Source organism: Leptosomus discolor, chromosome 20, assembly GCF_034619465.1.
Source record: "Leptosomus discolor isolate bLepDis1 chromosome 20, bLepDis1.hap2, whole genome shotgun sequence".
NCBI classification, from domain to species: Eukaryota; Metazoa; Chordata; class Aves; order Leptosomiformes; family Leptosomidae; genus Leptosomus; species Leptosomus discolor.
The window spans coordinates 4583938-4645965 of record NC_141410.1 but is presented as its reverse complement, the minus strand read 5'-3'; the positions used below and the strand labels follow the sequence as shown (position 1 = coordinate 4645965).

General features: G+C 55.4%; 3 protein-coding genes across 3 annotated transcripts; 2 read left to right on the top strand and 1 right to left on the bottom strand.

Annotated features, from left to right (window-relative positions):
* Positions 1–1316: 1316 nt before the first annotated feature.
* Positions 1317–10105, top strand: LOC147414066 (coiled-coil domain-containing protein 30-like). The gene is made up of 11 exons (XM_086476340.1): positions 1317–1566; positions 2007–2095; positions 2327–2797; positions 3437–3600; positions 4132–4276; positions 7034–7155; positions 7652–7793; positions 8340–8479; positions 8780–8915; positions 9132–9199; positions 9892–10105. Exons 1-11 carry the CDS (start codon positions 1317–1319, stop codon positions 10103–10105), a joined length of 1941 nt encoding a protein of 646 aa, XP_086332466.1.
* Positions 10106–13342: 3237 nt separating this feature from the next.
* On the top strand, positions 13343–22171 carry LOC147414065 (coiled-coil domain-containing protein 30-like). The gene is made up of 11 exons (XM_086476339.1): positions 13343–13592; positions 14033–14121; positions 14353–14823; positions 15463–15626; positions 16158–16302; positions 19072–19193; positions 19689–19830; positions 20406–20545; positions 20846–20981; positions 21198–21265; positions 21958–22171. Exons 1-11 carry the CDS (start codon positions 13343–13345, stop codon positions 22169–22171), a joined length of 1941 nt encoding a protein of 646 aa, XP_086332465.1.
* A 4406-nt stretch (positions 22172–26577) lies between these two features.
* Positions 26578–39266, bottom strand: LOC147414064 (H(+)/Cl(-) exchange transporter 6-like). Its single transcript, XM_086476338.1, is given in 17 exon segments — positions 26578–26658; positions 28010–28135; positions 28791–28898; positions 29631–29787; positions 30622–30656; positions 30658–30780; positions 31415–31601; positions 32209–32315; positions 32461–32620; positions 32721–32874; positions 33218–33344; positions 33704–33830; positions 34773–34939; positions 35201–35269; positions 35271–35315; positions 36897–36924; positions 39178–39266. Coding segments are annotated over 17 exon segments (1890 nt in total).
* Between the last annotated feature and the right edge of the window lie 22762 nt (positions 39267–62028).

Below are 62028 nucleotides of genomic sequence, written 5' to 3'. Positions count from 1 at the left end.
ATGCCTTGGGGTGCACAGCCAGACACATCCAGGGGGTTGTGGCTGCACCAGAAGGAACCCCGAGCGGTCCGGGCTGTCCCAAACGGCACGTCCTGGTGACCAGGACACCCCTAAAGGTACATGGAGTTGTCCAGGGCATGCTGAAAGCCACACGGGGAGGGTTCTGTGAAGCCCCAAGAAGCAACCAAAGGGGTTCAGGATGCCCCCAAAAGGAAGACAGATGGTTTCAACAAGGACACAGCAAAAGGTTCACCCGGCGTCCACCCCAAAATGGCAAAAGGCCAAGGCGCGCAGGGATGTCGCCTAAAGGGATGCCGAGGAGGAAGGCACGCACTGAGAGGCACCCCCAGGGGTCCAGGGGCGCCCCAAAAGGCACAGCGATTGCCCTGGGCTGCCGTGAAAGGCACAGCAAGGGAGACGGGCTGCAGGAGAAAGCACACCGCGGGGCCTGGAGATGCAGCCAAGGGCACACCAAGGAGTTGGGGGAGCCCGAAATGCACACCGCGGGGCCTTGGGCTGCTCAGAAAGGCATCCTTAGGGGCTTTATTGTTCCGAATGGCAGAGCAATTGCCATGGAGATCGTGACATTCACACCTAGGGGGCTGGGGCACCACGAAGGGCACAGCCGCGGGTGGCAGGAGCATCAAAACACAGGCTGACACGTGCAGGGAAAGCCCAAAAGGCCGAGCAAGGGTCTCCGAGCAGCCCAAAACGTACGCAGGCTGGCCTGGGGCAGCCCTCTGGCAAAGATAGCAAAGGCTCCAGGGTGCACCAAAGGGCACACCCAGGGGTTTTGGGTGCACTGAAAGGCACGTTGAGGGGCGTGGGGAGACCCAGCATCACACCCAGGGGTGCGGCGTGCGCCCAAATCCGTGCGCAGGGGGGCTGGGCACACCAGGCTGTTCCCCTTGGCCCCGTGGGCTGTGTGTGTGCAGAGAGGCTCTGGGCGTGCGGGCCCCTCTGCCCCGCCCAGCCCCCAGAGCCTTATGATGTCACTCAGCCGTTTATGACGTCAGCGCACAGGTCCACTAGACCTGGGGTGCTGGCACAGTCCCTGCACACACCGTACCTGCTGGTGCTGCTGGTTCCGTGCCAGTGGTGCTGGTGGTGCTGGTGGAAGTGGTGCTCCCGGTGCCAGTGGTGCTGGTTTCGCTGGTGGAGCTCAGCCCGTAGGCAGCTGCCCGTGCCCTGCCGATCCTCGGGGCTCGGCTAAGCCCCTCGCAGCCAGCCCCCGGCAGCGCCCGCCGAGTCCTGCCAGCCCCTGCTGCCCGGGGAGAGGGGAGGCGAGGCCGTGCAGTGCCCGTTCCCACCCGGCCATGAAGAGGATCTGGCGGTTCCTGCGGCGCAGGACAGCGCGGGAGGGGCCCGAGCCCTCCGGGAGCCGTGGTGTCAATGAGCTCCGGCCGCGCGGCCAGGACCAGCTGCACCCTGCGGCCGCCACCATCGACTGCGCCCTGTTGCCGCTGGTGCAGGAGCGCGACACCGGCTGCTGGGGCAAGGACGACGCTGGCCATCGGGCAGGAGATGCTGGAGTTACGCAGCCTGCACCCGCTCTGGGGAGAGCAGGTAGGACTCTCGGGGTGAGGGCGGTGATGGGGAAAGGGGCTGTCGCCCGCCCTTCTGCTGGGCTGCCATCGAGAGAGGGCACTTGGAAAAGGGCGGCGTGGTCTTGCGTATGAGCCAGGAGAAAAGGCGCTGCCGGGCATTGTCCCTGGCGAGCAGAAGTCTCGAGGCGCTGGTCCCTTGCGGGCTCCTTTCTGACCATTGGAGCCATCTCCCTGGCACACGGGACAGGCGTGTGCGCTGGAGGAAACCCATTCCCAAGCAGGACAAGAGATGCGTCTTGACCCTGCGTTTTGGTAGGGCGCTCGCCAGGCTCTCAGGGGCTTGGGGCGTGTGCTTGTGCTCCGGTTGTCTCTGGAAGCACGAGGGTGTGGAAAGCACCCTGGGCATCAGGGAGTTGTAGGAGCTCACTCTGCTTCCCAAACCATGTGCTTTTAACGTAGGTGAGCCTGCTGTACGCTCGGAGTCTGCCCTCCGTAAGGCGCCACGAGACCAAGAAGCCGTCGAGGAGAGCAAAAGCTCTGGAGGGGCGGTACGTAAACCCAAACATTTTAAATTGCCGTCCTCCTCGTAGGATGGCACTACACGCCAGCGCGAAATCAGACCCTTCCTCGAGTCATATCTGATGCAGAGTTATTGAAAACACTTTTCTAGTCTGACGTCAAGCTGGTGAGAGTCCTGGTTCTCGCAAATGCTGCCCCTATCCCCTCTTCTGAGCTGGTTTCCTAAGTTCTGCCAATCTGTGCTCTTTCTCTCTGAACAGACAGGGTCCGATTCATCCCCTTCCCACCTGAGCCCTGGAAGTCATCAGCCATCAGATATCGTTGATGCAGAAGTGTTTCAGAGAATAACTGTCCAATTGCTCAGTGTGCGTGAGGACATGTCTCGGGTGCAAGAAACGAACAAGAGCTTGTGTCGGCAGCTGAGCAGAGCCAAAAGAGAAGCGGAGGAACTGAGAAAAGGCTTCTCAGAAAAGACATCAGCTTTAAACGTAACACAAAGAAAATTACATCAGGTCCGGAGGCAAGCAAAGGAGCAGCATGCTGTACTCCTTGAGACAGACCAGGAGAGGAAAGATGCCATCGAGAAGGCAGAAGAGCTGCAGGAGGAACTGGACGAGCTGAGAACTGAAAACCTTTTCCTCCGTCAGCATCTGGGAGAGGTGCAGGAGACCGCCCAAGCACAAACGGTGAGTGATGCCTTAGGAAGCGAGGCCGTCAGAGTAGAAGAAGGGGTGAGGTGAGCACTGACCCGTTGTGTTGGACTTGCAAAGTTTTTGGCAAGCCTTGAGATGCGCTATCATGTCTATATGTACGTGTATGCACTGACTGGCTTTACCCAGCTTCCTACTTAAATGCCCTTAATATTCCTAAAACATTTTAGGAAAAAGGTCTGTTATTTGTGGGAGCATAACCAAGACAACAGAAGCCAAATCTGATGGCTCCGCTCCTGTCTCTAAACCTCGGTGTCTCTGAAAATACTGGTAGTAGGGCTGGCGGGCGCAGGAAGCCCAGACCACGTTCTTGACGAGGAGATGTGCTGCAGTTTGCTATCTGGTAAATTGCAAAAGCTTGTGTTTTCCGTGGCATCACTTCTGCCGTGTTCTTGCACTAATCATTGGGTTGGGTTCTGAAGTGTGCAGGATCAAATGAGGTGCAGAAAAGGATTATTATTGCTAATTCCCAATAAAGTGTCTGGTAGCCATTGGAGAGGTTGTGCTTCTCGTGGGCTTTGACACAAAGACGTGCAGAAGTGCTTTGAGTAGAAGCACGGAAACCTTTCGTTCCTGGGACTCAGATAGTGAGGGATCAAAGGGATCTGAATCAGATCCTGGCCTATACATTCAGAAGGCTTAATCCGTGTCCAATTTTAGTCCAAGATTTCAAAGCTCCAGCAAAAGCTAAAGGATTCCCAACACCAGCTCCTGGTGGCAGAGGCCCGTGTTTCAGACAAGAAACTCCTGGAGAGGGAACTGAAGCGGACCCGAGCAAATGAAGCTTGTGCGCAGCAAGAACTTCACGAGGAGCGGCTGAACAGGTACCCAGAGCTGGGGAAGGGCTGTACTGGGTGCGGAGGGGAGGCGTGTGCCAGCAAATGCTGCTGGGCCAGCCTGCAGCTCCCTGCTGCAGCTCCACGGCTGGCCCTAGGCGGGCTCAAGGAGTCAGGGCAGCACGGGTTTTACCTCCTTTGTGTCCTTTGGGCCTGCCAGTGTCCCTGGCAGAGCTCCCCACGTCCCCACTGTGTCAGATTTAAAAGGTCTTTGGAGGCTTCAGCTGCCTCAGAAGGTGCGTGGCCCCTCCTGCCAGCCCAGTGATTTGGTTTACCCTCCAGATGCCGGCAGGGCCCTTTCTTGTGCCGCTGGCATTGCTGATCCCAGACACAGCACGCACCTTTCACGTGCCGCTGGCACGTGGGGACAGCCAGGACGTCCTGATTTCTTTCTGCCCTCACTGTTGCCCAGGGCAGGTGCAGAGCAGCGTGGTGTTGGGTTTAGATCCCAGCCAGCCTTAGATTCATGGAGGCAGGCCTCCACGTCAGTGTCTCACTGTCACCCCAACGTGCTTTTAGGAAGCTCCTGGAGCAGCAGGTGGAGGAGCTGCAGCAGCAGCTCCAGCATTTGCAGGACAAGGAGGCGTCACTGACCAAGATGCAGACGGAGCTGCAAGCGAAGACTCTACAGATCGTACAAGAGTCCATAACTGACTGGAGCGAGGTGAGCTGCCGCACAGACGGGTCCTCCTCACCCGGGGTGATGCTGTGCTAGGACCAGAATACCAAGCAAGATCACGGCCTTGGACTTCAGCAGGGCCAGCTTTGGCCTTTTCAAGCAATTGCTCGGGGAAATCCCATGGGACAGGGTACGAAAAGGCAAAGGGGCCCAAGAGGGTTGGTTTATAGTCAAGGAGCACTGTTTCCAAGCTCAAGATTGGAGCATCCCAGTGGGTAGGAAATCAAGAAAGGGAGCCAGGAGAGACCCGCATGCTTAAACAGAGAAGTAATGGGCAAACTCAAGTGGCAGAGGAGAGTCTATAGGACTTGGAAGGAGGGGATGACCACGTGGGAGGTTGTCAGAGGATGTAGGGAGGCAACTAGGAAAGCAAAGGCCTCCTTGGTGTTCAGCCTTGCGAGGGAGGTCAAGGACAACAGAAAGGACTTCTTCAAATATGCTGCAGACAAAACCAACACCAGAGGCAATGCAGGCCCACTGTTGAATGAGGCGGGTGACAGAGGCTACAAAGAAGGCGGAGCTACTGAATGCCTTCTTTGCCTCTGTCTGTACTGCTGGGGACTGTCCTCAGGAGTCCCAGAGCCCTGAGGCCCCAGAGGAAGTCAGGATAAAGGAGGAGTTTGCCTTGGTTGATGCGGACTGGCTTAGGGATCAGCTCAGCAAGCTGGACATATGTAAATCCACGGGCCCTGATGGGGTGCCCCCGCGGGTGCTGAGGGAGCTGGCGGAAGTCATTGCTAGACCACTCTCTTTGGTAAGTCGTGGGGAACAGGAGAGGTGCCTGAGGACTGGAGGAAAGCAAATGTCACTCTGGTCTTCAAAAAGGGCAAGAAGGAGGACCCGGGTAAGTACAGACCCGTCAGCCTCCCCTCCATCCCTGGAAAAGTGATGGAGTAACTTATCCTCGCGCTGCCTCTAGGCCTGTCAAGGGTAAGAAGGTCATTAGGAGCAGTCAGCGTGGCTTCACCCAGCGGAAGTCATGTTTGACCAACCTTGACAGCCTTTTATGAAGGCATAACCAGGTGGATAGAGGATGGTAGTACAGTGGATGTGGTTTGTCTTGATTTCAGTAAAGCGTTGGACACCGTCTGCCGCAGCATCCTGGCAGCTAAACTGAGGAAGTGTGGTCTGGACGATCGGGTAGTGAGGTGGATCGTGAACTGGTTGAAGAAGTCAGAGAGTTGTGGTCAGTGGGACAGAGTCTAGTTGGAGGCCTGTATCTAGTGGAGTCCCTCAGGGGTCGGTACTGGCACCAGCACTATTCAATATATTCATCAATGACCTGGATGAGGGAACAGAGTGAACTGTCAGCAAGTTTGCTGCTGACACAACACTGGGAGGGGTGGCTGACACCCCAGCGGGCTGTGCTGCCATTCAGCGAGACCTGGACGGGCTGGAGAGCTGGGCGGGGAGAAATGTGATGAAGTACAACAAGGGCAAGCGTCGCGTCTTGCATCTGGGAAAGAACGACCCCGCGTCCCAGTACGGGTTGGGGACTGAGCTGTCGGAGAGTAGCGTAGGGGAAAGGGACCTGGGGGTCCTGGTGGGCAGCAGGATGAGCACGAGCCAGCAACGTGCCCTGGTGGCCAAGAAGGCCAATGGCATCCTGGGGTGGATTAGAAGGGCTGTGGTCAGTAGGTCGAGAGAGGTTCTCCTCCCCCTCTCCTCTGCCCTGGTGAGACCCCATCTGGAATAGTGTGCCCAGTTCTGGGCCCCTCAGTTCAAGCAGGACGGGGAACTGCTGGGAAGAGCCCAGCGCAGAGCCACAAAGGTGATGAAGGGGGTGGAACATCTGCCTTAGGAGGAAAGGCTGAGGGAGCTGGGTCTCCTTGGCTTGGAGAAGAGGAGACTGAGGGGTGACCTCATCGATGGTTATCAATACGTAAAGGGCGAGTGTCAGGAGGATGGAGCCGGGCTCTTGTCGGTGCTGGCCAATGACAGGACAAGGGGCAACGGGTGCGAGCTGGAGCACAGGAGGTTCCACGTGAACATAAGGAAAAACTTGTTCACCGTGAGGGTGACAGAGCCCTGGAACAGGCTGCCCAGAGAGGTGGTGGAGTCTGCTTCCCTGGAGACATTCGAAACCCGCCTGGAAGTGTTCCTGTGTGACCTGCTCTGGGTGGTCCTGCTCTGGCAGGGGGGTTGGACTGGATGATCTTTCGAGGTCCCTTCCCACCCCTGAAGTTCCGTGATTCCGTGGTAGCTGACTCCAGAGCAGACCACTGAGCTCTAGAGGGAAATGGGACCATCCCGGTGTGAAATCTGTACCCAGGAACTGCTGAAATGGGGTCAAATGCAGTCAGGTGCTGAGCCCTTGCAGATCCCTGTGATTTCAAGAGGAGCTGGAGGAAAAGCACCACCTCATCTCGCCTGGGTTTCCTGGGGACGCAGCTCTGAGGGCGCGGAAGGAGGACTTGACGGCTTCTTCCCCTCTCCCTTCCCCTTTTCTTGCAGAGCTTGGAGCTTTTTGCAGGAAAATTCTGGCAGAGCGCGCTGCCCGGCAGGATGCATTAGCTGCCTGCGCCCTCTTGAAGCCTTCAGCCTCCCCCAGCAGCACAGAAATCCACGCTCCCCCTTCTTTAAGGGCAGGAGGCGGTGGCCTTGGGGGGCAGAAGGGGTGCATACTGTCTGTAGCGGGAACCACCGGCGTTGATGACAGAGCAGCTTTGGAGACCAGACCTAAGTGAGGCAGAGGGGCCCCTACAGCTGAGGACAGACAAATAACCAGTCGATGTTTTCCAGCACCTCCAGTGTCAGCAGGAGAACCAGAAGCTTTCAGAGCAGCTTTCACTGCTGAAGGAGGAAAACAAAGCCCTCTACGAGGAAGGAGTCCGTCTGCTGAACCAGAAGGATCTGTGTGTCAGGTAAGGACCGCAGCAGCAGGGGACGTGTAGGCACAAAAATCCCCCCCCCGGAATTGCCCTCGATGTGCCTGGCAGTGACAGTGGACGTGACTGTTCTGTAGCTGCCAGTGCTGCAGCTCTAAGAAGCGCCCGCTGAAGGAGCTCTTTCTGCAGCCTCTTTGCCTGACCCTTGCTGTTTAGGATTCCTCTTTTTTGGCCTTCCTCCCCCATACCCAAGCACGCCCCCTTAACCACCCACAGCCCCACCCAAACAAACAACCTGCCCTTTCCCTGTGGCTTCCAAAGTTGGTGCCTTGATAACCCTGTTTGGTGTAAAGAGCTGAGCGGGGCGAGCACAAGGGTTTGTAAAGCTGGGAGTCAGCAGCGGGGTAGATGGCTGAGGCTCCCAGGCCGGGCTGTGAAGAGCCCGAATAAATGCAGGACACCTCCTGCCTCGCTCTTGGCCCAGAACACCAAAGCATTTCACAGACTGATGCTTGTCTCTCTGCCTCCTCAGGAAATATATCGAAATGCAGCTCTGCCACGAAGATGAGTTCTGCAGAGCCAAGGAGACCTTTATCCATGAGGGGAAACAAAGGGAGAGCAGAATTAAGCAGCTGGAAAATGAGCTCAGCGAGACAAAGCTCCAAGTGGAAAAGGTGAGAGAACACACGAAGGGCTTCTCCCGCGGGGGAAGGCGGGGGAGCAGGCTAGAGCGTGGCTGCGGGAGCGCCCCTTCTTCCAAACAGCATGCTGTTTAGGAGAAAAGGAAACGAGGTTTGGGCAGAGCTGGTTTGCAGGCAACGGGCCGGTCCCGTTAAACGACCAGACGGAGGGAGCAGGGGGGGCTCTGCCGGACATGCTGCCCTGGGAAACGGCTGCAGTGCCAGGGGCTCCAGCCCGTCCTTGTAGGAACAAAAGGCCACAAGGGAATTGCTGGCTCAGGGGTGCCCTCGGGGAACCCCTGTCCCCAAATCCCATTCAGAACCTGCCTAAGCTCCGTCTGCTTTGGCCTCAGAGCTATTGCTGCTGGCAAGGGACTCGAAAGCCTCTTTTTGGGGTGTGTTACATCAGAGAGCGTATCACTTCTAGGAGTGAACGTGCTTGGCGGTGACCCCTTTGGTAAAGCGCTCTCAGACGCACAGAGGGCAGGGGAGAGCGAAGCGTAACTGCTGGTGGTGATTTCCTTCTGCAACACTGCTCAGGGGAAGGCGCTGGTTGCAGAGATGGCTGCTGAGAATGAGAAACTACTCCAGGAAAGAAGACGGCTCCTCCAGGAGATGACTGACCAAGAGGAGCCCCCTTGGAGCAACCCGTCTACGAGTGCCGCCACCCTGCAGAGCAGGTAGGTGCTTAACGATGTCCACACCTCTGGGAGCCTGCCTCTTCCCAGCGCTTCTCTGGTCTTATGCCCATTCCTCTTAAGAAATGGGCACAGGGAAGCCTGAACCGCGCCCCAGTCACTAGTGCTGAGGCTTTTCATTGCTGTGGGATGCAATTAGCCCCTTTCCCCATCAAAGGTCTCGGCATAGAGCCGAAGCTGCGCAGGCCAAAGGGTCTGAGGTCGCAAGAGAAAATGCCCCTTTGAAAACGCAGCGTGGCTGGAAGGAAAGTAACTTATGCCTTGTGTGTGTGACGTGCTTAGAGCGAAGATCCCGGATGAGGAGAACGTGCGGCTGGATGAGGAGAACGTGCGGCTGCACGAGAGCGAACGCCAGCTCTCCGGCCACGTGCCCACCTCGCAGCCTGTGCCAAGGAGAATCCACGCTCCCAACACGGAGGTGAGACTCTGAGAGGGCTTGGTCTCAGCAGACAGGTTACAGGAGCCAAGGTCGTTGGCCCAAAGGACAAGTCTAGGATTAGTACATCTGTGGGGCTGGAGTTCATGGGGAGAAGTCTCAGTGGAGCCGGGGGCACTTTGAAGACCAAGAGCATATGTTGGAATTCGGGGTGTGGCATGGACCTCCTCCTTTGAAAGTCTCTGTTCCTCCTTCCAGGACTCGAAGAGGGTTAACTTCTCTGAATGCCAGCTGCAGAGTAAGGGGTTGCCATCTCCCCGTACCAGGTACCGTGGGGCAGGGGATGCCTCTCTGCGTGTGGTGAGGGAGAAGTGGAGTGTTTTGGCTGCTCCGCCCTGTGCACCCTGTGCTTCACCTCCAAGGGACCTTTTATTTTTCAGTCAAATTATAGGGACCTTTTAAAGACTGAAACTAATGGGACGGAGGAGTGACATTTTCAAACTCTGTCGGGGCCCACGGTGGGATTTAGAGATCAGCTTGGTGCCCAGGGTTTTTGGAAGCGTGTCTTCACACAAGAGGTGATGAGACGTAGAGGACCACTGCTGCCCAGGACTGCGTGACTCACGTCCCAGGCTATGGGGCAGGAGAGAGCTCGAGCTGTTTCTCTGCTGGTGTAGCCGGGATCCCCACGATCCTTGCCAGATCGGCAAGGGGAAGGCAGAGGGGCTCTGCAGCTCCGCTCCCTGCCTGCTGGAGACCCAGCCCAGTGGACTCGGTGACGGCCTGCGGGTGCCATTGAGGGTGACGGACAGTCTGAGGAGGCTCTGGGGTAGATGAGGGCCGCCAGCTCCTTGGCTGGAGGAGGAGTATCCCAGACTTGGTCCAAGCGAAAGGCACCGACTGTCGCCCTGCGCTGCCTCGCAGGGAGGCTGGGAGGAGCGTTGGGGCCGTGCGGGTGGCGGAGGCTCAGATGGAGTTTGCAGAATGACTCAGGAGAGGAAATTTGTTTTGTTTTCAGCTCCCCATCACAAGAACCACCAGGCTCTCTCAGCACCCTGCAGGCCACGCAAGACACAAAGCCTGAAGGAGAAGCCGCAAGCCAAGACTCATCCTTGAGCTTATCCCCCTCGCAAGCTTCTGAGATTGGGTACTTGAACGTAGCTTCACCCGGAGAGACCACAGCCTCCCAGCTGCAGAAGGAAAGACAGAGCATCAGCTCCGAGGACTTCTAAATGGGGAAAGATGTTTGTGAAATATTGGCTTTTGGGCTCTCGTGGCAATTGCCAGATTGGCTGACCTGGTGATTTCTGTCATATAGTTCAACTCCAGGATTCAACAGCTTTTTTTCAACTTGCCCAAGTGTCAGTGTGTGCGTGTGTCACCCCAGATCCACCTGGAGGCTGGAATTCATAGAGAAACTCAGGAAAATGGAAGAGGGGGCGGGGGTGAAGCCACCCGATCTCCCCCTGAACCCCAGTTCCTTGCCCAGTCCCAAACTACAAGCCTTGGAAATGAAACTCGGAGAAGTTGCCTTCCACCACGTGCCCACTTTTCTCCGCTCCCCTCGATCTCTACTCAGACCCGGTCGTTCCCCTTTGCTCCTGCTCTTACCCCTTCCACTTTGCTTTGTGCAAGCCTGCGGAGGGGAGCGAGAGGTGCCCGAGCACTGAGGGAGGGGATGAGAACGTGTGGAGAAGGAAGATGGGGGGCAAAAGGAGGGGCTCCGAGGGCAAGGATGACGGGTCCAGGGGCCAGAAGGGAGATGGAGGGGACGAGGGATATGGAATAGGTGCAGCAGCAAGGAGGGGACCTGGACATCCAGAGGAGGAAAGAGGGGAGATCCTGAATGCTCGCTAAGAGTGACGGAGGGTCTCTGGGGCTGCTTGGGTGGGAGCGGAAGGGATCAGGTCCTGCAGAGCAGGGCTGTAGAGGGGATCCGTGCATGCAGAGAGGGAAGCCGAAAGGATCAGAGTGTGAGCTGTGGGGGAAGAGAAGGGATCTGACCGCAGGCGAGCGTCAATGGCAGAGATCTGTGCCTACTCAGAAGGACACGGGATGGGAGGAGTCACAGTTTGCGTGAGGGGGAACCAAGGAAACCCGAGTGCTCGGAGGAGGAAAGGGAGAGGTCCTCAAAAATAGGGAATCAGCCTGGAGGGCACCTGAGCGTGCCCGGAGGGGATCTGAAGTGGCCCAGAGGGCCACAGTGGGGGTAAGAGCAGTCCCCAGTGGGAAGAGAGCAGTTCTCCCAAGGGAAGGGACAGAGGATCTTGGAGGAGCCCAAAGAGGATCTGAGCACAGGTCCGCTGAGGTTTAGTCAAAACCTACCTGGCTCCAGCCACATTTCAAAACCCCCTATTTTTCCCACATCTGCCCCGCTCTTTTGCATCTGTGCTGAAATCCAGCGTTAAAGGCACTTGCTTGGCATTTGTCATCTTGCTCTCCACTCGGGCTACTCTCTACACCCATCGCAAAACAGTTTCAAAGAACCTTCTCCCAAGGCACGTGGTCCCCTGCATCTAGAGCTTCTCTGCTTGTGCAACGACTCCTGAAACTTAAATTATGTTGGAGTCCTTTTGATTTCCACCTGAACTTCCTTCACCCCGCGAGCCTCCGAATCTTGGTGTTCTGGCAGGAGGCGCACCATGTTTGTGCCTGCTCAGGTGAGGTTCACGTTGGTTGTCTGCAACTCTTTAGGTCTCCCTATGGGGAAGGCAGTGAGTGGATGGGGATAGCTCGCCAAAATGCCCTCTGTGCCACGGGCTGTGGCCAGCTGGAGGAGAGAAAGCACCAGGGAGACCTTGGAGCGGCCTTTCAGTAATGAAAGGGGGGCTACAAGAAAGATGGGGACAGACTTTTTGTCAGGGCCTGTTGCCATAGGACAAGGGGTAACGGTTTTCAACTCAAACCGGGCAGCCTCAGACTAGATAGAAGGCAGACAGATTTTACAATGAAGGTGGTGAAACAGTGGCACAGGCTGCCCAGAGAGGCTGTGGATGCCCCATCCCTGGGACCATTCAAGGTCTGGTTGGACGGAGCTCTGAGCAACCCGACGTAGCTGAAGATGTCCCTGCTCACTGCAGGGGGTCGGACCTTTAAAGGTCCCATCCAACCCAAACAATCCTCTGATTCTCACGTGCCCCAAGAGCCCCCAGCATGCCTTGGGGTGCACAGCCAGACACATCCAGGGGGTTGTGGCTGCACCAGAAGGAACCCCGAGCGGTCCGGGCTGTCCCAAACGGCACGTCCTGGTGACCAGGACACCCCTAAAGGTACATGGAGTTGTCCAGGGCATGCTGAAAGCCACACGGGGAGGGTTCTGTGAAGCCCCAAGAAGCAACCAAAGGGGTTCAGGACGCCCCCAAAAGGAAGACAGATGGTTTCAACAAGGACACAGCAAAAGGTTCACCCGGCGTCCACCCCAAAATGGCAAAAGGCCAAGGCGCGCAGGGATGTCGCCTAAAGGGATGCCGAGGAGGAAGGCACGCACTGAGAGGCACCCCCAGGGGTCCAGGGGCGCCCCAAAAGGCACAGCGATTGCCCTGGGCTGCCGTGAAAGGCACAGCAAGGGAGACGGGCTGCAGGAGAAAGCACACCGCGGGGCCTGGAGATGCAGCCAAGGGCACACCAAGGAGTTGGGGGAGCCCGAAATGCACACCGCGGGGCCTTGGGCTGCTCAGAAAGGCATCCTTAGGGGCTTTATTGTTCCGAATGGCAGAGCAATTGCCATGGAGATCGTGACATTCACACCTAGGGGGCTGGGGCACCACGAAGGGCACAGCCGCGGGTGGCAGGAGCATCAAAACACAGGCTGACACGTGCAGGGAAAGCCCAAAAGGCCGAGCAAGGGTCTCCGAGCAGCCCAAAACGTACGCAGGCTGGCCTGGGGCAGCCCTCTGGCAAAGATAGCAAAGGCTCCAGGGTGCACCAAAGGGCACACCCAGGGGTTTTGGGTGCACTGAAAGGCACGTTGAGGGGCGTGGGGAGACCCAGCATCACACCCAGGGGTGCGGCGTGCGCCCAAATCCATGCGCAGGGGGGCTGGGCACACCAGGCTGTTCCCCTTGGCCCCGTGGGCTGTGTGTGTGCAGAGAGGCTCTGGGCGTGCGGGCCCCTCTGCCCCGCCCAGCCCCCAGAGCCTTATGATGTCACTCAGCCGTTTATGACGTCAGCGCACAGGTCCACTAGACCCGGGGTGCTGGCACAGTCCCTGCACACACCGTACCTGCTGGTGCTGCTGGTTCCGTGCCAGTGGTGCTGGTGGTGCTGGTGGAAGTGGTGCTGCCGGTGCCAGTGGTGCTGGTTTCGCTGGTGGAGCTCAGCCCGTAGGCAGCTGCCCGTGCCCTGCCGATCCTCGGGGCTCGGCTCCACCGCTCGCAGCCAGCCCCCGGCAGCGCCCGCCGAGTCCTGCCAGCCCCTGCTGCCCGGGGAGAGGGGAGGCGAGGCCGTGCAGTGCCCGTTCCCACCCGGCCATGAAGAGGATCTGGCGGTTCCTGCGGCGCAGGACAGCGCGGGAGGGGCCCGAGCCCTCCGGGAGCCGTGGTGTCGATGAGCTCCGGCCGCACGGCCAGGACCAGCTGCACCCTGCGGCCGCCACCATCGACTGCGCCCCGTTGCCGCTGGTGCAGGAGCGCGACACCGGCTGCTGGGGCAAGGACGACGCTGGCCATCGGGCAGGAGATGCTGGAGTTACGCAGCCTGCACCCGCTCTGGGGAGAGCAGGTAGGACTCTCGGGGTGAGGGCGGTGATGGGGAAAGGGGCTATCGCCCGCCCTTCTGCTGGGCTGCCATCGAGAGAGGGCACTTGGAAAAGGGCGGCGTGGTCTTGCGTATGAGCCAGGAGAAAAGGCGCTGCCAGGCATTGTCCCTGGCGAGCAGAAGTCTCGAGGCGCTGGTCCCTTGCGGGCTCCTTTCTGACCATTGGAGCCATCTCCCTGGCACACGGGACAGGCGTGTGAGCTGGAGGAAACCCATTCCCAAGCAGGACAAGAGATGCGTCTTGATCCTGCGTTTTGGTAGGGCGCTCGCCAGGCTCTCAGGGGCTTGGGGCGTGTGCTTGTGCTCCGGTTGTCTCTGGAAGCACGAGGGTGTGGAAAGCACCCTGGGCATCAGGGAGTTGTAGGAGCTCACTCTGCTTCCCAAACCATGTGCTTTTAACGTAGGTGAGCCTGCCGTACATTCGGAGTCTGCCCTCCGTAAGGCGCCACGAGACCAAGAAGCCGTCGAGGAGAGCAAAAGCTCTGGAGGGGCGGTACGTAAACCCAAACATTTTAAATTGCTGTCCTCCTCGTAGGATGGCACTACACGCCAGCGCGAAATCAGACCCTTCCTCGAGTCATGTCTGATGCAGAGTTATTGAAAACGCTTTTCTAGTCTGACGTCAAGCTGGTGAGAGTCCTGGTTCTCGCAAATGCTGCCCCTATCCCCTCTTCTGAGCTGGTTTCCTAAGTTCTGCCAATCTGTGCTCTTTCTCTCTGAACAGACAGGGTCCGATTCATCCCCTTCCCACCTGAGCCCTGGATGCCATCAGCCATCAGATATCGTTGATGCAGAAGTGTTTCAGAGAATAACTGTCCAATTGCTCAGTGTGCGTGAGGACATGTCTCGGGTGCAAGAAACGAACAAGAGCTTGTGTCGGCAGCTGAGCAGAGCCAAAAGAGAAGCGGAGGAACTGAGAAAAGGCTTCTCAGAAAAGACATCAGCTTTAAACGTAACACAAAGAAAATTACATCAGGTCTGGAGGCAAGCAAAGGAGCAGCATGCTGTACTCCTTGAGACAGACCAGGAGAGGAAAGATGCCATCGAGAAGGCAGAAGAGCTGCAGGAGGAACTGGACGAGCTGAGAACTGAAAACCTTTTCCTCCGTCAGCATCTGGGAGAGGTGCAGGAGACCGCCCAAGCACAAACGGTGAGTGATGCCTTAGGAAGCGAGGCCGTCAGAGTAGAAGAAGGGGTGAGGTGAGCACTGACCCGTTGTGTTGGACTTGCAAAGTTTTTGGCAAGCCTTGAGACGCGCTTAGACGTCTGTATGTACGTGTATGCACTGACTGGCTTTACCCAGCTTCCTACTTAAATGCCCTTAATATTCCTAAAACATTTTAGGAAAAAGATCTGTTATTTGTGGGAGCATAACCAAGACAACAGAAGCCAAATCTGATGGCTCCGCTCCTGTCTCTAAAACTTGGTGTCTCTGAAAATACTGGTAGTAGGGCTGGCGGGCGCAGGAAGCCCAGACCACCTTCTTGCCGAGGAGACGTGCTGCAGTTTGCTGCCTGGTAAATGGCAAAAGCTTGTGTTTTCCGTGGCATCACTTCTGCCGTGTTCTTGCACTAATCATTGGGTTGGGTTCTGAAGTGTGCAGGATCAAATGAGGTGCAGAAAAGGATTATTATTGCTAATTCCCAATAAAGTGTCTGGTAGCCATTGGAGAGGTTGTGCTTCTCGTGGGCTTTGACACAAAGACGTGCAGAAGTGCTTTGAGTAGAAGCACGGAAACCTTTCGTTCCTGGGACTCAGATAGTGAGGGATCAAAGGGATCTGAATCAGATCCTGGCCTATACATTCAGAAGGCTTAATCCGTGTCCAATTTTAGTCCAAGATTTCAAAGCTCCAGCAAAAGCTAAAGGATTCACAACACCAGCTCCTGGTGGCAGAGGCCCGTGTTTCAGACAAGAAACTCCTGGAGAGGGAACTGAAGCGGACCCGAGCAAAGGAAGCTTGTGCGCAGCAAGAACTTCACGAGGAGCGGCTGAACAGGTACCCAGAGCTGGGGAAGGGCTGTGCTGGGTGCGGAGGGGAGGCGTGTGCCAGCAAATGCTGCTGGGCCAGCCTGCAGCTCCCTGCTGCAGCTCCACGGCTGGCCCTAGGCGGGCTCAAGGAGTCAGGGCAGCACGGGTTTTACCTCCTTTGTGTCCTTTGGGCCTGCCAGTGTCCCTGGCAGAGCTCCCCACGTCCCCACTGTGTCAGATTTAAAAGGTCTTTGGAGGCTTCAGCTGCCTCAGAAGGTGCGTGGCCCCTCCTGCCAACCCAGTGATTTGGTTTACCCTCCAGATGCCGGCAGGGCCCTTTCTTGTGCCGCTGGCATTGCTGATCCCAGACACAGCACGCACCTTTCACGTGCCGCTGGCACGTGGGGACAGCCAGGACGTCCTGATTTCTTTCTGCCCTCACTGTTGCCCAGGGCAGGTGCAGAGCAGCGTGGTGTTGGGTTTAGATCCCAGCCAGCGTTAAATTCATGGAGGCAGGCCTCCACGTCAGTGTCTCACTGTCACCCCAACGTGCTTTTAGGAAGCTCCTGGAGCAGCAGGTGGAGGAGCTGCAGCAGCAGCTCCAGCATTTGCAGGACAAGGAGGCGTCACTGACCAAGATGCAGACGGAGCTGCAAGCGAAGACTCTACAGATCGTACAAGAGTCCATAACTGACTGGAGCGAGGTGAGCTGCCGCACAGACGGGTCCTCCTCACCCGGGGTGATGCTGTGCTAGGACCAGAATACCAAGCAAGATCACGGCCTTGGACTTCAGCAGGGCCAGCTTTGGCCTTTTCAAGCAATTGCTCAGGGAAATCCCATGGGACAGGGTACGAAAAGGCAAAGGGGCCCAAGAGGGTTGGTTTATAGTCAAGGAGCACTGTTTCCAAGCTCAAGATTGGAGCATCCCAGTGGGTAGGAAATCAAGAAAGGGAGCCAGGAGAGACCCGCATGCTTAAACAGAGAAGTAATGGGCAAACTCAAGTGGCAGAGGAGAGTCTATAGGACTTGGAAGGAGGGGATGACCACGTGGGAGGACTCTAAGACTGTTGTCAGAGGATGTAGGGAGGCAACTAGGAAAGCAAAGGCCTCCTTGGCGTTCAGCCTTGCAAGGGAGGTCAAGGACAACAGAAAGGACTTCTTCAAATACGCTGCAGACAAAACCAACACCAGAGGCAATGCAGGCCCACTGTTGAATGAGGCGGGTGACAGAGGCTACAAAGAAGGCGGAGCTACTGAATGCCTTCTTTGCCTCTGTCTGTACTGCTGGGGACTGTCCTCAGGAGTCCCAGAGCCCTGAGGCCCCAGAGGAAGTCAGGATAAAGGAGGAGTTTGCCTTGGTTGATGCGGACTGGCTTAGGGATCAGCTCAGCAAGCTGGACATATGTAAATCCACGGGCCCTGATGGGGTGCCCCCGCGGGTGCTGAGGGAGCTGGCGGAAGTCATTGCTAGACCACTCTCTTTGGTAAGTCGTGGGGAACAGGAGAGGTGCCTGAGGACTGGAGGAAAGCAAATGTCACTCTGGTCTTCAAAAAGGGCAAGAAGGAGGACCCGGGTAAGTACAGACCCGTCAGCCTCCCCTCCATCCCTGGAAAAGTGATGGAGTAACTTATCCTCGCGCTGCCTCTAGGCCTGTCAAGGGTAAGAAGGTCATTAGGAGCAGTCAGCGTGGCTTCACCCAGCGGAAGTCATGTTTGACCAACCTTGACAGCCTTTTATGAAGGCATAACCAGGTGGATAGAGGATGGTAGTACAGTGGATGTGGTTTGTCTTGATTTCAGCAAAGCGTTGGACACCGTCTGCCGCAGCATCCTGGCAGCTAAACTGAGGAAGTGTGGTCTGGACGATCGGGTAGTGAGGTGGATCGTGAACTGGTTGAAGAAGTCAGAGAGTTGTGGTCAGTGGGACAGAGTCTAGTTGGAGGCCTGTATCTAGTGGAGTCCCTCAGGGGTCGGTACTGGGACCAGCACTATTCAATATATTCATCAATGACCTGGATGAGGGAACAGAGTGAACTGTCAGCAAGTTTGCGGCTGACACAACACTGGGAGGGGTGGCTGACACCCCAGCGGGCTGTGCTGCCATTCAGCGAGACCTGGACGGGCTGGAGAGCTGGGCGGGGAGAAATGTGATGAATTACAACAAGGGCAAGCGTCGCGTCTTGCATCTGGGAAAGAACGACCCCGCGTCCCAGTACGGGTTGGGGACTGAGCTGTCGGAGAGTAGCGTAGGGGAAAGGGACCTGGGGGTCCTGGTGGGCAGCAGGATGAGCACGAGCCAGCAACGTGCCCTGGTGGCCAAGAAGGCCAATGGCATCCTGGGGTGGATTAGAAGGGCTGTGGTCAGTAGGTCGAGAGAGGTTCTCCTCCCCCTCTCCTCTGCCCTGGTGAGACCCCATCTGGAATAGTGTGCCCAGTTCTGGGCCCCTCAGTTCAAGCAGGACGGGGAACTGCTGGGAAGAGCCCAGCGCAGAGCTACAAAGGTGATGAAGGGGGTGGAACATCTGCCTTAGGAGGAAAGGCTGAGGGAGCTGGGTCTCCTTGGCTTGGAGAAGAGGAGACTGAGGGGTGACCTCATCGATGGTTATCAATACGTAAAGGGCGAGTGTCAGGAGGATGGAGCCGGGCTCTTGTCGGTGCTGGCCAATGACAGGACAAGGGGCAACGGGTGCGAGCTGGAGCACAGGAGGTTCCACGTGAACATAAGGAAAAACTTGTTCACCGTGAGGGTGACAGAGCCCTGGAACAGGCTGCCCAGAGAGGTGGTGGAGTCTGCTTCCCTGGAGACATTCGAAACCCGCCTGGAAGTGTTCCTGTGTGACCTGCTCTGGGTGGTCCTGCTCTGGCAGGCGGGTTGGACTGGATGATCTTTCGAGGTCCCTTCCCACCCCTGAAGTTCCGTGATTCCGTGGTAGCTGACTCCAGAGCAGACCACTGAGCTCTAGAGGGAAATGGGACCATCCCGGTGTGAAATCTGTACCCAGGAACTGCTGAAATGGGGTCAAATGCAGTCAGGTGCTGAGCCCTTGCAGATCCCCGTGATTTCAAGAGGAGCTGGAGGAAAAGCACCACCTCATCTCGCCTGGGTTTCCTGGGGACGCAGCTCTGAGGGCGCGGAAGGAGGACTTGACGGCTTCTTCCCCTCTCCCTTCCCCTTTTCTTGCAGAGCTTGGAGCTTTTTGCAGGAAAATTCTGGCAGAGCGCGCTGCCCGGCAGGATGCATTAGCTGCCTGCGCCCTCTTGAAGCCTTCAGCCTCCCCCAGCAGCACAGAAATCCACGCTCCCCCTTCTTTAAGGGCGGGAGGCGGTGGCCTTGGGGGGCAGAAGGGGTGCATACTGTCTGTAGCGGGAACCACCGGCGTTGATGACAGAGCAGCTTTGGAGACCAGACCTAAGTGAGGCAGAGGGGCCCCTACAGCTGAGGACAGACAAATAACCAGTCGATGTTTTCCAGCACCTCCAGTGTCAGCAGGAGAACCAGAAGCTTTCAGAGCAGCTTTCACTGCTGAAGGAGGAAAACAAAGCCCTCTACGAGGAAGGAGTCCGTCTGCTGAACCAGAAGGATCTGTGTGTCAGGTAAGGACTGCAGCAGCAGGGGACGTGTAGGCACAAAAATCCCCCCCCGGAATTGCCCTCGATGTGCCTGGCAGTGACAGTGGACGTGACTGTTCTGTAGCTGCCAGTGCTGCAGCTCTAAGAAGCGCCCGCTGAAGGAGCTCTTTCTGCAGCCTCTTTGCCTGACCCTTGCTGTTTAGGATTCTTCTTTTTTGGCCTTCTTCCCCCATACCCAAGCACGCCCCCTTAACCACCCACAGCCCCACCCAAACAAACAACCTGCCCTTTCCCTGTGGCTTCCAAAGTTGGTGCCTTGATAACCCTGTTTGGTGTAAAGAGCTGAGCGGGGCGAGCACAAGGGTTTGTAAAGCTGGGAGTCAGCAGCGGGGTAGATGGCTGAGGCTCCCAGGCCGGGCTGTGAAGAGCCCGAATAAATGCAGGACACCTCCTGCCTCGCTCTTGGCCCAGAACACCAAAGCATTTCACAGACTGACGCTTGTCTCTCTGCCTCCTCAGGAAATATATCGAAATGCAGCTCTGCCACGAAGATGAGTTCTGCAGAGCCAAGGAGACCCTTATCCACGAGGGGAAACAAAGGGAGAGCAGAATTAAGCAGCTGGAAAATGAGCTCAGCGAGACAAAGCTCCAAGTGGAAAAGGTGAGAGAACACACAAAGGGCTTCTCCCGCGGGGGAAGGCGGGGGAGCAGGCTAGAGCGTGGCTGCGGGAGCACCCCTTCTTCCAAACAGCATGCTGTTTAGGAGAAAAGGAAACGAGGTTTGGGCAGAGCTGGTTTGCAGGCAACGGGCTGGCCCCGTTAAACGACCAGACGGAGGGAGCAGGGGGGGCTCTGCCGGACGTGCTGCTCCTGCGCTGTGCGCAGGACTGACGCTGCCCTGGGAAACGGCTGCAGTGCCAGGGGCTCCAGCCCGTCCGTGTAGGAACAAAAGGCCACAAGGGAATTGCTGGCTCAGGGGTGCCCTCGGGGAACCTCTGTCCTCAAATCCCATTCAGAACCTGCCTAAGCTCCGTCTGCTTTGGCCTCAGAGCTATTGCTGCTGGCAAGGGACTCGAAAGCCTCTTTTTGGGGTGTGTTACATCAGAGAGCGTATCACTTCTAGGAGTGAACGTGCTTGGCGGTGACCCCTTTGGTAAAGCGCTCTCAGACGCACAGAGGGCAGGGGAGAGCGAAGCGTAACTGCTGGTGGTGATTTCCTTCTGCAACACTGCTCAGGGGAAGGCGCTGGTTGCAGAGATCACTGCTGAGAATGAGAAACTACTCCAGGAAAGAAGACGGCTCCTCCAGGAGATGACTGATCAAGAGGAGCCCCCTTGGAGCAACCCGTCTACGAGTGCCGCCACCCTGCAGAGCAGGTAGGTGCTTAACGATGTCCACACCTCTGGGAGCCTGCCTCTTCCCAGCGCTTCTCTGGTCTTATGCCCATTCCTCTTAAGAAATGGGCACAGGGAAGCCTGAACCGCGCCCCAGTCACTAGTGCTGAGGCTTTTCATTGCTGTGGGATGCAATTAGCCCCTTTCCCCATCAAAGGCCTCGGCATAGAGTCGATGCTGCGCAGGCCAAAGGGTCTGAGGTCGCAAGAGAAAATGCCCCTTTGAAAACGCAGCGTGGCTGGAAGGAAAGTAACTTATGCCTTGTGTGTGTGACGTGTTCAGAGCGAAGATCCCGGATGAGGAGAACGTGCGGCTGGATGAGGAGAACGTGCGGCTGCACGAGAGCGAACGCCAGCTCTCCGGCCACGTGCCCACCTCGCAGCCTGTGCCAAGGAGAATCCACGCTCCCAACACGGAGGTGAGACTCTGAGAGGGCTTGGTCTCAGCAGACAGGTTACAGGAGCCAATGTCGTTGGCCCAAAGGACAAGTCTAGGATTAGTACATCTGTGGGGCTGGAGTTCATGGGGAGAAGTCTCAGTGGAGCCGGGGGCACTTTGAAGACCAAGAGCATATGTTGGAATTCGGGGTCTGGCATGGACCTCCTCCTTTGAAAGTCTCTGTTCCTCCTTCCAGGACTCGAAGAGGGTTAACTTCTCTGAATGCCAGCTGCAGAGTAAGGGGTTGCCATCTCCCCGTACCAGGTACCGTGGGGCAGGGGATGCCTCTCTGCGTGTGGTGAGGGAGAAGTGGAGTGTTTTGGCTGCTCCGCCCTGTGCACCCTGTGCTTCACCTCCAAGGGACCTTTTATTTTTCAGTCAAATTATAGGGACCTTTTAAAGACTGAAACTAATGGGACGGAGGAGTGACATTTTCAAACTCTGTCGGGACACACGATGGGATTTAGAGATCAGCTTGGTGCCCAGGGGTTTTGGAAGCGTGTCTTCACACAAGAGGTGATGAGACGTAGAGGACCGCTGCTGCCCAGGACTGCGTGACTCACGTCCCAGGCTATGGGGCAGGAGGGAGCTCGAGCTGTTTCTCTGCTGGTGTAGCCGGGATCCCCACGATCCTTGCCAGATCGGCAAGGGGAAGGCAGAGGGGCTCTGCAGCTCCGCTCCCTGCCTGCTGGAGACCCAGCCCAGTGGACTCGGTGACGGCCTGCGGGTGCCATTGAGGGTGACGGACAGTCTGAGGAGGCTCGGGGGTAGATGAGGGCCGCCAGCTCCTTGGCTGGAGGAGGAGTATCCCAGACTTGGTCCAAGCGAAAGGCACCGACTGTCGCCCTGCGCTGCCTTGCAGGGAGGCTGGGAGGAGCGTTGGGGCCGTGCGGGTGGCGGAGGCTCAGATGGAGTTTGCAGAATGACTCAGGAGAGGAAATTTGTTTTGTTTTCAGCTCCCCATCACAAGAACCACCAGGCTCTCTCAGCACTCTGCAGGCCACGCAAGAGACAAAGCCTGAAGGAGAAGCCGCAAGCCAAGACTCATCCTTGAGCTTATCCCCCTCGCAAGCTTCTGAGATTGGGTACTTGAACGTAGCTTCACCCGGAGAGACCACAGCCTCCCAGCTGCAGAAGGAAAGACAGAGCATCAGCTCCGAGGACTTCTAAATGGGGAAAGATCTTTGTGAAATATTGGCTTTTGAGCTCTCGTGGCAATTGCCAGATTGGCTGACCTGGTGATTTCTGTCATATAGTTCAACTACAGGATTCAACAGCTTTTTTTCAACTTGCCCAAGTGTCAGTGTGTGCATGTGTCACCCCAGATCCACCTGGAGGCTGGAATTCGTAGAGAAACTCAGGAAAATGGAAGAGGGGGCGGGGGTGAAGCCACCCGATCTCCCCCTGAACCCCAGTTCCTTGCCCAGTCCCAAACTACAAGCCTTGGAAATGAAACTCGGAGAAGTTGCCTTCCACCACGTGCCCACTTTTCTCCGCTCCCCTCGATCTCTACTCAGACCCGGTCGTTCCCCTTTGCTCCTGCTCTTACCCCTTCCACTTTGCTTTGTGCAAGCCTGCGGAGGGGAGCGAGAGGTGCCCGAGCACTGAGGGAGGGGATGAGAACGTGTGGAGAAGGAAGATGGGGGGCAAAAGGAGGGGCTCCGAGGGCAAGGATGACGGGTCCAGGGGCCAGAAGGGAGATGGAGGGGACGAGGGATATGGAATAGGTGCAGCAGCAAGGAGGGGACCTGGACATCCAGAGGAGGAAAGAGGGGAGATCCTGAATGCTCGCTAAGAGTGACGGAGGGTCTCTGGGGCTGCTTGGGTGGGAGCGGAAGGGATCAGGTCCTGCAGAGCAGGGCTGTAGAGGGGATCCGTGCATGCAGAGAGGGAAGCCGAAAGGATCAGAGTGTGAGCTGTGGGGGAAGAGAAGGGATCTGACCGCAGGCGAGCGTCAATGGCAGAGATCTGTGCCTACTCAGAAGGACACGGGATGGGAGGAGTCACAGTTTGCGTGAGGGGGAACCAAGGAAACCCGAGTGCTCGGAGGAGGAAGGGGAGAGGTCCTCAAAAATAGGGAATCAGCCTGGAGGGCACCTGAGCGTGCCCGGAGGGGATCTGAAGTGGCCCAGAGGGCCACAGTGGGGGTAAGAGCAGTCCCCAGTGGGAAGAGAGCAGTTCTCCCAAGGGAAGGGACAGAGGATCTTGGAGGAGCCCAAAGAGGATCTGAGCACAGGTCCGCTGAGGTTTAGTCAAAACCTACCTGGCTCCAGTCACATTTCAGAAACCCCTTTTTTTCCCACATCTGCCCCGCTCTTTTGCATCTGTGCTGAAATCCAGCGTTAAAGGCACTTGCTTGGCATTTGTCATCTTGCTCTCCACTCGGGCTACTCTCTACACCCATCGCAAAACAGTTTCAGAGAACCTTCTCCCAAGGCACGTGGTCCCCTGCATCTAGAGCTTCTCTGCTTGTGCAACGACTCCTGAAACTTAAATTATGTTGGAGTCCTTTTGATTTTCACCTGAACTTCCTTCACCCCGCGAGCCTCCGAATCTTGGTGTTCTGGCAGGAGGCGCACCATGTTTGTGCCTGCTCAGGTGAGGTTCACGTTGGTTGTCTGCAACTCTTTAGGTCTCCCTATGGGGAAGGCAGTGGGTGGATGGGGATAGCTCGCCAAAATGCCCTCTGTGCCACGGGCTGTGGCCAGCTGGAGGAGAGAAAGCACCAGGGAGACCTTGGAGCGGCCTTTCAGTAATGAAAGGGGGGGCTACAAGAAAGATGGGGACAGACTTTTTGTCAGGGCCTGTTGCCATAGGACAAGGGGTAACGGTTTTCAACTCAAACCGGGCAGCCTCAGACTAGATAGAAGGCAGAAAGTTTTTACGATGAAGGTGGTGAAACAGTGGCACAGGCTGCCCAGAGAGGCTGTGGATGCCCCATCCCTGGAACCATCCAAGGTCGGGTTGGACGGGGTTTTGAGCAACCAACCTTTGCCTGGCGCCTATTGGCCGCGGCACCCGCCCTTCTTCTCAGCGCGCACCCATTGGCTGCCCCGGCCGCACCGGCTAGCCTCCCTTTTCTTCGTGGCCTGCCCGGAGTCCCCCCCTCCTCGCCCTGATTGGTCGCCGCGCCCGCCTCAGCGGGCCCGCCCGCGGAAGCCCGGGGCCTCCCGTCCGTTCTTACCGGAACTCGGCCCAACGGACGCGCTCCCGGCGTTCGAGCTCTCTCTGGAGCCGCGGCGCAGAGCGGCCGCGCGGGCGGCCCCCGCCTGCGGCCCCGCTCCCAGGGCTGGGTGCTGCCCCGGCGCTCCCGGCTGTCGGGAGAGAAGCGGGAGTCAGCAGGCGGGAGCCCGGCAGCGTTAATCCCCGCGGCGGGGCGGGGCGGGGCGGTAGGACGCGGGGGGGGACGTGCCGGAGCTGCCTCAGACACGTCATGAGTGCAGTTAAAGCATCGCCATCAGCCCCCTCAGAACGGCGGTTGGGGGGGGGCGCTGCGCTGGCGGGGAACGGATGGCGCTTCGCGCTTGAAGCCAGGTGCAGGACTGCCCCGCGCCAGGGGAGGTTTTACAAACGCTTGTTCACAACACGACTCGCCCCAGAGCCCAGCAAACTCACGGGGATGGAGCCTGGGCCGCGCCAGTTTCTTGTGCTTCAGCAAGGCTGCGTGTAGAAAGGCTCTGGCTGTTCCCAAGATGCCAAGAACCTCTCTGCCAGGCAGCCCGACTTACCTGCTGAGTATGGCACTGCCGTGCTCTGCCATGCTCCCTTCACCCCTTCTTGCCCATTTCGCAATCGCCCAGCAGCAGGGCCCCGCACCACCACGCGCAGTAGAAGCGCCCTGCTGAACCAGCTAGGGACAACACACGTTGCTGAAGACTCTGCAGTCCTCCTCACCTGAAGAAGAATCTGTTCCCGAGCATGTGAACTGATGTGCTCTGCACGCATATTTAACAAAATTCTTTATTTACATTTTGATAAGTGGGGGAAAAAAAAAAAAAAAAAAGATGCCAAATATGAAGTAATTTCAGGAGAATGTCAAGAGCGCGGATCTGGCCTGCAGAGAGGACTGGGGCAGTGGGAGAACCGGCTGGAGATGGAACTGCGTGGAGCCAGCACATGCCTAACCACCGGCGAAGGAGCACTGAAATTCAGAAGAAACAGGTCCGAAACACTGGACGGCCATTCCCAACTCATCCTACAACAGCAAGACCGTGCAGTGATACTGGGTGCCGCCTCAGCGGTTTTCACAGGCGCGCTACTTGCTGCGCGCATCAGCTCACCCTGAGCCAGAGAACGCAGAAGTCCTTCTGGGTATCTAGGCCAGGCCTCTGCGCCCACCTCTGAACCCAAACCCACCAGCGCCTGATTCTCCTGGCTGATTTTAAAGGGTCTTGACAAGTAACTGACTCAGCCGTCTGAAGCTGGGCAAGACAGATGCCCTTCTTGTCTCCAGGCAGCTGAGAGGCAGTTCCTAAAACCTGGCTGGGAAGTCAGCGAGGTGGCACCAGCCTCATACCTAGAAAGGAAAAGCGTCCAGTCTCAAGCTGGATGTTGGCCAGAGATCATGTGCTCCAAACAGAAATGATGAACAAGCCTGGGCCTGAGGACAGCCCTAAAGGGGACCCCACCCATCAGCACGGGTCTGCCCATCTGCAAGAAAGCCTGTTAACAAGGTTGTCCCTCTCTTCAAAAGCCTATCAACCCACCAGAAGTACCAGGGAAATGAAAGAACGTTTACATTCCCTGTTGTCACTTCATCAAGTAGGAGGAGCTCCAGAGAGTCTGGAGTGCCACAGATCTGAAAGACTCTGTTATGGAAGTGGGGACAAAGTGGCTTTGTGGGCACTTCCAGACATCTCTGGAAATCATTGAATGGAAGGCCAAAAACGGTGGGGATTTGATTTTGTCAGTGCCTGTCTGTCTGCTGAAATCTGAAAAATCAGCAACCAGAAGGCTAATACAGCAGATTTTTGACAAGCTGCAGTCTGACACATTGAAATCTAGACAGATTTGTTTAAATGCTTGTGTTTTCTATGGTAAAGTGGGGGAACAAACGGAAGCAGAATAGTGTACGTTAGCCTGAGCTCTGTCTTGAGCCTATGGGTTTAACCAAAATGAAGCTTGAAGAGCTATAAATGCTGGAAACATTACCCTTCAGACTAGGACATACAGAAGGATAGGGAAAAGATGCTGCAGTTCTCTGCACAGGACACAGTGGAGCTAGATGGCTCTTTTTTCTAACCCTTAAAAAAACCCAAACCAAAACAAAGTAGCAGAAAAGTCAGTGTCAGGACAACATCTGATGAAAGGAGACAACTGGGGCACAGGAAAAGAAAAAACCTGGCTCAAGAGTGGTCAAACCAAGTGCCTGAGCCCAATCAACAGCTCTGGGCTCAGGCAGCTCCTCTAATTCTCTGGCTAGCAAGATGTTTTCCAGCTCCCCAGGCTTGATATGCACGTGAGAAGCCAAACAGCAAGTCTTGGGCTTTGTGGGGTCCAAGCAGAATGCGAGCGCGTGTGCAGGCTTGGAAGAGGGAGGTAGCCACACCGACAGTGGGGCAGGGTGGGCAGGGGCATCAAATGGTCTGATAGTGTTGTCTCAGTCTTGCCTGCAGAAATTCGTGGGTCAGGTTGTGCCGAGTGATTATCCCAACAATCTAAAAGAGGAAAAAAGATACAAGTCAGTATCACAGATGTGCCACTACGAGACGTGCATGGTAGAGATGTTGATCTTTCCAACCCCCAAGAGGAGGGAACCTGCAAGCAGTTCTTGACCCATGCTGAGTTAGAGTGGGTTCGAGTTCAAATCTCTCCAAAACAAAGCCCCTCCCTCTCCCAGCACTTATCTACAGGCAAGACACTGCTTTAGCTACACCCAAACAGACAGCCTAACTGCTGCTATCATGTCTGGAGACAGCAGTCGTTACCCCTGACTAGGCAGGGAAATCCTGTCCATGTTAGGCAGCATACAGATGTAACTAAATCCTTTGGAAAGGGAAAACTGTAATTGGAAATAACAAAGCTGTCTCTTAGGGCTTATTTAAAGCCATTTCTGGTATCCCACATGACACAACTGCAGTTTGCTGTATCAGGTATGTTCTAGGAAGCTCTAAAGACCGAAACAGAGAAATGGTAAAGAGTAGCTCGGTGGTGGCTGCACACCGGCCATCACTAGCTGGCAGGTCACAAAAGGGAACCTCTCCCAGCCTGCTGAGGGAACAAACCACATGTTTCAGCTGATGAAACACCTCAGTGATTCTAAACATTGAAAGAGTTTAGAACTACACTGATCTCTAGTACTGCAAGAGCATCTTCTGTTAAACATGGAACGAATCAACATGTCTTGCTTTCAACCAGCAGTCTCTGCAGAGTAGCTATTGGGAACCCCAAGAGGCAGAAAAAGCACTGCTGTCTCATAGGGACAGACCAATTCAGGCTTAAGGGAAATAGTTTCTCGTTACGTTTATAGGAAGTTACTGACACCTACTGACTATTCCTGATCATTGTAGATGGCAAAGAGACAAGTACAGTGAATCAAGCACAAATCATTCAAAGACTCCTTTATTTTGCTGCTCTTATGAGTATGAACAGAATGCAAGTTCCTTTCCAGCAGAAAAACCTCCTGCCCCAACACACAGGAAATTCTGCTCTTGGCCTTGAATAAAGCTGTCAACGTGGAAGCCAAATTAGTGGCCCCTGATGAGCTCAAGGCCTCTCAACAGGTACAAGACGGTAAGAGCTTCCACATGCTGCCAACCCGAGACAGGAGAGAGGCTGCATGTCCTGCCCTTTGCAGGGAAAGCAGGAAGCAGGCCTGGGCACAGCAGATAGTAACAAAGTCCCAGTAATCAACAATGCTTCAGGGCCTTAAGAAGATCCCATTCTGACCTCTTTAAAGCATTTTTGTTTGATGTTAAGAGATTTTAATTCTCCCAAAAGTGGACAGCATTGCAAAAAACCACAGTGGCTTCCTTGCTCAGCCAAGACACAGTGGAGATAAGGACTCACCTCTCCAACTGCGTTCACAACTGGTAAATGTCTGAGTCCCATTGTCCTGAACAGGTTGGAGACTTGTGACACATGCATATTTGGAGAGACAGCAAAGGGTGACGGGTTCATGTATGGGGTGACATCCTAAGAAAGAAAAACTGTATTATTTACAAGAGGCATTTTCACTGTCTCTGGGAATCACTAACAAGTAATTCCTACAAGTCCTCCAATGCACTGATCTCTGGACAGGGTATTGGACTGTGGGCATCTTTATTTCTCCATAAATACGAAATTGTTTCAGGAACCTGAATTTGTCACAGTTTGAACACTGCAACCCACGATCTTAAGAGCCCAACGCTGCAGAAGGCCTCTGAGCCAGGTAAATGCAGGCCCATGAAAATAAGAATGGCTTTTAAAAAAGCACTTTGGCCTCCACAGCAATGTTCCTGTCACAAAGACAATGACGGGCCTGCCACTGACTGAGCTGCCAGCACACAGAGTTCCAAACAGATCTAAGCAGTTTGCCTGTCCAATCTCACTCAGGCAGGAGTCTAATCTAAAGGAAGTTAAACTAGACAGGCAGCGTCTTATTCTGAAAGCAAAGCACATGCGTGACGTTCCCTCACAGCAGGTATGAGGATTGATTTCCACGTGCAGGCAAGGCTGACCTAAACGCATGAGAAGTACAGGATGTTGGTCACTGCCCCCAAGGGTGCACTTAAACATGCTCTCAGCTTTTTTTAAAGGACAGTCCTAAACATATATCGAAAACACTGCCACGCTGCAGTGCATCTCTTACCACTATCATGTGAGGGTTCAGCAACGTGAGGTCCAGGTCATGGATATCTGGGTAGCGGGGGTAATCCTCTGACATCTCTGCATGGGACAGACGAGGCTGACTTGCACTCTACAATTAAAACAAATCCCACTGAACCGATGTGTCACCATCCCAGGCAGTACATGGGCCGCAAGCAGCGCAGCAAATATGCCTCCCAACCGCCGACCCAGATCTCCTCCTCCTCTCACGCCCATACACAGAACTTCTGCAGAGGCACTCCGAGCAGCTCCTCTCAGAATGCAGCAGTGCAAGCCCAAACCTACACAGGCACTTAGCTGAGAGCGCACCAGATCTGCTCTCCAACCTCGGACAGAGTGTAGACTCAACACTGGAGGGCAGCAACAAATCGGCCTCGTGGAAGACGGGCCTCAAACACAAGTGCTCCCACTGATCTCAGTGATACAGCTGACACTCCTCTGCTAAGACCTTGGCACGCAGCAGTAAAAACACACGTATACACTGCTGGTTGCTCTATCTCTGCGTAATGTCTGCCCTCCATTCGCCCTTTCTGACAGGACTGCACCTTTATACAAACGGGTCTGTTGGTTTATTTTTTTAAATAGCTGCTGTCCTCTTTTCCTGGGGATACTTACAAAAGATAAACAGAAATTCAATTCTCTTTATTCTAGAGCTGCAAGGGAGAATCCACATTACCCCTCTGCAGCTTTTAAAACTCGGATGCATTCCTTAAAGTGTAAAAAAAGGTAAATTCTTTTTGGCGGCCCATAAATACTGTTCCCAGCCTTCTCAGCTGAGAGGGTAGGGATGTCTCTGCTACAATCCCTCATTAGGAAGACTCACCGACTGGGTCTCAGAGTAACAAACACCCCTGACAAGCAGGGTGACCAGCTGTGAGCGCAAGATCAAGCCATAGAAGGTCAAAGGTCTGAAACGCTCCTCCATGGTCCACTCTTCACTGGGAGACTGGTCAGGGTACAGGTTGGGGTAGGGAGTGTATCTGTGAAAGATTTAACATGACATGTTATGAGCTGCCTGAACTTAAGGAAAGACACATACCCTCGTCCCCAAAACAAAACCAGCTATTTCAGTTCTTTGCAACCTTCTGAACATTTCAGGGTCTCTTGCTAGAGATAAGCAAGTGTTTTCTCCACCAAACGAAATAACAAAGAGAGGTCAAGAACTATTACCACTGGCAGAGTATGACAACAGCAGCAGAATGGAGACAGTCTCCTAACTCTCAATTTTAAATCACTTGCTACTAAAGCAATTGTTAGTGCTAAATTATTCAGATTGTAATAAAATCTGAAGCATCTGGCAAAACATCAGGCTCAGGACTCCACTCACAAAGTCACAATCACTAGGTTGGAAACGGATTCACTAGACTGAGCTTCTGCTTGGAAGCAACTGCAATACGAGCCTAGTCATTCAGCCCAGTTACCAGAAAGGTGGTATCAGTATTATGGCACCGGGTCACTAGCTTCTCTCTTGGGAGAAGTGAGTTTTGCCGAGTTTTTGCGGACAAGAGGGCACTGATTTCTACAGACAAGACATTTCCCCAGGTGTTCCATCCTCTCCAGGAAGTATTTCTGGATAGGTGTTTGAAGGAAAGTTCACAGGTTGGACACCATCAAGCCATTAGCCTAGGACCTGGTCACAGGTGTGAGCCCCAGCACTGGCTGATGAGACCTGACAAGTCACCTCCCCTAAAACACGGACACTAGCACTGTTTCCTCTGACATGTGGAATGACGGGGCCTGTATGAAGCACCACAACACATCTCAACATATGGAAACACCCTGTTTCCAGATGTCTGTGCCTACCCGGATCTCACCTTCTCTCTAGCATCTGTTGCAGCAGATCCTCCTTTTTCTGGTGGCTCCTCCGTTGCTATGTGCTCATCACACATGTTACGCAGTTCACTTGAAGGGTAGGATTTCATAGACTGACTACGCCTGCGCTGCTCTCCAGCTCGGGTGAGGATGCTGGATTTCTGGATAGAGAAAACAATTTTCAGATATTCACTAAGCAGGTCAACAGTTATCTAAGAGCGACTATGAACTATTTGATCGTAGCTTCATGTCACCAGATAAGGTGTTCCTTAGTCAGGGCTGCTGCAGTACCTGTAAGAATAGCCAATAGGACCGTACCCTCTTTGGACAGAGAACCTGGAGTTTAGGAACTTGGGCACCTTTTTTTGCTAGAGCACAAGTATGCCACAAGCACGTTCATTATTCATTCTGACCTTAAATTTTAATTTTCCCAAGGGACTAAAGCATCTACTCCACTCCCCTCCTACAAACGAGAGAAGCATTTAGGCATCTACTGCTGATCTCAATGGTGGGTTCAGTACTTCAGTGCCAAATGCAAACTTTTCCCATGTCTATTCTAAACAGGTTACCTAGTCCTCTTAACTTTTACATCTAGAAACGCAGCCCACTCTTCTGCCCTTACCATGGCCCGGAGAATGGAATGAAATTGAGTCTTTGAAAATTCTGTATTGCAGTAGGTGTTTATCTCTGACCTGAATTCTACACAGACAAAAGCCTAGATAACAAAAGAAAGGGCCTTCCACCTGCAAAACAAAGCTCTTTACCCTTCAACTTACCAAACAAGCAACTTTTTACCTTGAATTTGATGTTGTTACTTATCAGCTGATTTCCCTTCATGAACTCCCTCTCATTGCCCCGGTTCTCAGTCACTACAGGGAAGGTGTGATGGACAGTTGTGCGCAGGATGCTAACAAGGGACTGGATCCTGGTGTGTGGGTAGACGTATGTCAAGTTGGGTTCCATGATGTCGCTGGCTCGTAGTCTGAGGAAACAGAAATCCAAGATTCCTGCGTGCATCACGTCAGCGACAGAAGGCTGGTGATGGACAAACAAGGAAACAAGCCAGCCCCAGAACGAGATCCTGAAGGAGCCTGCTGCAGTTTAGCTCTGCCAGCTCCCTGTACCTGCGTGCTCATCTTCCCGGTGCTATTAGCAGTGCCAGCACAATTGATTTTTGTTGTTGTTTTCAACATAACATTGCATCAATGATGCACTATAGGCAAGGAAAAAGGTTGCAACTTATAACATAGAAAGTGTTTAAACACTACTGGGAAAAGACGACAGGTGGGAAGAAGATGAAATTCTGCAAGAAGCGAAATCCAATGGAACATTTCCACGGAGTTCTTGCTGAACCTCACAAATCTGCTCCTCAGATCTCTACCTGGCCAGCCCTCCTCAGAAAGGGCTCCAGCACCTCTCTCCTGCCACAGGCCTAGTGCATGACTCAATTCCTCTCACAGCTGCTCGTCTCAGAGCAGCCAGGTTTGTTGGAGATGAAACATCATCCCCCTGCATTACAGCATTCCTTTCTGAGCAAGAACCCTACCACAGGCTCTAACCCACAGCCTTGCCAAGAGGAGCAGCCTTACTTATCCATTTCCACCTCTGTTTCCCACTCCAGAAGAGGCACTCCTCGTAAGTTCACATGGATGTCGTAGATGCCTTTGTTGAAAAAGTCTCCTGTCCATTTGGCTACCTGCAGAGCAAACGGAAGGTCTACTGAGTTGTTGTTCCAAGTACGAGACTCCTTGGCTTATCACAGCCCTGGAAGGAACAGAGAGTTGGGGCTGGCAGATGTTCAAGCAGCGTGCAAGAAGCCAGAGCGAGGACCCTGCACTCACCATGAGGGTGATCATTATTGGGAGCCCATAGGTGATCTCGTTGGTGGATTCAATTAGGATGACAGTCAGGCTAATTGTCATGCGGACCACTCCTCCCAGGAATGCCGCTACCCCAATCAGTGCAAAGGTTCCCGAGTAGATGTGATCCAGGCCAATGTAGCTAGGGCGAAACACAGAGCCCCCAGGTCAGAAGAACGAGACTGAGAGCTCAGCGTGCGTCTGCAGCACCTCTCTCGCACACGTACGCACACTCAATGCACCTTTTGAGGAGGTTGGCGACCAGGCGTCCGAAGGCAGCCCCACAAAGCAGTGATGGCACAAAAAGACCACTGGGCACAGAGATCCCGTATGTCCAGCAGGAGAGTAAGAAATAGAGAAGGAAGAACAAGGACAGTGTGACTGGGCTGAAAGTACCTGCAACACAAGAAGAATCATGACTAAAGGGGCACAGGTCTGTCGGACCAAGACAGTAGTGTTGCACCATCCACCCCTCAGCTCACAGCAGGCTCATTTCACATCAGCTACTTAGTCTCCCAGTCCACACACAAATGAAAACAATGAATAAATGAAAAAGAGAGGAAAAGCAGGCCTTTCTTCCCATGGAGGAGGCTTCCACCTGTTGTACTAGCAGGACCCCAGAGCTATGAATGCCCTGAGGATGCTTTCAGCCTTGTGGTTCTTATGACAAGTCTGTTTCAAGCAAGATGAAGCTCTGAAGCCTAAGCACAGGATGGGGCACTGTCTCCTAGGTACTCACTGTCCTGGTGGAAGAGCTGCAAGATAGCTGACTCCTGAGGGTTGAAAAAGAGTGTGGCCATGTCATTGTAGGTTTCATTTGGGCAGAAAAAAGTTTTGATGCTTGAATTCACATCCTCTGACATACCCTAATGCAGGACACAAAAGACACTAACAGTTAAAATCCACTCTCTCCTACATTAGCCTTTGGGCAGAATGGGAACCCTCCTGTATAGGGCTGACAGCTCACACTTTGGGAAGTTCAGAGCAAACATCAGCAGCAGAGACGGGGCCTGCAGCATCAATTCACAGCCAGAGCTGCTTTGCCAAAGTACGAAAGCACAAAGGGTAGCTTTCATTACGACCCTAACCTCCTGCAACTGTCCATAGGCTTTCACTGAAGTTCTGTTATGTACTGCATGCTGTCAAAACCTCATTATGTGCCTGTGCTTCTCTGGAGGGTGAACAATATGATCAGGACATATGATCTCCACACAAGATGCCTCACCTGCAGGCTCAGAGTATCATTGCCACTATGACTGGTGGAAGACTTCTGCCGGCATTCCCCCAGAACCATGGAGGCTACAAAGACCACGACTGTGGTAGTCAACGACACCAGCAGGCTGTCCAAGACTCTGCAAGTACACAATAGAAACCATGCACCGAAGCTGCGCTGAGCCCTGTAACCCAGTCCCAGCTCTGCACACAACTTTGATAAGGCTGCAAGAAGCAGTGGTCACCACAGCTTAAGATCAGAAGCAGGGGGCTCTGCAAGTCAAGCTGAATTATGACTTAGTTGCCAGGGACTGAGTTAGCTCCCGTTTTTAATCGCCCACCCAAAAAGGAGCTATTTCTGCCCAGAGAACACACAGCAGTCACTTATAGAAAGCCACAGGGAAGGGTTCAGTGAGGAGGCTGTTCACACGGAAATGATGTTCTGTAGGTCCTTACACGGTAAAAGGCGAGACAGGACTAGACAGGTTGATGCATAGTCTCTCAATCTCTCTTTTAACTGCTGAAATATCCTTCTTTTTTTAAAACCTGGGCTTCTTAGGTAGGAAGTGTCTAGAGCAAACAAATGGCTATTTCCAGAATTACATGGCAGTTCCCTCTCTGAATATCACAGATATTAGCTTGGTTGTGAATTTAATTAACCAAGTAGTTTAATTTTAAAAAAAAAAAAAAAAAAAAAAAAAAAAAAAAAAAAAAAGTGGGATCAGCTATTCCTTCCACATTTGTTTGGACAAGACAAAAAAAAACCCTACAGCATGAAGACAAAGCTCCTGTTTGTTCAGCTGTAGCCTTTATTATAAAGAGCTCCCTTCACGGCCCTCGTAACGGGGGTTGCAGCTCTCTCTGTACCACCAGAGTAATTACAAAAATGCACAGGGACTGTAACATCAGGTTTCTGGTGATGACTTTTAAGTCCTACGGAGGCTTTGTTTTGCGATTTCAAAAAGAATAGGTCTGGGATTTACTCCAGTCCCACTCACTGGGTCTTCTAGATTGATGCTTTTGTTTTGAGACACTGAACACAGATCAGAGATCCTGCACAAACTCAAAGAGAGCACGAATACCTGACCAGCTTTGGCTTGGGATGCACATTCCACATGCGGTACTTCGCAAGTCTCTTGTTCAGGCAGTTGAAGGTGGCTCCGAGAAGGCCTCCTACAATCCCCATCAGAATGAAGAAGCCCAAGTCCACAGCCGTCCAGAGGTGGCATTTCTTATCAGACTCAGAGCACTACATGCAGAAAAGGATTTAAAAAAGCACATTACAGTAGTTGCTGCAATTTCCTGCCAATGCTTCTGTCTCCACAGCAGGAGACTTTCAGCAGCTATAACCAAAGGGGAACAATTCTGTCTTAGGCTGCCAATGTGTTGCAGCTAAATAGCAACTGTCTTTCACTGAAATACAAGCACGTGTCAAAAAAACCACAGAAAAATACCCACTGAACTGACAAGAGACTAGCATGGGATGAGAAATAACAGCACTAAATCTTACCTTAAACTCCCTGAAGTTCAGCAGCCCAGGATGCTGGAAAGATCCCCAACTTCCAAACTGAATCCCAGAGCAGAAAAAAATTCAGAGTAAAGGTGGTAGCAATGAAACAGAGCAGCTGAGGAAGTACAAAAAAAAATAAAAAAGGAAGTAAAGATTCCCAAAATTAGAGTTGGAGCTGCGCTTTTGGGGCACCCTGCACCCCTGGGTGTGCCCCCTCTGCATCTCTGGAGCCCTGGCTGTCGCTTTGAGGGCACCCCAAGACCCCAGGGTCCATTTTGGGGTAACCCTATGCCTCGCTTTACTTTCTGTTGTGCCCAGTCCCCGTGAGTGTGCCTTTCAGTGCACCCTGCACCCCTGGGTGTGATGCTGGGTCTCACCACGCCCCTCAACGTGCCTTTCAGTGCACCCTAAACCCCTGGGTGTGCCCTTTGGTGCACCCTGGAGCCTTTGCTTTCTTTGCCAGAGGGCTGCCCCAGGCCAGCCCGCGTACGTTTTGGGCTGCTCTGAGACCCTTGCTCGGCCTTTTGAGCTTTACCTGCATGTGTCAGCCTGTGTTTTGATGCTCCTGCCACCCGTGGCTGTGCCTTTCCTAGTGCCCCAGCCCCCTAGCTGTGAATGTCACGATCTCCATGGCAATTGCTCTGCCATTCGGAACAATAAAGCCCCTAAGGATGCCTTTCTGAGCAGCCCAAGGCCCCGCGGTGTGCATTTCGGGCTCCCCCAACTCCTTGGTGTGCCCTTGGCTGCATCTCCAGGCCCCGCGGTGGGCTTTCTCCTGCAGCCCATCTCCTTTACTGTGCCTTTCACGACAGCCCAGGGCAATCGCTGTGCCTTTTGGGGCGCCCCTGGACCCCTGGGGGTGCCTCTCAGTGCGTGCCTTCCTCCTCGGCATCCCTTTAGGCGACATCCCTGCGCGCCTTGGCCTTTTGCCGTTTTGGGGTGGACGCCGGGTGAACCTTTTGCTGTCTCCTTGCTGAAACCATCTGTCTTCCTTTTGGGGGCATCCTGAACCCCTTTGGTTGCTTCTTGGGGCTTCACAGAACCCTCCCCGTGTGGCTTTCAGCGTGCCCTGGGCAACTCCGTGTACCTTTAGGGGCGTCCCGGTCACCAGGACGTGCCGTTTGGGACAGCGCGGACCGCTCGGGGTTCCTTCTGGTGCAGCCACAACCCCCTGGATGTGTCTGGCTGTGCACCCCAAGGCATGCTGGGGGCTCTGGGGGCACGTGAGAATCAGAGGATTGTTTAAAGGTCCAACCCCCTTTAAAGGTCCAACCCCCTGCAGTGAGCAGGGACATCTTCAGCTACGTCAGGTTGCTCAGAGCTCTGTCCAACCCGACCTTGAATGGTTCCAGGGATGGGGCATCCACAGCCTCTCTGGGCAGCCTGTGCCACTCTTTCACCACCTTCATCGTAAAATCTGTCTGCCTTCTATCTAGTCTGAGGCTGCCCGGTTTGAGTTGAAAACCGTTACCCCTTGTCCTATGGCAACAGGCCCTGACAAAAAGTCTGTCCCCATCTTTCTTGTAGCCCCCCTTTCATTACTGAAAGGCCGCTCCAAGGTCTCCCTGGTGCTTTCTCTCCTCCAGCTGGCCACAGCCCATGGCACAGAGGGCATTTTGGCAAGCTATCCCCATCCACCCACTGCCTTCCCCATAGGGAGACCTAAAGAGTTGCAGACAACCAACGTGAACCTCACCTGAGCAGGCACAAACATGGTGCGCCTCCTGCCAGAACACCAAGATTCGGAGGCTCGCGGGGTGAAAGAAGTTCAGGTGAAAATCAAAAGGACTCCAACATAATTTAAGTTTCAGGAGTTGTTGCACAAGCAGAGAAGCTCTAGATGCAGGGGACCACGTGCCTTGGGAGAAGGTTCCTTGAAACTGTTTTGCGATGGGTGTAGAGAGTAGCCCGAGTGGAGAGCAAGATGACAAATGCCAAGCAAGTGCCTTTAACGCTGGATTTCAGCACAGATGCAAAAGAGCGGGGCAGATGTGGGAAAAATAGGGGGTTTTGAAATGTGGCTGGAGCCAGGTAGGTTTTGACTAAACCTCAGCGGACCTGTGCTCAGATCCTCTTTGGGCTCCTCCAAGATCCTCTGTCCCTTCCCTTGGGAGAACTGCTCTCTTCCCACTGGGGACTGCTCTTACCCCCACTGTGGCCCTCTGGGCCACTTCAGATCCCCTCCGGGCACGCTCAGGTGCCCTCCAGGCTGATTCCCTATTTTTGAGGACCTCTCCCTTTCCTCCTCCGAGCACTCGGGTTTCCTTGGTTCCCCCTCACGCAAACTGTGACTCCTCCCATACCGTGTCCTCCTGAGTAGGCACAGATCTCTGCCATTGACGCTCGCCTGCGGTCAGATCCCTTCTCTTCCCCCACAGCTCACACTCTGATCCTTTCGGCTTCCCTCTCTGCATGCACGGATCCCCTCTACAGCCCTGCTCTGCAGGACCTGATCCCTTCCGCTCCCACCCAAGCAGCCCCAGAGACCCTCCATCACTCTTCACGAACATTCAGGATCTCCCCTCTTTCCTCCTCTGGATGTCCAGGTCCCCTCCTTGCTGCTGCGCCTATTCCATATCCCTCGTCCCCTCCATCTCCCTTCTGGCCCCTGGACCTGTCATCCTTGCCCTCGGAGCCCCTCCTTTTGCCACCCAACTTCCTTCTCTACACGTTCTCATCCCCTCCCTCAGTGCTCGGGTACCTCCCGCTCCCCTCCACAGGCTTGCATGAAGCAAAGTGGAAGGGGTAAGAGCAGGAGCAAAGGGGAACGACTGGGTCTGAGTGGAGATCAAGGGGAGCGGAGAAAAGTGGGCACGTGGTGGAAGGCAACTTCTCCGAGTTTCATTTCCAAAGCTTGTAGTTTGGGACTGGGCAAGGAACTGGGGTTCAGGGGGAGATCGGGTGGCTTCACCCCCACCCCCTCTTCCATTTTCCTGAGTTTCTCTACGAATTCCAGCCTCCAGGTGGATCTGGGGTGACACACACACACACTGACACTTGGGCAAGTTGAAAAAAAGCTGTTGAATCCTGTAGTTGAACTATATGACAGAAATCACCAGGTCAGCCAATCTGGCAATTGCCACAAGAGCCCAAAAGCCAATATTTCACAAACATCTTTCCCCATTTAGGAGTCCTCGGAGCTGATGCTCTGTCTTTCCTTCTGCAGCTGGGAGGCTGTGATCTCTCCAGGCGAAGCTACGTTCAAGAACCCAATCTCAGAAGCTTGCGAGCGGGATAAGCTCAAGGAAGAGTCTTGGCTTTTGGCTTCTCCTTCAGGCTTTGTGTCTTGCGTGGCCTGCAGGGTGCTGAGAGAGCCTGGTGGTTCTTGTGATGGGGAGCTGAAAACAAAACAAATTTCCTCTCCTGATTCATTCTGCAAACTCCATCTGACCCTCCGCCACCCGCAAGGCCCCAACGCTTCTCCCAGCCTCTCTGTGAGGCAGCGCAGGGCAACAGTCGGTGCCTTTCGCTTGGACCAAGTCTGGGATACTCCTCCTCCAGCCAAGGAGCTGGCGGCCCTCATCTACCCCCGAGCCTCCTCAGACTGTCCGTCACCCTCAATGGCACCCGCAGGCCGTCACCGAGTCCACTGGGCTGGGTCTCCAGCAGGCAGGGAGCGGAGCTGCAGAGCCCCTCTGCCTTCCCCTTGCCGATCTGGCAAGGATCGTGGGGATCCCGGCTACACCAGCAGAGAAACAGCTCGAGCTCCCTCCTGCCCCATAGCCTGGGACGTGAGTCACGCAGTCCTGGGCAGCAGCGGTCCTCTACCTCTCATCACCTCTTGTGTGAAGACACGCTTCCAAAACCCCTGGGCACCAAGCTGATCTCTAAATCCCATCGTGTGCCCCAACAGAGTTTGAAAATTTCACTCCTCCGCCCCATTAGTTTCAGTCTTTAAACACAGTCTTTAGAAACGGAGTCAGCCGCCAGCATAGCATCTCCCCAAGTGAGGAGGACCCGTCTGTGTGGCAGCTTACCTCGCTCTGTCAGTTTTCTTCCCGTCTTCTAGGACGTGCAGACTCCCGGCTGGCAGCTCCACGTGCGTCTTGGCCAGTGACGTCTCCATCTTCCGCGAATGCCGGACCTGCTGCTGCAGCTCCTCCACCTGCTGCTGCAGCTCCTCCACCTGCTGCTCCAGGAACTTCCTAAAAGCACGTTGGGGTGACAGTGAGACGCTGACGTGGAGGCCTGCCTCCATGAATTTAACGCTGGCTGGGATCTAAACCCAACACCACGCTGCTCTGCACCTGCCCTGGGCAACACTGAGGGCAGAAAGAAATCAGGACGTCCTGGCTGTCCCCACGTGCCAGCGGCACGTGAAAGGTGCGTGCTGTGTCTGGGATCAGCAATGCCAGCGGCACAAGAAAGGGCCCTGCTGGCATCTGGAGGGTAAACCAAATCACTGGGCTGGCAGGAGGGGCCACGCACCTTCTGAGGCAGCTGAAGCCTCCAAAGACCTTTTAAATCTGACACAGAGGGGACGTGGGGAGCTCTGCCAGGGACACTGGCAGGCCCAAAGGACACAAAGGAGGTAAAACCCGTGCTGCCCTGACTCCTTGAGCCCGCCTAGGGCCAGCCGTGGAGCTGCAGCAGGGAGCTGCAGGCTGGCCCAGCAGCATTTGCTGGCACACGCCTCCCCTCCGCACCCAGCACAGCCCTTCCCCAGCTCTGGGTACCTGTTCAGCCGCTCCTTGTGAAGTTCTTGCTGCGCACAAGCTTCATTTTCTTGGGCCCACTTCAATTCCTCCTCCAGGAGTTTCTTGTCTGAAACACGGGCCTCTGCCAGCAGGAGCTGGTGTTGGGAATCCTTTAGCTTTTGCTGCAGCTTTAAAATCTCGGACTAAAATTGGACACGGATTAAGCCTTCTGAATGTATAGGCCAGGATCTGATTCAGATCCCTTTGATCCCTCACTATCTGAGTCCTGGGAACGAAAGGTTTCCGTGCTTCTACTCAAAGCACTTCTGCACATCTTTGTGTCAAAGCCCACGAGAAGCACAACCTCTCCAATGGCTACCAGACACTTTATCGGGAATTAGCAATAATAATCCTTTTCTGCACCTCATTTGATCCTGCACACTTCAGAACCCAACCCAATGATTAGTGCAAGAACACGGCAGAAGTGATGCCATGGAAAACACAAACTTTTGCCATTTACCAGGTAGCAAACTGCAGCACGTCTCCTTGGCAAGAACGTGGTCTGGGCTTCCTGCGCCCGCCAGCCCTACTGCCAGTATTTTCAGAGACACCGGGTTTTACAGACAGGAGCGGAGCCATCAGATTTGGCTTCTATTGTCTTGGTTATGCTCCCTCAAATAACAGACCTTTTTCTTAAAATATTTAGCCCATGGATCTCAAAGTGGAGTGCCAAAATGAGCGTCAGGGAGCTGCTGCGTGAGCTGCCCGCGCTTCTGCTTTCTGAACTGCGCTTGCACAAAGCTGCTAAAAACGTCCCGCCTGTGAACTTGGCTCGGGCTGACAAGTTACCTTTCTTTGTGCCTTGGATACTTTGGCTTTCCCCTGCGTAAGCCTCTCCTGCAGCCTGCTCTGCGGTTTATCAGCCTGGGAGCACTGCAAGAGCTCTTGTTCAAGTTCTCTGACCTCCTGCTGCCTTCTTTCCAACTGTACTGACAGAGAGGAGCACATTTCGGTGGCGTCCGAGAGTTGTGCCAGGGTTTGCGTCAGCTCAGCTTTGACCTGAGTTTCAAAAGAAGAAGAAATCAAGTTTGCACTTCAACCTAGATCACCTGACATGTCTTGATTAGGAAAGGGGCAAGACGATCACCCAGGAGCGGCAAGAATGAAAGAGAGATAGAGGGAGCAAGTACAGCACACCCAGAGTTTCATGTGGAGGCAGCGCAACTTGCCTGAAGCTGCGACCGAGCGCGCTTGAGAGCCCCAGGGACTCTACAGCCAAACGTAAACGAGGTCCAGTCTGTTGAACTCAGCACCTCAGACCTCCTATAGCTTGTGAAATGATGTGATGCCCTCTCCAAAGAGTTCTCCCTGCTCTTGTTCCTACCTTGGTGCATTCCCGGTCGAGCAAGAGGTTTTGCTTTTGTAAATCAATGTTCTTCCGCCTTTTGTATCTCAGCTCCTTCTCGGCTGAGCTCCACGAGTTCTGAACACAACGCAGCTCCTGCCGCAGTCGCTCCATTTTTTCCTCCTGCTGCTGGAATCTCTCGTCAGACAGATGCTGCAGGAGCAGCAACACAACAAAGGTTACATGGAAGTTAACTTCAAGGAAAGATAAAGACTGGTAATGAAGAAAGGTAGAGGTGTGCCGTAGGATTTAAGGGCATTTAAGTAGGAAGCTGGGTAAAGCCAGTCAGTGCATACACGTACATGCAGACGTCTAAGCGCGTCTCAAGGCTTGCCAAAACCTTTGCAATTCCAACACAACGGGTCAGTGCTCACCTCACCTCTTCTTCTACTCTGATGGCCTCGCTTCCTAAGGCATCACTCACCATTTGTCCTTCGGCGGTCTCCTGCACCTCTCCCAGCTGCCGACGGAGGAAAAGGTTTTCAGTTCTCAGCTCGGCCAGTTCCTCCTGCAGCTCTTCGGTCTTCTCGATGGCGTCTTTCCTCCCCTGGTCTGTCTCAAGGAGTACAGCATGCTGCTCCTTTGCTTGCCTCCGGACCTGATGTAATTCTCTTTGTGTTACGTCTAAAGCCGATGTCTTTTCTGAGAGGGCTTTTCTCAGTTCCTCCACTTCCTTTTGCAGCCTAATACCTTCTTTTTCAGCTCTGCTCAGCTGCCGACACAAGCTCTGGTTGGTTTCTTGCAACCGAGACGTGTGCTCACGCACACTGAGCAATTGGACAGTTATTCTCTGAAACACTTCTGCAATAACGATATCTGATGGCTGATGGCATCCAGGGCTCAGGTGGGAAGGGGATGAATCTGACCCTGTCTGTTCAGAGAGAAAGAGCACACATTGGCAGAACTTAGGAAACCAGCTCAGAAGAGGGGATAGGGGCAGCATTTGCGAGAACCAGGACTCTCACCAGCTTGACGTCAGACTAGAAAAGCGTTTTCAATAACTCTGCATCAGACATGACTCGAGGAAAGGTCTGATTTCACACTGGCGTGTAGTGCCATCCTACGAGGAGGACGGCAATTTAAAATGTTTGGGTTTACGTACCTCCCCCCCAGAGCTTTTGCTCTCCTCGACGGCTTCTTGGTCTCGTCGTGCCTTACGGAGGGCAGACTTCGAGCGTACGGCAGGCTCACCTACGTTAAAAGCACATGGTTTGGGAAGCAGAGTGAGCTCCTACAACTCCCTGATGCCCACGGTGCTTTCCGCACCCTCGTGCTTCCAGAGACAACCGGAGCACAAGCACACGCCCCAAGCCCCTGAGAGCCTGGCGAGCGCCCTACCAAAACGCAGGGTCAAGACGCATCTCTTATCCTGCTTGGGAATGGGTTTCCTCCAGCTCACACGCCTGTCCCGTGTGCCAGGGAGATGGCTCCAATGGTCAGAAAGGAGCCCGCAAGGGACCAGCGCCTCAAGACTTCTGCTCGCCAGGGACAATGCCCGGCAGCGCCTTTTCTCCTGGCTCATACGCAAGACCACACCGCCCTTTTCCAAGTGCCCTCTCTCGATGGCAGCCCAGCAGAAGGGCGGGCGACAGCCCCTTTCCCCATCACCGCCCTCACCCCGAGAGTCCTACCTGCTCTCCCCAGAGCGGGTGCAGGCTGCGTAACTCCAGCAGCTCCTGCCCGATGGCCAGCGTCATCCTTACCCCAGCGGCCGGTGTCGCGCTCCTGCACCAGCGGCAACGGGGCGTAGTCGATGGTGGCGGCCGCAGGGTGCAGCTGGTCCCGGCCGTGCGGCCGGAGCTCATCGACACCACAGCTCCCAAAGGGCTCGGGCGCCACCCGCACCGTCCTGCACCGCAGGAACCGCCAGATGCTCTTCATGACCCGGTGGGAACGGGCACTGCACGGCCTCGCCTCCCCTCTCCCCGGGCAGCAGGGGCCGGCAGGACTCGGCGGGCGATGCCGGCGGCTGGCTGCGAGCGGCGGAGGCGAGCCCCGAGGATCGGCAGGGCACGGGCAGCTGCCTACGGGCTGAGCTCCACCACCAGCACCAGTTCCAGCAGCGACACCAGCACCAGCACCACCAGCACCAGCACAATGGCGCCGGCAGCACCACTTCCACCAGCTCCGCCAGCAGCAACAGCTCCGGCTGCACTGGCAGCACCAGCGCCACCAGAGCCACTGGCACAGAACCAGCAGCACCAGCAGGTACGGTGTGTGCAGGGACTGTGCCAGCACCCCAGGTCTAGTGGACCTGTGCGCTGACGTCATAAACGGCTGAGTGACATCATAAGGCTCTGGGGGCTGGGCGGGGCAGAGGGGCCCGCACGCCCAGAGCCTCTCTGCACACACACAGCCCACGGGGCCAAGGGGAACAGCCTGGTGTGCCCAGCCCCCCTGCGCATGGATTTGGGTGCACGCCGCACCCCTGGGTGTGATGCTGGGTCTCGCCACGCCCCTCAACGTGCCTTTCAGTGCACCCTAAACCCCTGGGTGTGCCCTTTGGTGCACCCTGGAGCCTTTGCTATCTTTGCCAGAGGGCTGCCCCAGGCCAGCCCGCGTACGTTTTGGGCTGCTCTGAGACCCTTGCTCGGCCTTTTGGGCTTTCCCTGCACGTGTCAGCCTGTGTTTTGATGCTCCTGCCACCCGTGGCTGTGCCCTTCGTGGTGCCCCAGCCCCCTAGGTGTGAATGTCACGATCTCCATGGCAATTGCCCTGCCATTCGGAACAATAAAGCCCCTAAGGATGCCTTTCTGAGCAGCCCAAGGCCCCGCGGTGTGCATTTCGGGCTCCCCCAACTCCTTGCTGTGCCCTTGGCTGCATCTCCAGGCCCCGCGGTGGGCTTTCTCCTGCAGCCCATCTCCCTTGCTGTGCCTTTCACGACAGCCCAGGGCAATCGCTGTGCCTTTTGGGGCGCCCCTGGACCCCTGGGGGTGCCTCTCAGTGCGTGCCTTCCTCCTCGGCATCCCTTTAGGCGACATCCCTGCGTGCCTTGGCCTTTTGCCATTTTGGGGTGGACGCCGGGTGAACCTTTTGCTGTCTCCTTGCTGAAACCATCTGTCTTCCTTTTGGGGGCATCCTGAACCCCTTTGGTTGCTTCTTGGGGCTTCACAGAACCCTCCCCGTATGGCTTTCAGCATGCCCTGAACAACTCCGTGTACCTTTAGGGGCGTCCCGGTCACCAGGACGTGCCGTTTGGGACAGCCCAGACCGCTCGGGGTTCCTTCTGGTGCAGCCACAACCCCCTGGATGTGTCTGGCTGTGCACCCCAAGGCATGCTGGGGGCTCTTGGGGCACGTGAGAATCAGAGAATTGTTTGGGTTGGATGGGACCTTTAAAAGTCCAACCCCCTGCAGTGAGCAGGGACATCTGCAGCTACGTCAGGTTGCTCAGAGCTCCGTCCAACCCGACCTTGAATGGTTCCAGGGATGGGGCATCCACAGCCTCTCTGGGCAGCCTGTGCCACTCTTTCACCACCTTCATCGTAGAAACTTTCTGCCTTCTATCTAGTCTGAAACTGCCCGGTTTGAGTTGAAAACCGTTACCCCTTGTCCTATGGCAACAGGCCCTGACAAAAGGTCTGTCCCCATCTTTCTTGTAGCCCCCCCTTTCATTACTGACAGGCTGCTCCAAGGTCTCCCTGGTGCTTTCTCTCCTCCAGCTGGCCACAGCCCATGGCACAGAGGGCTTTTTGGCGAGCTATCCCCATACACCCACTGCCTTCCCCATAGGGAGACCTAAAGAGTTGCAGACAACCATCGTGAACCTCACCTGAGCAGGCACAAACATGGTGCGCCTCCTGCCAGAACACCAAGATTCGGAGGCTCGCAGGGTGAAAGAAGGTCAGGTGAAAATCAAAAGGACTCCAACATAATTTAAGTTTCAGGAGTCGTTGCATAAGCAGAGAAGCTCTAGATGCAGGGGACCACGTGCCTTGGGAGAAGGTTCTTTGAAACTGTTTTGCGATGGGTGTAGAGAGTAGCCCGAGTGGAGAGCAAGATGACAAATGCCAAGCAAGTGCCTTTAACGCTGGATTTCAGCACAGATGCAAAAGAGCGGGGCAGATGTGGGAAAAATAGGGGTTTTTGAAATGTGGCTGGAGCCAGGTAGGTTTTGACTAAACCTCAGCGGACCTGTGCTCAGATCCTCTTTGGGCTCCTCCAAGATCCTCTGTCCCTTCCCTTGGGAGAACTGCTCTCTTCCCACTGGGGACTGCTCTTACCCCCACTGTGGCCCTCTGGGCCACTTCAGATCCCCTCTGGGCACGCTCAGGTGCCCTCCAGGCTGATTCCCTATTTTTGAGGACCTCTCCCCTTCCTCTTCTGAGCACTCGGGTTTCCTTGGTTCCCCCTCACGCAAACTGTGACTCCTCCCATACCATGTCCTCCTGAGTAGGCACAGATCTCTGCCATTGACGCTCGCCTGCGGTCAGATCCCTTCTCTTCCCCCACAGCTCACACTCTGATCCTTTCGGCTTCCCTCTCTGCATGCACGGATCCCCTCTACAGCCCTGCTCTGCAGGACCTGATCCCTTCCGCTCCCACCCAAGCAGCCCCAGAGACCCTCCGTCACTCTTAGCGAGCATTCAGGATCTCCCCTCTTTCCTCCTCTGGATGTCCAGGTCCCCTCCTTGCTGCTGCACCTATTCCATATCCCTCGTCCCCTCCATCTCCCTTCTGGCCCCTGGACCAGTCATCCTTGCCCTCGGAGCCCCTCCTTTTGCCCCCCATCTTCCTTCTCCACACGTTCTAGTCCCCTCCCTCAGTGCTCGGGTACCTCCTGTTCCGCTCTGCAGGCTTGCACAAAGCAAAGTGGAAGGGGTAAGAGCAGGAGCAAAGGGGAACGACGGGGTCTGAGTAGAGATCGAGGGGAGCAGAGAAAAGTGGACACGTGGTGGAAGGCAACTTCTCCGAGTTTCATTTCCAAAGCTTGTAGTTTGGGACTGGGCAAGGAACTGGGGTTCAGGGGGAGATCGGGTGGCTTCACCCCCGCCCCCTCTTCCATTTTCCTGAGTTTCTCTACGAATTCCAGCCTCCAGGTGGATCTGGGGTGACACACACACACACTGACACTTGGGCAAGTTGAAAAAAAGCTGTTGAATCCTGGAGTTGAACTATATGACAGAAATCACCAGGTCAGCCAATCTGGCAATTGCCACAAGAGCCCAAAAGCCAATATTTCACAAACATCTTTCCCCATTTAGAAGTCCTCGGAGCTGATGCTCTGTCTTTCCTTCTGCAGCTGGGAGGCTGTGGTCTCTCCGGGTGAAGCTACGTTCAAGTACCCAATCTCAGAAGCTTGCGAGGGGGACAAGCCTGAGGATGAGTCTTGGCTTTTGGCTTCTCCTTCAGGCTTTGTGTCTTGCGTGGCCTGCAGAGTGCTGAGTGATCCTGGTGGTTCTCGTGATGGGGAGCTGAAAACAAAACAAATTTCCTCTCCTGAGTCATTCTGCAAACTCCATCTGACCCTCCGCCACCCGCACGGCCCCAACGCTCCTCCCAGCCTCTCTGTGAGGCAGCGCAGGGCGACAGTCGGTGCCTTTCACTTGGACCAAGTCTGGGATACTCCTCCTCCAGCCAAGGAGCTGGCGGCCCTCATCTACCCCCGAGCCTCCTCAGACTGTCCGTCACCCTCAATGGCACCCGCAGGCCGTCACCGAGTCCACTGGGCTGGGTCTCCAGCAGGCAGGGAGCGGAGCTGCAGAGCCCCTCTGCCTTCCCCTTGCCGATCTGGCAAGGATCGTGGGGATCCCGGCTACACCAGCAGAGAAACAGCTCGAGCTCCCTCCTGCCCCATAGCCTGGGACGTGAGTCACGCAGTCCTGGGCAGCAGCGGTCCTCTACCTCTCATCACCTCTTGTGTGAAGACACGCTTCCAAAACCCCTGGGCACCAAGCTGATCTCTAAATCCCATCGTGTGCCCCAACAGAGTTTGAAAATTTCACTCCTCCGCCCCATTAGTTTCAGTCTTTAAACACAGTCTTTAGAAACGGAGTCAGCCGCCAGCACAGCATCTCCCCAAGTGAGGAGGACCCGTCTGTGTGGCAGCTTACCTCGCTCTGTCAGTTTTCCTCCCGTCTTCTAGGACGTGCAGACTCCTGGCTGGCAGCTCCACGTGCGTCTTGGCCAGTGACGTCTCCATCTTCCGCGAATGCCGGACCTGCTGCTGCAGCTCCTCCACCTGCTGCTCCAGGGGCTTCCTAAAAGCACTTTGGGGTGACAGTGAGACGCTGACGTGGAGGCCTGCCTCCATGAATCTATGGCTGGCTGGGATCTAAACCCAACACCACGCTGCTCTGCACCTGCCCTGGGCAACAGTGAGGGCAGAAAGAAATCAGGACGTCCTGGCTGTCCCCACGTGCCAGCGGCACGTGAAAGGTGCGTGCTGTGTCTGGGATCAGCAATGCCAGCGGCACAAGAAAGGGCCCTGCCGGCATCTGGAGGGTAAACCAAATCACTGGGCTGGCAGGAGGGGCCACGCACCTTCTGAGGCAGCTGAAGCCTCCAAAGACCTTTTAAATCTGACACAGAGGGGACGTGGGGAGCTCTGCCAGGGACACTGGCAGGTCCAAAGGACACAAAGGAGGTAAAACCCGTGCTGCCCTGACTCCTTGAGCCCGCCTAGGGCCAGCCGTGGAGCTGCAGCAGGGAGCTGCAGGCTGGCCCAGCAGCATTTGCTGGCACACGCCTCCCCTCCGCACCCAGCACAGCCCTTCCCCAGCTCTGGGTACCTGTTCAGCCGCTCCTTGTGAAGTTCTTGCTGCGCACAAGCTTCATTTTCTTGGGCCCACTTCAGTTCCTCCTCTAGGAGTTTCTTGTCTGAAACACGGGCCTCTGCCAGCAGGAGTTGGTGTTGTGAATCCTTTAGCTTTTGCTGCAGCTTTAAAATCTCGGACTAAAATTGGACACGGATTAAGCCTTCTGAATGTATAGGCCAGGATCTGATTCAGATCCCTTTGATCCCTCACTATCTGAGTCCCGGGAACGAAAGGTTTCCGTGCTTCTACTCAAGGCACTTCTGCACGTCTTTGTGTCAAAGCCCACGAGAAGCACAACCTCTCCAATGGCTACCAGACACTTTATCGGGAATTAGCAATAATAATCCTTTTCTGCACCTCATTTGATCCTGCACACTTCAGAACCCAACCCAATGGTTAGTGCAAGAACACGGCAGAAGTGATGCCACGGAAAACACAAACTTTTGCCATTTACCAGGTAGCAAACTGCAGCACGTCTCCTCGGCAAGAAGGTGGTCTGGGCTTCCTGCGCCCGCCAGCCCTACTACCAGTATTTTCAGAGACACCGGGTTTTACAGACAGGAGCGGAGCCATCAGATTTGGCTTCTATTTTCTTGGGTATGCTCCCTCAAATAACAGACCTTTTTCTTAAAATGTTTAGCCCATGGATCTCAAAGTGGAGTGCCAAAATGAGCGTCAGGGAGCTGCTGCGTGAGCTGCCCGCGCTTCTGGTTTCTGAACTGCCCTTGCACAAAGCTGCTAAAAACGTCCCACCTGTGAACTTGGCTCGGGCTGACGAGTTACCTTTCTTTGTGCCTTGGATACTTTGGCTTTCCCCTGCGTAAGCCTCTCCTGCAGCCTGCTCTGCGGTTTATCAGCCTGGGAGCACTGCAAGAGCTCTTGTTCAAGTTCTCTGCCCTCCTGCTGCCTTCTTTCCAACTGTACTGACAGAGAGGAGCACGTTTCGGTGGCGTCCGAGAGTTCTGCCAGGGTTTGCGTCAGCTCAGCTTTGACCTGAGTTTCAAAAGAAGAAGAAATCAAGTTTGCACTTCAACCTAGATCACCTGACATGTCTTGATTAGGAAAGGGGCAAGACGATCACCCAGGAGCGGCAAGAATGAAAGAGAAATAGAGGGAGCAAGTACAGCACACCCAGAGTTTCATGTGGAGGCAGCGCAACTTGCCTGAAGCTGCGACCGAGCGCGCTTGAGAGCCCCAGGGACTCTACAGCCAAACGTAAACGAGGTCCAGTCTGTTGAACTCAGCACCTCAGACCTCCTATAGCTTGTGAAATGATGTGATGCCCTCTCCAAAGAGTCCTCCCTGCTCTTGTTCCTACCTTGGTGCATTCCTCTTGGAGCAAGAGGTTTTGCTTTTGTAAATCAATGTTCTTCCGCCTTTTGTATCTCAGCTCCTTCTCGGCTGAGCTCCACGAGTTCTGAACACAACGCAGCTCCTGCCGCAGTCGCTCCATTTTTTCCTCCTGCTGCTGGAATCTCTCGTCAGACAGATGCTGCAGGAGCAGCAACACAACAAAGGTTACATGGAAGTTAACTTCAAGGAAAGATAAAGACTGGTAATGAAGAAAGGTAGAGGTGTGCCGTAGGATTTAAGGGCATTTAAGTAGGAAGCTGGGTAAAGCCAGTCAGTGCATACACGTACATGCAGACGTCTAAGCGCATCTCAAGGCTTGCCAAAACCTTTGCAATTCCAACACAACGGGTCAGTGCTCACCTCACCCCTTCTTCTACTCTGACGGCCTCGCTTCCTAAGGCATCACTCACCGTTCGTCCTTCGGCGGTCTCCTGCACCTCTCCCAGCTGCCGACGGAGGAAAAGGTTTTCAGTTCTCAGCTCGGCCAGTTCCTCCTGCAGCTCTTCGGTCATCTCGATGGCGTCTTTCCTCTCCTGGTCTGTCTCAAGGAGTACAGCATGCTGCTCCTTTGCTTGCCTCCGGACCTGACGTAATTCTCTTTGTGTTACGTCTAAAGCCAATGTCTTTTCTGAGAGGGCTTTTCTCAGTTCCTCCACTTCCTTTTGCAGCCTAATACCTTCTTTTTCAGCTCTGCTCAGCTGCCGACACAAGCTCTGGTTGGTTTCTTGCAACCGAGACGTGTGCTCACGCACACTGAGCAGTTGGACAGTTATTCTCTGAAACACTTCTGCAATAACGATATCTGATGGCTGATGGCATCCAGGGCTCAGGTGGGAAGGGGATGAATCTGACCCTGTCTGTTCAGAGAGAAAGAGCACACATTGGCAGAACTTAGGAAACCAGCTCAGAAGAGGGGATAGGGGCAGCATTTGCGAGAACCAGGACTCTCACCAGCTTGACGTCAGACTAGAAAAGTGTTTTCAATAACTCTGCATCAGACATGACTCGAGGAAAGGTCTGATTTCACGCTGGCGTGTAGTGCCATCCTACGAGGAGGACGGCAATTTAAAATGTTTGGGTTTACGTACCTCCCCCCCAGAGCTTTTGCTCTCCTCGACGGCTTCTTGGTCTCGTCGTGCCTTACGGAGGGCAGACTTCGAGCGTACGGCAGGCTCACCTACGTTAAAAGCACATGGTTTGGGAAGCAGAGTGAGCTCCTACAACTCCCTGATGCCCACGGTGCTTTCCGCACCCTCGTGCTTCCAGAGACAACCGGAGCACAAGCACACGCCCCAAGCCCCTGAGAGCCTGGCGAGCGCCCTACCAAAACGCAGGGTCAAGACGCATCTCTTGTCCTGCTTGGGAATGGGTTTCCTCCAGCTCACACGCCTGTCCCGTGTGCCAGGGAGATGGCTCCAATGGTCAGAAAGGAGCCCGCAAGGGACCAGCGCCTCGAGACTTCTGCTCGCCAGGGACAATGCCTGGCAGCGCCTTTTCTCCTGGCTCATACGCAAGACCACGTCGCCCTTTTCCAAGTGCCCTCTCTCGATGGCAGCCCAGCAGAAGGGCGGGCGACAGCCCCTTTCCCCATCACCGCCCTCACCCCGAGAGTCCTACCTGCTCTCCCCAGAGCGGGTGCAGGCTGCGTAACTCCAGCAGCTCCTGCCCGATGGCCAGCGTCATCCTTACCCCAGCGGCCGGTGTCGCGCTCCTGCACCAGCCGCAATGGGGCGCAGTCGATGGTGGCGGCCGCAGGGTGCAGCTGGTCCTGGCCGTGCGGCCGGAGCTCATCGGCACCACGGCTCCCGGAGGGCTCGGGCGCCACCCGCACTGTCCTGCGCCGCAGGAACCGCCAGATGCTCTTCATGGCCGGGTGGGAACAGGCACTGCACGGCCTCGCCTCCCCTCTCCCCGGGCAGCAGGGGCCGGCAGGACTCGGCGGGCGATGCCGTGGGCTGGCTGCGAGCGGTGGAGCCGAGCCCCGAGGATCGGCAGGGCACGGGTAGCTGCCTACAGGCTGAGCTCCACCACCAGCACCAGTTCCACCAGCGACACCAGCACCAGCACCACCAGCACCAGCACAATGGCACCGGCAGCACCACTTCCACCAGCTCTGCCAGCAGCAACAGCACCGGCTGCACTGGCAGCACCAGCACCACCAGAGCCACTGGCGCAGCACCAGCAGCACCAGCAGGTACGGTGTGTGCAGGGACTGTGCCAGCACCCCGGGTCTAGTGGACCTGTGCGCTGACGTCATAAACGGCTGAGTGACATCATAAGGCTCTGGGGGCTGGGCGGGGCAGAGGGGCCCGCACGCTCAGAGCCTCTCTGCACACACACAGCCCACGGGGCCAAGGGGAACAGCCTGGTGTGCCCAGCCCCCCTGCGCATGGATTTGGGCGCACGCCGCACCCCTGGGTGTGATGCTGAGTCTCCCCACGCCCCTCAACGTGCCTTTCAGTGCACCCTAAACCCCTGGGTGTGCCCTTTGGTGCACCCTGGAGCCTTTGCTATCTTTGCCAGAGGGCTGCCCCAGGCCAGCCCGCGTACGTTTTGGGCTGCTCTGAGACCCTTGCTCGGCCTTTTGGGCTTTCCCTGCACGTGTCAGCCTGTGTTTTGATGCTCCTGCCACCCGTGGCTGTGCCCTTCGTGGTGCCCCAGCCCCCTAGGTGTGAATGTCACGATCTCCATGGCAATTGCTCTGCCATTCGGAACAATAAAGCCCCTAAGGATGCCTTTCTGAGCAGCCCAAGGCCCCGCGGTGTGCATTTCAGGCTCCCCCAACTCCTTGCTGTGCCCTTGGCTGCATCTCCAGGCCCCGCGGTGGGCTTTCTCCTGCAGCCCATCTCCCTTGCTGTGCCTTTCACGACAGCCCAGGGCAATCGCTGTGCCTTTTGGGGCGCCCCTGGACCCCTGGGGGTGCCTCTCAGTGCGTGCCTTCCTCCTCGGCATCCCTTTAGGCGACATCCCTGCGTGCCTTGGCCTTTTGCCATTTTGGGGTGGACGCCGGGTGAACCTTTTGCTGTCTCCTTGCTGAAACCATCTGTCTTCCTTTTGGGGGCATCCTGAACCCCTTTGGTTGCTTCTTGGGGCTTCACAGAACCCTCCCCGTGTGGCTTTCAGCGTGTCCTGGACAACTCCGTGTACCTTTAGGGGCGTCCCGGTCACCAGGACGTGCCGTTTGGGACAGCGCGGACCGCTCGGGGTTCCTTCTGGTGCAGCCACAACCCCCTGGATGTGTCTGGCTGTGCACCCCAAGGCATGCTGGGGGCTCTTGGGGCACGTGAGAATCAGAGGATTGTTTGGGTTGGATGGGACCTTTAAAGGTCCAACCCCCTGCAGTGAGCAGGGACATCTGCAGCTACGTCAGGTTGCTCAGAGCTCCGTCCAACCCGACCTTGAATGGTTCCAGGGATGGGGCATCCACAGCCTCTCTGGGCAGCCTGTGCCACTGTTTCACTACCTTCATCGTAAAATCTGTCTGCCTTCTATCTAGTCTGAGGCTGCCCGGTTTGAGTTGAAAACCGTTACCGCTTGTCCTATGGCAACAGGCCCTGACAAAAAGTCTGTCCCCATCTTTCTTGTAGCCCCCCTTTCATTACTGAAAGGCCGCTCCAAGGTCTCCCTGGTGCTTTCTCTCCTCCAGCTGGCCACAGCCCGTGGCACAGAGGGCATTTTGGCGAGCTATCCCCATCCACCCACTGCCTTCCCCATAGGGAGACCTAAAGAGTTGCAGACAACCATCGTGAACCTCACCTGAGCAGGCACAAACATGGTGCGCCTCCTGCCAGAACACCAAGATTCGGAGGCTCGCAGGGTGAAGGAAGTTCGGGTGAAAATCAAAAGGACTCCAACATAATTTAAGTTTCAGGAGTCGTTGCACAAGCAGAGAAGCTCTAGATGCAGGGGACCACGTGCCTTGGGAGAAGGTTCCTTGAAACTGTTTTGCGATGGGTGTAGAGAGAGGCCCGAGTGGAGAGCAAGATGACAAATGCCAAGCAAGTGCCTTTAACGCTGGATTTCAGCACAGATGCAAAAGAGCGGGGCAGATGTGGGAAAAATAGGGGTTTTTGAAATGTGGCTGGAGCCAGGTAGGTTTTGACTAAACCTCAGCGGACCTGTGCTCAGATCCTCTTTGGGCTCCTCCAAGATCCTCTGTCCCTTCCCTTGGGAGAACTGCTCTCTCCCCACTGGGGACTGCTCTTACCCCCACTGTGGCCCTCTGGGCCATTTCAGATCCCCTCTGGGCACGCTCAGGTGCCCTCCAGGCTGATTCCCTATTTTTGAGGACCTCTCCCCTTCCTCTTCTGAGCACTCGGGTTTCCTTGGTTCCCCCTCACGCAAACTGTGACTCCTCCCATACCATGTCCTCCTGAGTAGGCACAGATCTCTGCCATTGACGCTCGCCTGCGGTCAGATCCCTTCTCTTCCCCCACAGCTCACACTCTGATCCTTTCGGCTTCCCTCTCTGCATGCACGGATCCCCTCTACAGCCCTGCTCTGCAGGACCTGATCCCTTCCGCTCCCACCCAAGCAGCCCCAGAGACCCTCCATCACTCTTAGCGAGCATTCAGGATCTCCCCTCTTTCCTCCTCTGGATGTCCAGGTCCCCTCCTTGCTGCTGCGCCTATTCCATATCCCTCGTCCCCTCCATCTCCCTTCTGGCCCCTGGACCAGTCATCCTTGCCCTCGGAGCCCCTCCTTTTGCCCCCCATCTTCCTTCTCCACACGTTCTAGTCCCCTCCCTCAGTGCTCGGGTACCTCCTGTTCCGCTCTGCAGGCTTGCACAAAGCAAAGTGGAAGGGGTAAGAGCAGGAGCAAAGGGGAACGACGGGGTCTGAGTAGAGATCGAGGGGAGCAGAGAAAAGTGGACACGTGGTGGAAGGCAACTTCTCCGAGTTTCATTTCCAAAGCTTGTAGTTTGGGACTGGGCAAGGAACTGGGGTTCAGGGGGAGATCGGGTGGCTTCACCCCCGCCCCCTCTTCCATTTTCCTGAGTTTCTCTACGAATTCCAGCCTCCAGGTGGATCTGGGGTGACACACACACACACTGACACTTGGGCAAGTTGAAAAAAAGCTGTTGAATCCTGGAGTTGAACTATATGACAGAAATCACCAGGTCAGCCAATCTGGCAATTGCCACAAGAGCCCAAAAGCCAATATTTCACAAACATCTTTCCCCATTTAGAAGTCCTCGGAGCTGATGCTCTGTCTTTCCTTCTGCAGCTGGGAGGCTGTGGTCTCTCCGGGTGAAGCTACGTTCAAGTACCCAATCTCAGAAGCTTGCGAGGGGGACAAGCCTGAGGATGAGTCTTGGCTTTTGGCTTCTCCTTCAGGCTTTGTGTCTTGCGTGGCCTGCAGAGTGCTGAGTGATCCTGGTGGTTCTCGTGATGGGGAGCTGAAAACAAAACAAATTTCCTCTCCTGAGTCATTCTGCAAACTCCATCTGACCCTCCGCCACCCGCACGGCCCCAACGCTCCTCCCAGCCTCTCTGTGAGGCAGCGCAGGGCGACAGTCGGTGCCTTTCACTTGGACCAAGTCTGGGATACTCCTCCTCCAGCCAAGGAGCTGGCGGCCCTCATCTACCCCCGAGCCTCCTCAGACTGTCCGTCACCCTCAATGGCACCCGCAGGCCGTCACCGAGTCCACTGGGCTGGGTCTCCAGCAGGCAGGGAGCGGAGCTGCAGAGCCCCTCTGCCTTCCCCTTGCCGATCTGGCAAGGATCGTGGGGATCCCGGCTACACCAGCAGAGAAACAGCTCGAGCTCCCTCCTGCCCCATAGCCTGGGACGTGAGTCACGCAGTCCTGGGCAGCAGCGGTCCTCTACCTCTCATCACCTCTTGTGTGAAGACACGCTTCCAAAACCCCTGGGCACCAAGCTGATCTCTAAATCCCATCGTGTGCCCCAACAGAGTTTGAAAATTTCACTCCTCCGCCCCATTAGTTTCAGTCTTTAAACACAGTCTTTAGAAACGGAGTCAGCCGCCAGCACAGCATCTCCCCAAGTGAGGAGGACCCGTCTGTGTGGCAGCTTACCTCGCTCTGTCAGTTTTCCTCCCGTCTTCTAGGACGTGCAGACTCCTGGCTGGCAGCTCCACGTGCGTCTTGGCCAGTGACGTCTCCATCTTCCGCGAATGCCGGACCTGCTGCTGCAGCTCCTCCACCTGCTGCTCCAGGGGCTTCCTAAAAGCACGTTGGGGTGACAGTGAGACGCTGACGTGGAGGCCTGCCTCCGTGAATCTATGGCTGGCTGGGATCTAAACCCAACACCACGCTGCTCTGCACCTGCCCTGGGCAACAGTGAGGGCAGAAAGAAATCAGGACGTCCTGGCTGTCCCCACGTGCCAGCGGCACGTGAAAGGTGCGTGCTGTGTCTGGGATCAGCAATGCCAGCGGCACAAGAAAGGGCCCTGCCGGCATCTGGAGGGTAAACCAAATCACTGGGCTGGCAGGAGGGGCCACGCACCTTCTGAGGCAGCTGAAGCCTCCAAAGACCTTTTAAATCTGACACAGAGGGGACGTGGGGAGCTCTGCCAGGGACACTGGCAGGTCCAAAGGACACAAAGGAGGTAAAACCCGTGCTGCCCTGACTCCTTGAGCCCGCCTAGGGCCAGCCGTGGAGCTGCAGCAGGGAGCTGCAGGCTGGCCCAGCAGCATTTGCTGGCACACGCCTCCCCTCCGCACCCAGCACAGCCCTTCCCCAGCTCTGGGTACCTGTTCAGCCGCTCCTTGTGAAGTTCTTGCTGCGCACAAGCTTCATTTTCTTGGGCCCACTTCAGTTCCTCCTCTAGGAGTTTCTTGTCTGAAACACGGGCCTCTGCCAGCAGGAGTTGGTGTTGTGAATCCTTTAGCTTTTGCTGCAGCTTTGAAATTTTGGACTAAAATTGGACACGGATTAAGCCTTCTGAATGTATAGGCCAGGATCTGATTCAGATCCCTTTGATCCCTCACTATCTGAGTCCCGGGAACGAAAGGTTTCCGTGCTTCTACTCAAGGCACTTCTGCACGTCTTTGTGTCAAAGCCCACGAGAAGCACAACCTCTCCAATGGCTACCAGACACTTTATCGGGAATTAGCAATAATAATCCTTTTCTGCACCTCATTTGATCCTGCACACTTCAGAACCCAACCCAATGATTAGTGCAAGAACACGGCAGAAGTGATGCCACGGAAAACACAAACTTTTGCCATTTACCAGGTAGCAAACTGCAGCACGTCTCCTCGGCAAGAAGGTGGTCTGGGCTTCCTGCGCCCGCCAGCCCTACTACCAGTATTTTCAGAGACACCGGGTTTTACAGACAGGAGCGGAGCCATCAGATTTGGCTTCTATTTTCTTGGGTATGCTCCCTCAAATAACAGACCTTTTTCTTAAAATATTTAGCCCATGGATCTCAAAGTGGAGTGCCAAAATGAGCGTCAGGGAGCTGCTGCGTGAGCTGCCCGCGCTTCTGGTTTCTGAACTGCCCTTGCACAAAGCTGCTAAAAACGTCCCACCTGTGAACTTGGCTCGGGCTGACGAGTTACCTTTCTTTGTGCCTTGGATACTTTGGCTTTCCCCTGCGTAAGCCTCTCCTGCAGCCTGCTCTGCGGTTTATCAGCCTGGGAGCACTGCAAGAGCTCTTGTTCAAGTTCTCTGCCCTCCTGCTGCCTTCTTTCCAACTGTACTGACAGAGAGGAGCACGTTTCGGTGGCGTCCGAGAGTTGTGCCAGGGTTTGCGTCAGCTCAGCTTTGACCTGAGTTTCAAAAGAAGAAGAAATCAAGTTTGCACTTCAACCTAGATCACCTGACATGTCTTGATTAGGAAAGGGGCAAGACGATCACCCAGGAGCGGCAAGAATGAAAGAGAAATAGAGGGAGCAAGTACAGCACACCCAGAGTTTCATGTGGAGGCAGCGCAACTTGCCTGAAGCTGCGACCGAGCGCGCTTGAGAGCCCCAGGGACTCTACAGCCAAACGTAAACGAGGTCCAGTCTGTTGAACTCAGCACCTCAGACCTCCTATAGCTTGTGAAATGATGTGATGCCCTCTCCAAAGAGTCCTCCCTGCTCTTGTTCCTACCTTGGTGCATTCCTCTTGGAGCAAGAGGTTTTGCTTTTGTAAATCAATGTTCTTCCGCCTTTTGTATCTCAGCTCCTTCTCGGCTGAGCTCCACGAGTTCTGAACACAACGCAGCTCCTGCCGCAGTCGCTCCATTTTTTCCTCCTGCTGCTGGAATCTCTCGTCAGACAGATGCTGCAGGAGCAGCAACACAACAAAGGTTACATGGAAGTTAACTTCAAGGAAAGATAAAGACTGGTAATGAAGAAAGGTAGAGGTGTGCCGTAGGATTTAAGGGCATTTAAGTAGGAAGCTGGGTAAAGCCAGTCAGTGCATACACGTACATGCAGACGTCTAAGCGCATCTCAAGGCTTGCCAAAACCTTTGCAATTCCAACACAACGGGTCAGTGCTCACCTCACCCCTTCTTCTACTCTGACGGCCTCGCTTCCTAAGGCATCACTCACCGTTCGTCCTTCGGCGGTCTCCTGCACCTCTCCCAGCTGCCGACGGAGGAAAAGGTTTTCAGTTCTCAGCTCGGCCAGTTCCTCCTGCAGCTCTTCGGTCATCTCGATGGCGTCTTTCCTCTCCTGGTCTGTCTCAAGGAGTACAGCATGCTGCTCCTTTGCTTGCCTCCGGACCTGACGTAATTCTCTTTGTGTTACGTCTAAAGCCGATGTCTTTTCTGAGAGGGCTTTTCTCAGTTCCTCCACTTCCTTTTGCAGCCTAATACCTTCTTTTTCAGCTCTGCTCAGCTGCCGACACAAGCTCTGGTTGGTTTCTTGCAACCGAGACGTGTGCTCACGCACACTGAGCAATTGGACAGTTATTCTCTGAAACACTTCTGCAATAACGATATCTGATGGCTGATGGCATCCAGGGCTCAGGTGGGAAGGGGATGAATCTGACCCTGTCTGTTCAGAGAGAAAGAGCACACATTGGCAGAACTTAGGAAACCAGCTCAGAAGAGGGGATAGGGGCAGCATTTGCGAGAACCAGGACTCTCACCAGCTTGACGTCAGACTAGAAAAGCGTTTTCAATAACTCTGCATCAGACATGACTCGAGGAAAGGTCTGATTTCACGCTGGCGTGTAGTGCCATCCTACGAGGAGGACAGCAATTTAAAATGTTTGGGTTTACGTACCTCCCCCCCAGAGCTTTTCCTCTCCTCGACAGCTTCTTGGTCTTGTCGTGCCTTACGGAGGGCAGACTTCGAGCGTACGGCAGGCTCACCTACGTTAAAAGCACATGGTTTGGGAAGCAGAGTGAGCTCCTACAACTCCCTGATGCCCACGGTGCTTTCCGCACCCTCGTGCTTCCAGAGACAACCGGAGCACAAGCACACGCCCCAAGCCCCTGAGAGCCTGGCGAGCGCCCTACCAAAACGCAGGGTCAAGACGCATCTCTTGTCCTGCTTGGGAATGGGTTTCCTCCAGCTCACACGCCTGTCCCGTGTGCCAGGGAGATGGCTCCAATGGTCAGAAAGGAGCCCGCAAGGGACCAGCGCCTCGAGACTTCTGCTCGCCAGGGACAATGCCCGGCAGCGCCTTTTCTCCTGGCTCATACGCAAGACCACGCCGTCCTTTTCCAAGTGCCCTCTCTCGATGGCAGCCCAGCAGAAGGGCGGGCGACAGCCCCTTTCCCCATCACCGCCCTCACCCCGAGATTCCTACCTGCTCTCCCCAGAGCGGGTGCAGGCTGCGTAACTCCAGCAGCTCCTGCCCGATGGCCAGCGTCGTCCTTACCCCAGCGGCCGGTGTCGCGCTCCTGCACCAGCCGCAATGGGGCGCAGTCGATGGTGGCGGCCGCAGGGTGCAGCTGGTCCCAGCCGTGCGGCCGGAGCTCATCGACACCACGGCTCCCAGAGGGCTCGGGCACCACCCGCACCGTCCTGCGCCGCAGGAACCGCCAGATGCTCTTCATGGCCGGGCGGGAACGGGCACTGCACGGCCTCGCCTCCCCTCTCCTCGGGCAGCAGGGGCCGGCAGGACTCGGCGGGCGCTGCCGGGGGCTGGCTGCGAGGGGCGGAGCCGAGCCCCGAGGATCGGCAGGGCACGGGCAGCTGCCTACAGGCTGAGCTCCACCACCAGCACCAGTTCCACCAGCGACACCAGCACCAGCACCACCAGCACCAGCACAATGGCACCGGCAGCACCACTTCCACCAGCTCTGCCAGCAGCAACAGCACCGGCTGCACTGGCAGCACCAGCACCACCAGAGCCACTGGCACGGAACCAGCAGCACCAGCAGGTACGGTGTGTGCAGGGACTGTGCCAGCACCCAGGGTCTAGTGGACCTGTGCGCTGACGTCATAAACGGCTGAGTGACATCATAAGGCTCTGGGGGCTGGGCGGGGCAGAGGGGCTTACACGCTCAGAGCCTCTCTGCACACACACAGCCCACGGGGCCAAGGGGAACAGCCTGGTGTGCCCAGCCCCCCTGCGCATGGATTTGGGTGCACGCCGCACCCCTGGGTGTGATGCTGGGTCTCGCCACGCCCCTCAACGTGCCTTTCAGTGCACCCTAAACCCCTGGGTGTGCCCTTTGGTGCACCCTGGAGCCTTTGCTATCTTTGCCAGAGGGCTGCCCCAGGCCAGCCCGCGTACGTTTTGGGCTGCTCTGAGACCCTTGCTCGGCCTTTTGGGCTTTCCCTGCACGTGTCAGCCTGTGTTTTGATGCTCCTGCCACCCGTGGCTGTGCCCTTCGTGGTGCCCCAGCCCCCTAGGTGTGAATGTCACGATCTCCATGGCAATTGCCCTGCCATTCGGAACAATAAAGCCCCTAAGGATGCCTTTCTGAGCAGCCCAAGGCCCCGCGGTGTGCATTTCGGGCTCCCCCAACTCCTTGGTGTGCCCTTGGCTGCATCTCCAGGCCCCGCGGTGGGCTTTCTCCTGCAGCCCATCTCCCTTGCTGTGCCTTTCACGACAGCCCAGGGCAATCGCTGTGCCTTTTGGGGCGCCCCTGGACCCCTGGGGGTGCCTCTCAGTGCGTGCCTTCCTCCTCGGCATCCCTTTAGGTGACATCCCTGCGTGCCTTGGCCTTTTGCCATTTTGGGGTGGATGCCGGGTGAACCTTTTGCTGTCTCCTTGCTGAAACCATCTGTCTTCCTTTTGGGGGCATCCTGAACCCCTTTGGTTGCTTCTTGGGGCTTCACAGAACCCTCCCCGTGTGGCTTTCAGCATGCCCTGGACAACTCCATGTACCTTTAGGGGCATCCCGGTCACCAGGACGTGCCGTTTGGGACAGCCCGGACCGCTCGGGCTTCCTTCTGGTGCAGCCACAACCCCCTGGATGTGTCTGGCTGTGCACCCCAAGGCATGCTGGGGGCTCTTGGGGCACGTGAGAATCAGAGAATTGTTTGGGTTGGATGGGACCTTTAAAGGTCCAACCCCCTGCAGTGAGCAGGGACATCTGCAGCTACGTCAGGTTGCTCAGAGCTCCGTCCAACCCGACCTTGAATGGTTCCAGGGATGGGGCATCCACAGCCTCTCTGGGCAGCCTGTGCCACTCTTTCACCACCTTGATCGTAGAAACTTTCTGCCTTCTATCTAGTCTGAAACTGCCCGGTTTGAGTTGAAAACCGTTACCCCTTGTCCTATGGCAACAGGCCCTGACAAAAGGTCTGTCCCCATCTTTCTTGTAGCCCCCCTTTCTTTACTGAAAGGCTGCTCCAAGGTCTCCCTGGTGCTTTCTCTCCTCCAGCTGGCCACAGCCCGTGGCACAGAGGGCATTTTGGCGAGCTATCCCCATACACCCACTGCCTTCCCCATAGGGAGACCTAAAGAGTTGCAGACAACCATCGTGAACCTCACCTGAGCAGGCACAAACATGGTGCGCCTCCTGCCAGAACACCAAGATTCGGAGGCTCGCAGGGTGAAAGAAGGTCAGGTGAAAATCAAAAGGACCCCAACATAATTTAAGTTTCAGGAGTCGTTGCACAAGCAGAGAAGCTCTAGATGCAGGGGACCACGTGCCTTGGGAGAAGGTTCTTTGAAACTGTTTTGCGATGGGTGTAGAGAGAGGCCCGAGTGGAGAGCAAGATGACAAATGCCAAGCAAGTGCCTTTAACGCTGGATTTCAGCACAGATGCAAAAGAGCGGGGCAGATGTGGGAAAAATAGGGGGTTTTGAAATGTGGCTGGAGCCAGGTAGGTTTTGACTAAACCTCAGCGGACCTGTGCTCAGATCCTCTTTGGGCTCCTCCAAGATCCTCTGTCCCTTCCCTTAGGAGAACTGCTCTCTTCCCACTGGGGACTGCTCTTACCCCCACTGTGGCCCTCTGGGCCACTTCAGATCCCCTCTGGGCACGCTCAGGTGCCCTCCAGGCTGATTCCCTATTTTTGAGGACCTCTCCCCTTCCTCTTCTGAGCACTCGGGTTTCCTTGGTTCCCCCTCACGCAAACTGTGACTCCTCCCATACCATGTCCTCCTGAGTAGGCACAGATCTCTGCCATTGACGCTCGCCTGCGGTCAGATCCCTTCTCTTCCCCCACAGCTCACACTCTGATCCTTTCGGCTTCCCTCTCTGCATGCACGGATCCCCTCTACAGCCCTGCTCTGCAGGACCTGATCCCTTCCGCTCCCACCCAAGCAGCCCCAGAGACCCTCCATCACTCTTAGCGAGCATTCAGGATCTCC

What these genes read in the sequence shown, in the direction of transcription:
- LOC147414066 (XM_086476340.1), top strand. Translation starts at nt 1,317, where the DNA reads ATGAAGAGGATCTGGCGGTTCCTGCGGCGCAGGACAGCGCGGGAGGGG. An exon ending in CCGTCAGAGTAGAAGAAGGG is followed by an intron (nt 2,798 to 3,436) that starts GTGAGGTGAGCA and finishes GTCCAATTTTAG; the next exon opens with TCCAAGATTTCAAAGCTCCA. An exon ending in CACGAGGAGCGGCTGAACAG is followed by an intron (nt 3,601 to 4,131) that starts GTACCCAGAGCT and finishes ACGTGCTTTTAG; the next exon opens with GAAGCTCCTGGAGCAGCAGG.
- LOC147414065 (XM_086476339.1), top strand. Translation starts at nt 13,343, where the DNA reads ATGAAGAGGATCTGGCGGTTCCTGCGGCGCAGGACAGCGCGGGAGGGG. An exon ending in CCATAACTGACTGGAGCGAG is followed by an intron (nt 16,303 to 19,071) that starts GTGAGCTGCCGC and finishes GATGTTTTCCAG; the next exon opens with CACCTCCAGTGTCAGCAGGA. An exon ending in CAAAGCTCCAAGTGGAAAAG is followed by an intron (nt 19,831 to 20,405) that starts GTGAGAGAACAC and finishes AACACTGCTCAG; the next exon opens with GGGAAGGCGCTGGTTGCAGA.